The sequence below is a fragment of the Astyanax mexicanus genome, chromosome 15 (assembly GCF_023375975.1).
Source record: "Astyanax mexicanus isolate ESR-SI-001 chromosome 15, AstMex3_surface, whole genome shotgun sequence".
NCBI classification, from domain to species: Eukaryota; Metazoa; Chordata; class Actinopteri; order Characiformes; family Acestrorhamphidae; genus Astyanax; species Astyanax mexicanus.
The window spans coordinates 2,084,185-2,156,273 of NC_064422.1; the positions used below are offsets into that span (position 1 = coordinate 2,084,185).

At 39.6% G+C, this 72,089-nt stretch overlaps 2 pseudogenes; one reads left to right on the plus strand and one right to left on the minus strand.

Moving 5' to 3' along the window:
• Positions 1-24,082: 24,082 nt before the first annotated feature.
• On the plus strand, positions 24,083-27,233 carry LOC125781240 (uncharacterized; annotated as a pseudogene).
• Positions 27,234-54,257: 27,024 nt separating this feature from the next.
• Positions 54,258-57,460, minus strand: LOC125781234 (uncharacterized; annotated as a pseudogene).
• Positions 57,461-72,089: the final 14,629 nt, after the last annotated feature.

The window sequence follows — 72,089 nt, forward strand, 5'->3', positions numbered from 1 at the left end:
CATACATGTCAAGGTGTGTAGAGTATGTGCTATGATGCGTTTTACTCTATCTTTAACAAGGGGCTTCAAATAGGTGCAGTATGATTTTGAAAGCAGTATTTTGAAGCCTGACGAAATTATACACTCCTATGATCTTAGCACTGCAAGGTCTAAATGTAATGCAATTTATGTTTCATACATGTCAAGGTGTGTGGAGTATGTGCTGTGATGCGTTTTACTCTATCTTTAACAGGGGGCTTCAACTGGGGGGACTATAATTTTGGCAGCGTTATTTTTAGGTTTGCCGGAATTATACTCCCTCTATAATCTCAGCACTGCAAGGTCTAAATGTAATGCAATTTTTGTTTCATACATGTCAAGGTGTGTAGAGTATTTTCTATGATGAATTTTACTATATCTTCATTAGAGGGTCTTCTAATGGGGGGAGTATAATTTTGACAGCATTATTTTTAAGTCTGCCGAAATTATACTCCCTCTATGATCTCAGCACTGCAAGGTCTAAATGTAATGCAATTTATTTTACATACATGTCAAGGTGTGTAGAGTATGTGCTATGATGCGTTTTACTCTATCTTTAACAGGGGGCTTCAACTGGGGGGACTATAATTTTGGCAGCGTTATTTTTAGGTTTGCCGAAATTATACTCCCTCTATAATCTCAGCACTGCAAGGTCTAAATGTAATGCAATTTTTGTTTCATACATGTCATGGTGTGTAGAGTATATTCTATGATGCATTTTACTATATCTTCATTAGAGGGTCTTCTAATGGGGGGAGTATAATTTTGACAGCATTATTTTTAGGTCTGCCAAAATTATACTCCCTCTATGATCTCAGCACTGCAAGGTCTAAATGTAATGCAATTTATTTTACATACATGTCATGGTGTGTAGATTATGTGCTGTGATGCATTTTACTATATCTTCAACCGGGGGGCTTCAAATAGGTGGAATATGATTTTAAAAGCAGTATTTTGAAGCCTGACGAAATTATACACCCCTATGATCTTAGCACTGCAAGGTCTAAATGTAATGCAATTTATGTTTCATACATGTCAAGGTGTGTGGAGTATGTGCTGTGATGCGTTTTACTCTATCTTTAACAGGGGGCTTCAACTGGGGGGAGTATAATTTTGGAAGCATTATTTTTAAGCCTGCCGAAATTATACTCCCCCTATGATCTCAGCACTGCAAGGTCTGAATGTCATGCAATTTATGTTTCATCCATGTCATGGTGTGTAGAGTTTGACCTGTGATGCATTTTACTATATCTTTAACAGGGGGCTTCAACTGGGGGTACTATAATTTTGGCAGCATTATTTTTAAACCTGTCGAAATTATAGTCCCTCTATGATCTCAGCACTGCAAGGTCTGAGTGTTATGCAATTTATTTCACAAACATGACATTTTGCTAGTATTGACCCACGCCCTTGATTGGGCAGAGAAGAAGAAAGAGGGGGAGCGAACTCAGAGTATTTGGGATGGAGTTCGGGGCAGCTTCGCTGTAAAGCGTGAAGCCGAAGCCCCCCCTCTCATGAAGAGAAACATGAGAAGAGAATAAAATTAAAGAAGGAGGAAGATGGGGAGGAGGTGGGTGCGAGGTTTGTTCAATGAGTAGGTAGAGAGGAAGTGACTGTTTAAATAGGGATGGAAGTGGGAGGAATGAGGGCGTGGCTCACTCCCAAAACTTAGTTATGACACATAACTCCACGTTGTGTAGAGTATGTGCTGTGATGCGTTTTACTCTATCTTTAACAGGGGGCTTCAACTGGGGGGAGTATAATTTTGGAAGCATTATTTTTAAGACTGTCGAAATTATACACCCCTATGATCTCAGCACTGCAAGGTCTAAATGTAATGCAATTTATTATACATACATGTGGTGCAGTATGATTTTGAAAGCAGTATTTTGAAGCCTGACGAAATTATACACCCCTATGATCTTAGCACTGCAAGGTCTAAATGTAATGCAATTTATGTTTCATACATGTCAAGGTGTGTGGAGTATGTGCTGTGATGCGTTTTACTCAATCTTTAACAGGGGGGCTTCAAATAGGGGTAGTAAAATTTTATCTGCATTATTTTTAAGACTGCTTAAATTATGCTCCCCTGTTGAGCTCAGCACTGCACGATGCTATGATGCGTTTTACTCTATCTTTAACAGGGGGCTTCAACTGGGGGTACTATAATTTTGACAGCATTATTTTTAGGTCTGCCGAAATTATACTCCCTCTATGATCTCAGCACTGCAAGGTCTAAATGTAATGCAATTTATTTTACATACATGTCAAGGTGTGTAGAGTATGTGCTATGATGCGTTTTACTCTATCTTTAACAGGGGGCTTCAACTGGGGGGACTATAATTTTGGCAGCGTTATTTTTAGGTTTGCCGAAATTATACTCCCTCTATAATCTCAGCACTGCAAGGTCTAAATGTAATGCAATTTTTGTTTCATACATGTCATGGTGTGTAGAGTATTTTCTATGATGAATTTTACTATATCTTCATTAGAGGGTCTTCTAATGGGGGGAGTATAATTTTCACAGCATTATTTTTAGGTCTGCCGAAATTATACTCCCTCTATGATCTCAGCACTGCAAGGTCTAAATGTAATGCAATTTATTTTACATACATGTCAAGGTGTGTAGAGTATGTGCTATGATGCGTTTTACTCTATCTTTAACAGGGGGATTCAACTGGGGGGAGTATAATTTTGACAGCATTATTTTTAGGTCTGCCAAAATTATACTCCCTCTATGATCTCAGCACTGCAAGGTCTAAATGTAATGCAATTTATTTTACATACATGTCATGGTGTGTAGAGTATGTGCTGTGATGCATTTTACTATATCTTCAACCGGGGGGCTTCAAATAGGTGGAGTATGATTTTGAAAGCAGTATTTTGAAGCCTGACGAAATTATACACCCCTATGATCTTAGCACTGCAAGGTCTAAATGTAATGCAATTTATGTTTCATACATGTCAAGGTGTGTGGAGTATGTGCTGTGATGCGTTTTACTCTATCTTTAACAGGGGGCTTCAACTGGGGTACTCTAATTTTGGCAGCATTATTTTTAAACCTGTCGAAATTATAGTCCCTCTATGATCTCAGCACTGCAAGGTCTGAGTGTTATGCAATTTATTTTACAAACATGACATGGTGTGTAGAGTATGTGCTGTGATGCATTTTACTCTCTCTTTAACAAGGGGCTTCAACTGGGGGGAGTATAATTTTGGAAGCATTATTTTTAAGCCTGCCGAAATTATACTCCCCCTATGATCTCAGCACTGCAAGGTCTGAATGTCATGCAATTTATGTTTCATCCATGTCATGGTGTGTAGAGTTTGTCCTGTGATGCATTTTACTATATCTTTAACAGGGGGCTTCAACTGGGGGTACTCTAATTTTGGCAGCATTATATTTAAACCTGTCGAAATTATAGTCCCTCTATGATCTCAGCACTGCAAGGTCTGAGTGTTATGCAATTTATTTTACAAACATGACATGGTGTGTAGAGTATGTGCTGTGATGCATTTTACTCTCTCTTTAACAAGGGGCTTCAACTGGGGGTACTATAATTTTGGCAGCATTATTTTTAAGCCTGCCGAAATTATACACCCCTATGATCCCAGCACTGCAAGGTCTAAATGTAATGCAATTTATGTTTCATACATGTCAAGGTGTGTAGAGTATGTGCTATGATGCGTTTTACTCTATCTTTAACAGGGTGCTTCAAATAGGTGGAGTATGATTTTGAAAGCAGTATTTTGAAGCCTGACGAAATTATACTATGATCTTAGCACTGCAAGGTCTAAATGTAATGCAATTTATGTTTCATACATGTCAAGCTGTGTGGAGTATGTGCTGTGATGCGTTTTACTCTATCTTTAACAGGGGGGCTTCAAATAGGGGTAGTAAAATTTTATCTGCATTATTTTTAAGACTGCTTAAATTATGCTCCCCTGTTGAGCTCAGCACTGCATGGTCTAAATGTCATGTCATTTATTTTACACACATGTCATGGTGTGTAGAGTATGGGCTGTGATGCTTTATCTTCAACACGGGTGCTTCAACTGGGGGGAGTATAATTTTGGCAGCATTATTTTTAAGCCTGCCGAAATTATACTCCCCCTATGATCTCAGCACTGCAAGTTCTGAATGTCATGCAACTTATGTTTCATCCATGTCATGGTCTGTAGAGTTTGTCCTGTGATGCATTTTCCTATATCTTTAACAGGGGGCTTCATCTGGTGGGACTATAATTTTGGCAGCATTAATTTTATGCCTGTCCAAATTATAGTCCCCCTATGATCTCAGCACTGCAAGGTCTGAGTTTTATGCAATTTATTTTACATACATGTCATGGTGTGTAGAGAATGTGCTGTGATGCATTTTACTATATCTTAAACCGGGGGCTTCAAATGGGTGGAGTATGATTTTGAAAGCAGCATTTATAAGCCTGACGAAATTATACGCCCCCTATGACCTCAGCACTGCAAGGTCTTAATGTCATTCAATTTATGTTTCATAATGTCAAGGTGTCTACAGTTGAGATGCATTTTACTATATCTTTAGCAGGGGGCTTCAACTGGGGGGACTATAATTTTGGCAGCATTATTTTTAAGACTGTCGAAATTATAGTCCCCCTATGATCTCAGCACTGCAAGGTCTGAATGTCATGCAATTTATGTTTCATCCATGTCATGGTGTGTAGAATTTGTCCTGTGATGCATTTTACTATATCTTCAACAGGGGGGCTTCAAATAGGGGTAGTAAAATTTTATCTGCATTATTTTTAAGCCTTCCGAAATTATACTCCCCCTATGATCTCAGCACTGCAAGTTCTGAATATCATGCATTTTATGTTTCATACATGTCATGGTGTGTAGAGTTTGTCCTGTGATGCATTTTACTATATCTTTAACAGGGGGCTTCAACTGGGGGGAGTATAATTTTGGAAGCATTATTTTTAAGCCTTCCGAAATTATACTCCCCCTATGATCTCAGCACTGCAAGTTCTGAATATCATGCATTTTATGTTTCATACATGTCATGGTGTGTAGAGTTTGTCCTGTGATGCATTTTACTATATCTTTAACAGGGGGCTTCAACTGGGGGGGACTATGATTTTGGCAGCATTATTTTTAGGTCTGCCGAAATTATACTCCCACTATTATCTCAGCACAGCAAGGTCTAAATGTCATGCAATTTATGTTGCTTCCATGTCATGGTGTGTAGAGTTTGTCCTGTGATGCATTTTATTATATCTTCAACAGGGGTCTTCTAATGGGGGTAGTATAATTTTGGCAGCATTATTTTTAGGTCTGCCGAAATTATACTTCCTCTATGATCTCAGCACTGCAAGGTCTGAATGTCTTGTAAGTTATTTTACATACATGTCATGGTGTGTAGAGTATGTGCTTTGATATATCTTACTATATCTTCAACAGGGGGCTTCAACTGGGGGAGTATAAATTTGGCAGCATCATTTTTTACACCTGCTGATATTATACTCTACCTATGATCTCAGCACTGCAACGTCTGAATCTCATGTAATTTATGTTTCATCCATGTCATGGTGTGTAGAGTTTGTCCTGTGATGCATTTTACTATATCTTCAAATAGGGGGAGTATATTTTTGGCAGCATTATTTTTAAGACTGCTTAAATTATGCTCCCCTGTTGAGCTCAGCACTGCATTGTCTAAATGTCATGTAATTTATTGTACATACATGTCATGGTGTGTAGAGTATGTGCTTTGATACATCTTACTATATCGTCAAAAGGGGGGGCTTCAACTGGAGGGAGTATAATTTTGGCAGCATTATTTTTAAGCCTTCCGAAATTATACTACCCCTTTTGATCTCAGCACTACAAGCTCTAAATGTCATGTAATTTATTTCACATACATGTCATGGTGTGTAGAGTATGTGCTGTGATGCGTTTTACTCTATCTTCAACAGCATTATTTTTAAGCCTATGATCTCAGCACTGCAAGGTCTGAATGTCATGTAGTTTATGTTTCATACATGTCATGGTGTGTAGAGTATGTCTTGTGGTGCATTTTACTCTATCTTCAACAGAGGGGTTTAAACTGGGGGAGTATAATTTTGGCAGCATTATTTTTACGTCTGCCTAAATTATACTCCCGCTATGATCTCAGCACTGCAAGGTCTGAATGTCATGCAATTTAGGTTTCATCCATTTCATTGTGCACTGCAAGGTCTAAATGTAATGCAATTTTTTTTACATACATGCTATGGTGTGTACAGTATGTCCTGTGATGCATTTTACACTATCTTCAACAGGGGAGGCTTCAACTGGGGGAAGTATCCAATCAAAACTAATTCCATCTTTCTGTCTTCCTCCGAGTTAGAGACGACCCACCTGTCTGACCCGATACCAATTGGACCTTCACGATCTCATGTCAGCCGGATTGATGGAAGTTTCTTGATGTCAGCCTTCCCTATCACCCACCACATTTCAGCTGCCCATCAACTTTCAGTTTATTCACCTGCCTTGCACTAGCTGTTTACTCTCCACTACTAATTGCATCGAAGTTGTCATCTTACATTACTCTAACTGCTTTCATTACTCATATTTCTATACACATGGATATATTAAACCTGTCTTTTCAAGAGAGAGAAACTGTATCAAGTATTGCTTTGAACTGAAAACTTCTTTTTCATTCAGAAATTAGATGTTAAGAATGCACGTCTTCTTTTCAACATTTCTAAAGTGTTTTGATTCAATTTGTGTGTTGAATGTATTAAAGTCTGTTTTTGAACGATTTAGGCTAAGAGATGAGTTTCTCTCATTCAATACAGAGATAAAATGTTTCGAGTGTTGTTTTAACCAGAAACATCTGTTTAGATCAGAATTAAGTTTTTAAGACCTAAAACACGTTATAACTGTGTAAAATGTACCAACATGTCGTTTTCAACATTTCTTTTAATTGTTTGGGTTTATTTGTGTGATCTATGTAATAAAGTCTGTTTTTCGACGATTTATGCTGACAGATGCGTTTTGAGAATAGTTTCGAGCTCCTTTCTCACTCCTAAGAGCGAAGTGTTGCACTGTGTAAAATGTACCACGTCATGTAATAAAAAATTCTTGAATGTTGAATCTTGGAAAATCTTTTTTCACGCTGAGTTTTGAGCTCCTCCTCACTCCTTACAGCGAAACTGCTTCAAGTGTTGTTTTTGTAGTGAAAACTTCTCCTTCGATCAGAAATGAGTTTTTGAAACCTATTGTAACTGTGGAACATGCACGATCATCTCGTTTATTTCATTTCTTAAGTGTTTGGGTTCATTTGTATGTTGAATGTTGTAAAATCTTCTTTCACGCTGAGAAAAGCGTTTTACGCTTAGTTTTGAGCTCATCTCTCACTGCTTAGAACGAAAAAAGCTTGCAGTGATGTTTTGTAGTGAAAACTATTCCTTCGATCAGAAATGAGTTTTTGAGACCTAAAACACATTACACCTGTGTTTTTGACATTTCTTAAGTATTTGGGTTCATTTGTATGTTGAATGTTGTAAAATCTTCTTTCACGCTGAGAAATGCGTTTTACGCTTAGTTTGAGCTCCTCTCTCACTGCTTAGAGCGAAAACTGCTTCAAGGGTTGTTTTGAAGTGAAAACTTCTTCTTCGATCAGAAATGAGTTTTTGAGACCTAAAACACATTATACCTGTGTAAAATACACTAACATCTCGTTTTTGTCCTTTCTTAAGTATTTGGGTTCATTTGTATGTTGAATGTTGTAAAATCTTCTTTCACGCTGAGAAATGCGTTTTACGCTTAGTTTGAGCTCCTCTCTCACTGCTTATAGCGAAAACGGCTTCAAGGATTGTTTTTAAGTGAAAACTTCTCCTTCGATCAGAAATGAGTTTTTGAGACCTAAATCACATTATAACTGTGTAACATGCACGATCATCTCTTTTTTGTCGTTTCTTAAGTGTTTGAGTTTATTTGTATGTTGAATGTTGTAAAATCTTCTTTCACGCTAAGAAATGCGTTTTACGCTTAGTTTGAGGTCCTCTCTCACTGCTTAGAGCGAAAACGGCTTCAAGGGTTGTTTTGTAGTGAAAACTTCTCCTTGGATCAGAAATGAGTTTTTGAGACCTAAAACACATTATAACATTATATATGTGTGAAAGGTGCTAACATCTCGTTTTTTCATTTCTTAAGTATTTGGGTTCATTTGTATGTTGAATGTTGTAAAATCTTCTTTCACGCTGAGAAATGCGTTTTACGCTTAGTTTGAGGTCCTCTCTCACTGCTTAGAGCGAAAACGGCTTCAAGGATTGTTTTTAAGTGAAAACTTATCCTTCGATCAGAAATGAGCTTTTGAGCTCCTCTCTCACTGCTTATAGCGAAAACGGCTTCAAGGGTTGTTTTGTAGTGAAAACTTCTCCTTTGATCAGAAATGAGTTTTTGAGACCTAAAACACATTATACCTGTGTGAAATGCACTAACATCTCGTTTTTGTCCTTTCTTAAGTTTTTGGGTTCATTTGTATGTTGAATGTTGTAAAATCTTCTTTCACGCTGAGAAATGCGTTTTACGCTTAGTTTGAGCTCCTCTCTCACTGCTTAGAGCGAAAACGGCTTCAAGGATTGTTTTTTTAGTGAAAACTTATCCTTCGATCAGAAATGAGGTTTTGAGACCTAAAACACATTATACCTGTGTAAAATGCACTAACAACTCGTTTTTGTCCTTTCTGAAGTATTTGGGTTCATTTGTATGTTGAATGTTGTAAAATCTTCTTTCACGCTGAGAAATGCGTTTTACTCTTAGTTTGAGCTCGTCTCTCACTGCTTATAGCGAAAACGGCTTCAAGGGTTGTTTTGTAGTGAAAACTTCTCTTTCGATCAGAAATGAGTTTTTGAGCTCCTCTCTCACTGCTTATAGCGAAAATGGCTTCAAGGGTTGTTTTGTAGTGAAAACTTCTCCTTCGATCAGAAATGAGTTTTTGAGACCTAAAACCTGTGTGACCTGTGTGAAAGGCACTAAGATCTCGTTTTTGTCCTTTCTTAAGTATTTGGGTTCATTTGTATGTTGAATGTTGTAAAATCTTCTTTCACGCTGAGAAATGCGTTTTACGCTTAGTTTGAGGTCCTCTCTCACTGCTTAGAGCGAAAACGGCTTCAAGGATTGTTTTTAAGTGAAAACTTATCTTTCGATCAGAAATGAGCTTTTGAGACCTTAATCACATTATAACTGTGTAACATGCACGATCATCTCTTTTTTTGTCATTTCTTAAGTATTTGGGTTCATTTGTATGTTGAATGTTGTAAAATCTTCTTTCACGCTGAGAAATGCGTTTCACACTTAGTTTTGAGCTCCTGTCTTACTGCTTAGAGCGAAAAAAGCTTCACGTGTTGTTTTGTAGTGAAAACTTCTCCTTCCATCAGAAATATATAAAAAAAAATACTGTTATGTTCTCTTAGTGACACTAGAGGGCGCAAGAACACAACACATCAGAGTAATGTGTAAAAGCTCTTGTTGTTTCTTTGGCACAATGGACTTCCCGTAGTTGGACACTTTTATGTAGGAGAGTTTTACATGTATGTTTCACATGTCTACGTACAGCCCAACTGGCAGACTCTCAACAAACCGTCATGTAACTCAACTCAACAAACCGTCATGTAACTCAACTCAACAAACCGTCATGTAATAAAGAGTTGGGGTTCATTTGTATGTTGAATGTTGAAAAAAAAAAATCACGAAAAAAGTTTTGAGCGCTTAGTTTTGAGCTCCTATTTCACTCCTAAGAGCGAAATCTAGCTTCATGTGTTGTTTTGAACTGAAGACTTCTCTTTCGATCAAAAATAAGACCTAAACCACATTTTAACTGTGTAAAATGCACTAACATCTTGTTGTCAACAGTTCTCATGTGCTCTCTAAAAAATAATATACTGGATCTACTTTTAAAAAATTGATTGCGTGTATCGTTTTGCAATCCTAACTAAACCTAACTAAAATGTTGTTGAGAAAAAGCTAAGAGACTTGTTCCCACCATCATTTTATTAAAAACGTTGAAGATTTATTTATTTGAACCTACCTAATCCATGTAAGAATTTCTTCATGCAAATATATATACATTTTAAAACATAACCCTATTTTATTGGTTTAAAAAGTGGGCACAACAAACTGTTGCATAATAATAGACATTTGCAATTACAAAATAAAATATTCCAGCTGATAACAGCTGTTAAGAAATAAAATTGTTTATTTTTTTAATTAGCAAGTGAACTTTACGAGCTAATATTTTGTTGACGTTATTTTATACTAGCTTTCAGTCCATCCAGTTTGAGGAGTAACTTTTGAAAACTTCAAATGTATGCCTCAGTTGTCGGGTAGCTGAGATTAAGGGCTTATATAAGACCCATCAGAAAGACACAAAAGTCCCCTCAGGACTTCTGTTCCCCCTATCACAAGAGAGGCACTGGCTGGGGCAGCTTTGTTAAGCATAATTTTCATAACCTTCCCAGCAAGTTGTCTGTTCAGAACTTCAGCATCCTTATAGAAAAAACAGTTAATATTTTAGTTTCAATGTTGCTGTAGTTACCGTAATGTTTTAAGGTAGATTTCATTTTTCCCCACAAAGTATTCCTTAAAGAGATCTCCGATGTAAACCACCATGCAACGGAGTGCAACTCCTCTGCGTCTTTAATAAAAATGTTAAACGTGTAGGTCATTAAAAAAATTATGTTGCACTACAGTCAATGACGAGTCAGGTTTGAATTCAATTGAAGTTCAAGGCTTTCACACCTACTTCCTTTGGTCCAAATATTCTAATTTTTCAGTCTGCTCTGAACCCAAGTGTCAGGTGTGAAAGGGGTCAATAGATTTTACTTGTGTGCGCCTTTCTTGTCACCTTACATGATTCAACATAAAACTGACAGAATATAAAATACATATATAGAGACAGAATATAGAATACACAGGGAAAAAAGTACAGAATAGGATTAATAATCACAAATCATAAGCAACTTTAAACAGATACATTTTGAGTTTGGATTTGAAATGTGGCAATGGTCTATCTTGAGTGAATTTCAGAGCCGGGGAGCAGAGCGGTTGAATGCTCGCTCTGCTCCCCAAGACGGGCAGGAAGAATAGTGAGATAAATAGAAGAAGAGGTTCTGAAGGTACGAGCAGGTGTAGCAATGTGAAGAAGGTACGAAAGATAAGGAGGGGCAAGATTGTGAGGGGGGGGGGGGGGTATTTTATAGTTCATTCGAAATGGGATAGGAAGCCAGTTAGTTGTAAAACAGGTGTTAAACGATGCATTGAGGGAGTCTGGGTAATGACAGTATGTAGTGTTTTTTGTGGCAGGCCAAAATAAAGAGAGTTGCAGTAGTCGAAACGTGAGGTAACCAGACTGTGGACCAGATTAGTTGTAGTGTGAGCAGTAAGAGAAGGACAAAGACGATTATTTTTTTTGTAGGCTGACCAACTATTGACATGGGATCCTAAGGAAAGTATGCTTTTGACAATGACACCCAGACACCCACTCTTGACCTGAGGGGAGGGAGAGATGGAGGAGTTATCAACAGGAATGTGGAAGTTATGAAATTTACTTAGTCTTGATTTGGTACCAATCAACAAAAGTTCTTTTTTATTGCAAATTTAATCAAAGAACATTTACACTGTAAAATGTACTGTAAAATTTACAGTAAGTAAGTGGCAGTAATTGACAAGTAACTTACTGTGAAATAAAATCACAGTAGCTAACTGGCAGTAATTGACAAGTTACTTACTGTGAAATAAAATCACAGTAGTTAACAGTAAGTTACTGAAAAAAAAATGTTAAATTAAATCACTGTTCAAAAAAACTGGCAGCAGCTGAATAGTAAATTAGCCTGTAAAAAATATTTCATGTATACTGTAATTTTGTATATAGTTGTATTGATCAGACTTAGTTAATGTTCACAATCACCAAACTGTCAATCACATCATGTTAATAAGAAGCTCTCAGGTCAAGTTACTTTTCAAACTTCTTCTTTTTTTCTACTTCTTCTTCTTCTTCAGGTGGTAAGTGTGTTGAATCCAAAATGATTTCAAATGACTACTGCCCCAACGTTTTATTTCAGCGAGAGAGTCAATGAGGGATGAAGGTGCAACATTAGGTTTGGTTGAGAGGTAGAGCTGGGTGTCATCAGCGTATCCTGATATATAATGTTTAACACTATAATGTGTAGTTTATTAGCTTCCCATAGACATCATATACTATGGGGGCTTCCCTACTAGCCCACTGCGCTCCGCAAAACCCGCAAGCTAATTTTCCCTTTACACACGGCCAGTGGCCTGTGTTAATAATACAAATTACAAAAATTAATCGGGGCTAAAGCCCCAGAAGCTTAAAGGAAATTTAAATGCTAACCCTTCTTTTCCTTTTAATTGTGATGAATGGTGTCTTGACAGGTGCGATTTAAGGCTACCCCATGTTCTATATCAAATGTATTTGATTTGATTTAAACGCATTTACAAATAATGTTGTCTCAAAGCAGCTTTACAGAAACATGATCAAGAATCAGGCAAAACATTAAACATAGAAAGTACAGAATACAGAACCCCCAGTGAGCGCAGAGATAAGGAAAAACTCCCTCAGTGCTTGAGGAGGAAGAATCCTTGGGAGGACCTAGACTCACATATAAGGGGGGACCGTCTTACCACTGGCCAAACGGCTTCTAAAAACGTCTTTGTACATCCACATAGGTTTTATAGTATAACAGGAGTATAACAGCGCCACTAACGGAAACAGTTACATTTAATGTAAGCTTGGATGTAATCTGTAAGATGAGCAGCTGATCTGTGGTAGGTGATGAAAAAGGCTGACTTCAGAAACTTCCATCAGTCTGGCCGGACAGGGGACATGAAAGCCTGAGGGTCCAGCATCCCTCGGTATCGGGTCAGACAGGTGGGCAGTCAGTGACTCGGAGGAAAGCAGAGATATGTATTTCGTTTTTCCTGGATTTGTGTAAAACATTATCAGAGTGTGGCTAATGACTCCGGCAGATCTGAATAAAACAGCCTACCTAAAGGGAGCGAGCCAGAAGGTAGCATAGACACGGAGGCACCCTGAAACCCCGGCATCCACCCACTCCACCATTCACAAACCTGAATGATCGCGTGCAGTGAGCGAACAACAGCACCAGCATCTCAGTTTACCACAATTCCCTATATCCACGAACACCTGGATCTGCAACCTTATCTAAAGAGAAAAACATTAATTACCAAAAGCTAAACTAAACAAGTAATTGTTTAATCTAGACTTAACGATTGACACTGTGTGTAAGTACCGAACATATTCGGGGAGATTATTCCAGAATTGGGGTGCTTTATAAGAGAAAGCTCTTTCTCCTGCAGAGCTCTCCTAAATTCTGGGAACTATAAGAAACCAGCACCTTGTGATCTAAGTGATCGCAGTTATGGGGTCTCGCAGTGATGCGGTCTCGCAAATACGCAAGTGCGAGCCCATACGCTTTATACGTTCACAGGAGAACTTTATAGTCTATGCGGAATTTGACTGGAAGCCAGTGCAATGCTTACAGGACTGGACTAAAATGTTCAAATGTTCTAGTTTTAGTAACGATCCTGGCTGCAGCATTTTGAACTAGCTGCAGGAACATTCTGACAGTAGCGCATACAATTGTCGGAGGTAATGAAGGCATACACTCATTTTTCTACATCATGCAGGGATAAGGCATTTCTTAGCCTGAGCTAATCTCTCACTCCTTTGTAAATATCGGAGTGCATTTAAGAGCACTAACAGTATATTTAAAAAATATTTTCCATTTCCTAGTACACATACAATATATCTTTTTGTATTTCTATAAAATTTATTTTAACGTAATACATCTTAAATTATACTTTAATGTGCTGAGGTGTAGAAAAGCTGTTCTAGTAACATTAGATATGTGTTTGTCGAATGCTAGATGTGAACAGCGGTTTAATTACATCTGGTAGTAGGCCTACCTGTTGTAGTAATGTGAAATCTTCGGTAACAGAGTTTTCTTCTAGATCAGCCACACCAGATGACAGAGAGGATGTGCTATTTATCTGTTTAAATTTATCCCAAATGCATTTTGCGGATAGTGCTGAGCTCCTCTCTCACTCCTTTGTGAAAACGAAGTACATTTAAGAGCACTAAGAGTATATTTAAAATAGGTCAAGAATACTAAAAGAATATTTTACATTTCCTAATAATATACCTTTTTAAGATATTAATTTTAATTTAAGATATATTACTTTAATATACCTTTTTTGTATTTCTATAAAATGTATTTTAATGTAATACATCTTAAATTATACTCTAATGTGTTGATAGAGAATACATTTAAATCTAAACATACTAAAGCACATTTAACCAAAAGTGTTTTTACATATCATTCTATTTTAAGTATATTATTTAAAAAGCATATTTTATTTTAAAAAATACCTTTTACGCTATGCTATGGTACAATTTGGAAAACATTTATATTATGCTTAAATCCAACGTAAACAATTGAATGGACTTCACTCACATTCTAAAGCAAACATGCCTCCAGTGTCACATAAAATTACACGAGTTACTTTCTTATTACATTCAGGCAATAAAATGTACATTATTGTCATGTATTATGTTGTATGTATGTATGTATTTATCGGTGTATTGTTAAAAACATTCTTACATTCATCTTCACATTAAATTAAAGTATTGTAGTGTAAAGTAAGTGTTTTGTAGTTTTGATTATTGTAGTTTTACACTTCCAACTTTAAAAATAAACAGAAAGAAACAGAATTAAAGTTAATTTTCTAATGTATTTAATTTTTCATAAATATTGAACATATAAAAACACATATGTACACATTTTTAACAAGCAATTCATTATTGTGTTCAAATTCTTTGTCTTTTTCAACGTGACAAATAAAATGAAAAAAAAAAAATGCATTAATTCATATAGACTATAACTACTGGGAAACCTGCTCATTTTTTGTTTCTACAGAAATGAAGGGTATAAAAATTATTCTAGCATGCTATCATTACTCTCTATAGAAAGCTTTAATTGCATTCAGCATGAAGAGCATTAGTAATGTCAGAGTATTAGATGGTCACCACCCCACCTCATCCCCAAAGCACCACCTCAGTACCACTGCCCTCTGTTCAATGGATCTTTCCACGTGATTCCATAATTTTATTTTAAATGTGACAAAAATTTTGGATCTGTAAAACATTTTCAGTCTCTCTCTACATTATTCGGTAGAGGAATGGCATATGTTTTTTTGCTTTTGATCATGACACATTTTGCAATTTTTCAATAGATTTATTTCTCTTCTGTCGAGTGGAAATATACATAATCTCCAAGGAAATGACTTTAATACTGGATCATCATTAAAGGCTTTAGTGGCTAGGTTGTATTATAAAGACGCTCAGTTTGAAGCAGTACCAAACCTCCTTACATTTCCACTCGGGTATTCTGATTTGGTATTGAAATAATTGCTGTTCTGAAGCTGAGAGAAGAGATCTTTGATGTCATTGGTTGCATTCTTTATGCACTTTTCTCCCCTTTTAGATAGACTATTCCACCTGAGGAATCTCTTTACAATCTGGACAGGCACATGTGTAGTTCCATTGCAGTACTTCACTAGAGTGCCATTTGATTATTTTTTTTTTTTAAGTTGCCCAGAAAGGACCCCATTTCTTTACGCTGGCTGCAATGTGTGTCAGCAGGTGTACATTGAATGCAGGTGTACATTTTGCTGTGATTTATTGAATCAAGCCACATATTCACCTTCTGTCCAGTCACACCAAGACAAAAACTATGTTGGTACACCAATCATCTGAAACGTTTTTTAACCCCATCAATACCGATGGGCCTTTCACCCCATGAATGGCTGTTCTGGAGTAACTGACATAGCATGGTCATAATGTTTTGTCTCAGATCTGAGAACAGGTTTTGGTTTTCTAAATGTATAGGGTCCTCCACCTGTGTGATATTTTTTAAGATTTGTATTTGCATCAAATACAAACTGGCATGCTTCACATGGTGTTGGACATTTTCCCTTGTCCCCAAGTACATAGAACGTGAGAAGCAGTGAAAATGATGTTCATAATGACCATACTCTACATAAGCTTTGTTAAACAGGTACACACTTTCTGGCACTAACCCAGGGGCATGTTCATTACAAATCTCGAGGAGATGTTCCAGAGCCAAAGGACTTAAATAATACACCTTCTATTTACTTTCACAATATTATAAAACACATTCACTTTAAATTTATTACAGAAATCCAAATGTAATTTTATTATAATATAATATAAATATTATAATAATATTATAATAATATTTTAATTTGTTAAGAATTAAACATAGGTTCTTGATCTTCAAAAGTGAAAGGTCCAACTGTACCTACAGTTCAGCTACTAAGCTATGGTTTCTGATCATTGTGATCTTTGTATGAGAATTTTCCTAGTTAATTGTTACCTCTAATTTATGCATTTTAAATTTGTAGCATCATTAAAACATATCGCTGTGCCTCTGGCTGTGGATTGTACAGGACAGGAAAGACTGCAGGTTTGAAGAGTTCTGGTTAAAGGCTTCGCGCTCGCAGTTTAAAATGTAATCAGCCAGTTAGAGCGCAGCCTCGCTCTGGGTGAGGCGGAGCAGCTGAAGGCTGCGGAGAGCTGCGCTGAATGAGCAGGGCTCTTATTAGTAGGGCGCAGTGGCTGGGTAAGGGCTGGTGAACGACTTTTGAAAACGATATCTGATGGTGGACTAGTAAATAAGTAGCACAGAGTTCAGAACATGTTATCTTACCTAATGTAAATGGCGATAAAACCATATTAGACCATAGTTTTAACGTTAAGCTACGAATGTGAATGTAAGTTAACTAGTTAGCTAGCTTACCACTACGAACGTTAGTTTGCTAACTAACTAGCTAACTAGCTAGTGAGATAACCTAGACAGCAACCTAGCAGAGGCTGTGCAGTGCAGTGCAAAGCTTCATTAGATTCAATTCTCAGTGTCTTTTTGTAGTCTGAATGAATATAGCAGTTCCAAAGTGCAATACATGATTTAAAATAACTGTTTACGTACAAAACTGGCAAGATAGATTATGTATAAATTTATGTGTATATATTGTATACTCCAAGACATAGTATAGCCTAATAAAATCATACACATTTTCCCAATAGTGACATGTATCTCGCATTATTAGAGGCTAATAAAACTTTCTAATATTGTAATATTTATTATATATGTAACAATACGTTAATAAAATGTAGTATCTTTCAACAGATATTTTTGAACATGAAGATTAAAAGCAGAACAAAGAAGAAAAACAATAGAAAATGCAATAGAAATATATTATAAATAAATAGTATAATACGGTGTTCACCATCTTTCAAAACCTTGTTATCCTGGCATTTATCAAATTATACTGCAAACATCTGCATTACTCTAGGTTTATGGCATCTTGTTGCTTCCTTTGTAGTTCTCTGGGAATTTTCCAAATTTAGGATTATCACCTTCATCAGGTTACTTGTTGGTCATCATCAATTACATCACCTTTTTTGCTCAGGCCTACAATGCGGTTAGTCCCCATTATACATCAGCTGTATAATTACATATTGTAGACTATTACTGTCATTCCTCCACAGATTTATTACTAGTAGTTTTCTGACCACAGAAACAATGTTGATCGTGCAAGATCGTACTCTTTCGATTTCTGTGATTGTGAGTGTCTCTAAGTTTAACATTTTTACATTTTTTATTTAATGTTGTGCTCACACACTGTCAAAAAAGGCACAAAATCACATGGTTGAGGCTCTTAAAGAAGATCTCAGGAAGAGAAAAGGCCTGATCCCAACACAGCCCCTCCACTGTGTGATACAGATACAGACTCAGACATAAGAGTTGTTGGCCTGGAATTCACAACCATAAATAAGTCACTGGAAATTGTGAGTTTCAGCAGTAGTAGCTAAAAATGTAGTCCTAACCAAAAAAATCAATAGTTTTGTTTATGGTGAAAGAGAACAGATCTTAGAATTATGTTAAGGCTCATCGGTTTAAAAGACAGAGCTGCATAACTGAAACTTTTATTTTCCATGTTCAGAGTTTTACTTGAGGGTCTTCTAGAATAGATTAATGTTTTCTATTTATATACTGTACATCTATATTTACCGTTTTGGCCATTTTTAAGCAAAAGCAATCAATGGGTTATAAAACCCTATTTTTGTTGGTGGAAATGCACAGAACGGTTCAACATTTGGTGCGTGAACGCGAACAAAGCCTGTTCCACGTTGGTGGAAAAGTGCTCTTTGTGGTAAATGCTGTGCCCTGACCTTTTTCAATAGTGTTCTATATTTAATATGTAAATCAAGTTACATTTAAAGCTCACATTGCTGATTTAACACTGGCAAATTTGCTGTGTGTTTGCAATGTATATTTTTGTTTTTTAATCCTGTTTTTGTTTATCCTATACACAATGCACAATATAAATTCCTGTAAACCTTTTTAATTTGTTGTGGTAGGTTGCTCACACTCTTACAAAGGCAAATATGTTATAACATAGTTCATTACTAAGTTTATTGTAACATTTAAATGTTTGTTGTGTTAAAGAGTCTAATAGATGCTGAAAGTGAAGAGAGCTTTGTGCAGCCTACGAAAAAGAGATCTGTGCTCATTGAAGACATAGTGTCAGCACTTAAAGGTATGTAACATACCACAGTATGTATTATTTTTCTCTCAACAAAAAACAAGTTATGTGACATCCACAAATTCTTTAATCGTGTTCTTGTTTTTTTTTTTTACTTAAAGTTACCAAATATTGGGAAAAAACTGAAGGAGGTTGTGGCAGCAATTGAAGGCTCCTCCTCTCTCACTGGCACCCTCATGCTAAGGGCAGGGGCAGTATACATTAAAAATATGTTATACTTTGAGAAAACCATTTTTGCAGCCTGGTATGTGTCAAAATAACATTTATGTGAATGACATTTTACCAACAGAGCACAGGTCAAAACATCACACTGCCCATTATAGGGCTTTGTGTACCTTTGGGGAAAAATAAATTAAAATAAACAAACAATTAAATATATATAAAGGTTTATTTATCCAAATATAAAATCTCATATCAACTTATCAATTTTAACAAGTGCAGTGTGCAGCTTTCGTGACTGGAGCACAGCAAACAGGCTGACTACATACATGGTGCTGTGAAAAAAAGATTATAAAGATGGATACCCAGGCAGGAGTATTAAGAACTGAAAAAAAAAACACATTCCCTGTTGTTTTGACACTGTTGGTTGTAATGGTGTATTTGACTGCCTAGATTTGCAGTGTTTTAACAGCGTGTGGTGGGGTTCAGAAAGACACTTTTGATAATCAGTTCATACTTAGATCATCTATAATCCCCTAGTGTAGAAAGATGTCTTTGCAAATAGTGGTGTTTTTTTCTTAGTCCTGATTTTTATGAATGAAGATGATGTCATTTCCCATCCTGAAATCTGCCCGTATTTCACATCATGTTTTTATTTCTAAAACTTGAACAAAGTGAAACAGTTTGTTATTATTTTTATCTATGACCTATAGACTATGACCAAGGACAGTGAGACAAAATTAAATGATGCAATTCTTTTTCTTTTCCTTCAATAAAGTTAACCCTATCTTCAACAGGGGGCCTCAACTGGAGGGAGTAAAATTTTGGCAGCATTATTTTTTACGCCTGCTGATATTATGTGGAGTTATGTGTCATAACTAAGTTTTGGGAGTGATCCAAGCCCTCACTCCTCCCACTTCCATCCCTATTTAAACCGTCACTTCCTCTCTACCTACTCATTGAACAAACCTCGCCATCATTATAATTATCTTACCATCGTATTCATCTTTGCCATCAGCATCTTCACCCTTGTAGTCGTTGCCCCCATATCTCTGCCACCATCGCTGCTCTGTCTATTGTATTGTGCCATTGTCGTCACCACGATCCTTGGCACCCTCACCATACTCACCTCCATCACCATCGCATGGCCATCTTCACTATCGTCGTCATCACCACCATCTTTGCATCACCATCGTCACCACCGTAGTCGTCATCTTCGTGGCGGTCTTCACCGTCATAATCACCTCCATCTTTGCCCACATCACCATCATCGCCACAATCTTCTCGCCGGCATCTTCATCACTTTCACCTGCTTCGCCTGCATCATTGCCTTCGTCATCGCCATGGTCTTGAGCGTAATCTCGCTCTCGTCATTGCCCTCTTTATCGCCATCGTCATCACCACCATCTCCGCCTGCATCGCCTTCATCGCCGCCATAGTCTTCATCACCATTGCCATTGTCTCTGCCTACATCACCGCCTTCATCTCCGTTGCCGCCATCTTCTGGCCTGCGTATTCGTCTCTTCCTGCATCACCTTCATCTCTGCCACTGTTGTCATGGCCATCCTCATTGTCTTTGTCTCTGTCATCGCCATCATCGCTGCGATCTTCTCGCCTTCGTCTTCATCTTCCTCATCTTCATCGCCATCGTCTTGGGCATCACCTTGCCCTCGCTTTGGCCATCTTCGCCACCATGGTCACCATCACCACCATCTCTGCCTGCATCACCTTCATCATCTCTGCCACAGTTGTCATGGCCATCCTCATTGTCATCGTCTCTGTCTGTCATCGACATCATCATCGCTGCGATCTTCTCGCCTTCGTCTTCATCTTCCTCGTCTTCATCGCCATCGTCTTGGGCATCACCTTGCCCTCGCTGTGGCCATCTTCGCCACCATGGTCACCATCGCCACCATCTCTGCCTGCATCACCTTCATCATCTCTGACACAGTTGTCATGGCCATCCTCATTGTCGTTGTCTCTGTCTGTCATCGCCATCATCGCTGCGATCTTCTTGCCTTCGTCTTCATCTTCCTCGTCTTCATCGCCATTGTCTTGGGCATCACCTTGCCCTCGCTATGGCCATCTTCATCACCATGGTCATCATCGCCACCATCTCTGCCTGCATCACCTTCATCACCTCTGCCACAGTTTTCATGGCCATCCTCATTGTCTCCATCTCTGTCTGTCATCGCCATCTTCGCTGCGATCTTCTCGCCTTCGTCTTCATCTTCTTTGCCTTCGCCGCCATCGTCTTGGGCATCATCTTGCCCTCACTTTGGCCATCTTCACCACCATCGGCATCATTGCCACCATCTCTGCCTATGTCATCGCCATCATCGCCGCAACTTCATAGCTTGCACCTTCACCGCCCGCATTATCGCCACCATCTGGGACATAATCTCGCCCTCTTCATTCCAATCTTTCGTTGCCGTTGTAACAATCACCCTCACCATACTAACCTTTGTCACCGCCACCCTCGTCTTCGCCTTCTCCTTACCCATCTTCGCTACACCAGTCTGTCTGTCCTCCCTGCCCATCCTCCATCATCCCAACACCAGTCCGTCTGTCCTCCCTTCCCATCCTCCATCTTCCCACCGCCATTCCTGTCCTCATTCTGTCTGTCCTCCCTACTCTTTTTCCATCTCCCGTTGCTGCCATCTTCCATACTCCTTCCCATTCCATCGCCTCGATCTTCCCACTCCGTCTTCCCACTCCATCGCCCCGTCTTCCCACTCCGTCTTCCCACGCCATCGCCCCGTCTTCCCTCTCCGTCTTCCCACTCCATCGCCCCGTCTTCCCACTCCATCGCCCCGTCTTCCCACTCCGTCTTCCCACTCCATCTTCCCACTACATCGCCTCGTCTTCCCTCTCAATCTTCCCTCTCCTTCTTCCCACTCCATCGCCCCGTCTTCCCACTCCGTCTTCCCACTCCATCGCTTCTGTTGGGCCATCAGGGGCACCCCTTCTACCTTATCAGGTCGCTCCTGCTGCGCATGCGGGTCGGTGGCTGCTTTTGGGGCCTTTAAACTACATGTACAACACGTGCATCATTCCATTAAGTCGCTCAACACTACCTTTCCACTTCAACCGATTTCTGCCACCAAGGACCTCATACATTCCTATACTCGAATAGGCTGGCAGCACCTTCAAATACCTTACTTAATTATTCCCTACCTTTCTTTCCTTTGACTTCCACACTGCCTTCCCCATGCATCGGTTCATCCTCTGGCTTTCTCAAAGACTACAAGGTCGGACTTCCAACACTCAGTTGCTTCTTAAATCCTAGCAGTGGTCGAAAGTTCTGATTTAATTTTTGGGGCTTCGGCTTCACGCTTTACTGCGAAGCTGCCCCGAACTCCATCCCAAATACTCTGAGTTCGCTCCCCCTCTTTCTTCTTCTCTGCCCAGTCAAGGGCGTGGGTCAATACTAGCAAAGTGGAGTTATGTGTCATAACTAAGTTTTGGGAGTGATCCACGCCCTCACTCCTCCCACTTCCATCCCTATTTAAACCGTCACTTCCTCTCTACCTACTCATTGAACAAACCTCGCACCCACTTCCTCCCCATCTTCCTCCTTCTTTAATTTTATTCTCTTCTAATGTTTCTCCTCATGAGAGGGGGGGCTTCGGCTTCACGCTTTACTGCGAAGCTGCCCCGAACTCCATCCCAAATACTCTGAGTTCGCTCCCCCTCTTTCTTCTTCTCTGCCCAGTCAAGGACGTGGGTCAATACTAGCAAAACTCCCCCTATGGTCTCAGCACTGCAAAGTCTGAATGTCATGCAATTTATGTTTCATCCATGTGAGGGTGTGTAGAATTTGTCCTGTGATGCATTTTATTATATCTTTAGCAGGGGTCTTCTAATGGGGGGAGTATAATTTTGGCAGCACTATTTTTAGGTCTGCCGAAATTATACTTCCTCTACGATCTCAGCACTTCAAGGTCTAAATGTAATGCAATTTTTGTTTCATACAGGTCATGGTGTGTAGAGTATGTCTTGTGATGCATTTTACTATATCTTCAACAGGGGGGCTTCAAATAGGGGGAGTATAATTTTGGCAGCATTACTTTTTTACGCCTGCTGATTATATACTCCCCCTATGATCTCAGCACTGCAATGTCTGAATCTCATGCAATTTATGTTTCATCCATGTCATGGTGTGTAGAGAATGTGCTGTGATGCATTTTACTATATCTTAAACCGGGGGGCTTCAAATGGGTGGAGTATGATTTTGAAAGCAGTATTTTTAAGCCTGACAAAATTATATACTCCCATGATCTCAGCACTGTAAGGTCTGAATGTCATACAATTTATGTTTCATACATGTCAAGGTGTGTAGAGTATGTTCTGTGATGCATTTTACTATATCTTTAACAGGGGGCTTCAACTGGGGGAGTATAATTTTGGCAGCATTATTTTTAGGTCTTCCGAAATTATACTTCCTCTATGATCTCAGCACTGCAAGGTCTAAATGTAATGCAATTTATGTTTCATCCATGTCATGGTGTGTAGAGTTTGTCCTGTGATGCATTTTACTATATCTTTAACTGGGGGCTTCAACTGGGGGAGTATAATAATGGCAGCATTATTTTTAAGCCTTTCTAAATTATACTCCCCCTATGATCTCAGCACTGCAAGGTCTGAATGTAATGCAATTTATGTTTCATCCAAGTCATGGTGTGTAGAGTATGTTCTGTGATGCATTTAACTATATCTTCAACCGGGGGGCTTCAAATGGGTGAAGTATGATTTTGGAAGCAGTATTTTTAAGCCTGATGAAATTATACACCCCTATGATCTCAGCACTGCAAGATCTAAATGTCATGCAATTTGTGTTTCATACATGTCAAGGTGTGTAGAGTATGTTCTGTGATGCATTTAACTATATCTTCAACCGGGGGGCTTCAAATGGGTGAAGTATGATTTTGGAAGCAGTATTTTTAGGTCTGACGACATTATACTCCCCTATGATCTCAGCACTGCAAGGTCTAAATGTCATGCAATTTATGTTTCATACATGCCAAGGTGTGTAGAGTATGTGCTATGATGCATTTTACTCTATGTCTCAGAGACATACCCCCAGGGGATCCCGAGAGGGGGGGAGGATGAGATCCCCAACAGGACGGACCTTCAGATAACAACCCATGTAAATGACAAGACAACGATAAATGCAATATGTATCTGCGGGAAAACATGCAAGAATCCGCGGGGCCTCAAAATCCATCAGGCCAGGATGAAATGCTTGGACAAAGGGAAACAGGTGCAACGCACAGGACTAGTGCCTGGTGAGATGCAGGAGGAGCAGGGCCAGGACTCACCCCACAGAGCTCAGCACCTCCACGCACTGGCTCCCCAAAGTCCATGCAGAGTAGTTCGTAAGCGGATCAAATGGCCCCCAGCAACCAGCAAGAGCCTGTGGCAGCAATTCGACGACGATGTTTGTGAGATTGTCCAAACAACAGCTAAGGGTGACAGATGGTTGCAGACAATGACGACCATCATTGTGAGCTATGCTTCGGAGAGATTTGGCCTCATTGAGACAGGGAACAGCAGGATGCCCTACAACAAGAATCGCAGAGCCACCAAGATCCAGCAGCTGCGCCAAGAGCTGAAATCCCTTAGGAAGCAGCACAAGATGGCCAGCGATTAGGAATGGCAGCCCTTGGCAGAGTTGCGAGAGATCATCATGAAGAAGCTCCTGACAATCTGCAGAGCAGAGTGGCATCGCAGACGAACAAAGGAGAGGGCCAAAAAGCAAATATCCTTTATTGCCAACCCCTTTGGCTTCACCAGGAAACTACTTGGTGACAAGCGCAGCGGCCAGCTGGAGTGCTCTGCAGAGGATGTGAACGCCTTCCTTCACCACACCTTGAGCGACCCAGAAAGAGACCAGGATCTTGGCCCCAACAATGCTTTGGTTAGCCCAGCCGCACCAACTATAGAGTTTGACATAAAAGAGCCCAGCTGGAGAGAGGTCCAGGAAGTTGTAAAGGCAGCAAGATCAGCTTCAGCCCCTGGACCCAGTGGCGTACCATACAGCATTTACAAACGCTGTCCGAAACTCCTTCAGCAGTTATGGAAGATCCTGAGAGTAGTCTGGCGTAGAGGAAGAGTTGCCAATCAGTGGAGATGGGCTGAGGGTGTGTGGATCCCTAAGGAGGAGAACTCTAAAGAACTTGGCCAGTTTCGGACCATCTCACTGCTAAGTACAGAAGGCAAGATATTTTTCAGTATCCTGTCACGACGACTGTCGATGATCTGTTTAAAGAACAATTACATAGACACCTCTGTACAGAAAGGCGGAATCTCTGGAACATCTGGCTGCATGGAACACACAGGGGTCATCACACAGCTCCTTAGAGAAGCAAAAGAAGGCAAGGGCGACCTGGTTGTCCTGTGGCTGGACCTTGTTAACGCTTATGGGTCCATACCACACAAGCTGGTTGAGGAGACTCTCCGCAGACACCATGTTCCCAATAAAATCAGCAACCTCATACTGGATTATTACAACAATTTCCAGTTGAGGGCTACCTCTGGGTCCATAACATCCGAGTGGCACAGGCTAGAGAAGGGGATAATAACAGGCTGCACAATCTCAGTAACCCTTTTTGCACTTGCCATGAACATGGTGATGAAATCTGCGGAGCAGGAGTGTCGTGGGCCACTGACCAAGTCTGGAGTGCGGCAGCCACCAATCAGAGCTTACATGGACGACCTGACGGTTACAACATCATCAGTCCCTGGCTGCAGGTGGATCTTACAAGGTCTTGAGAAGCTTATCTTATGGGCAAGAATGAGCTTCAAGCCATCAAAGTCAAGGTCCCTGGTTCTGAAGAAAGGAAAAGTCTTGGACAAGTTCCGCTTCAAGATTGCAGAGTCCACAATTCCGACCCTGTCAGAAGCACCAGTCAAGAGCTTGGGAAAGCTCTTCGACTGCAGCTTAAAGGACACAGCGGCCATCCACAAGACCTGTGAAGATCTTGGTGCCTGGCTCACCAAGGTCGACAAATCTGGGTTGCCAGGTCGTTTCAAGGCTTGGATCTACCAACATGCCATTCTACCCAGAGTGCTGTGGCCGCTACTGCTGTACGATGTCTCCTTGTCAACTGTGGAAGCTTTGGAAAAGAAGATCAGCAGTTACTTGCGAAGGTGGCTCGGATTGCCGAGAAGCCTAAGCAGTGCTGCCTTGTATGGGTCCACAAACACCCTACAGCTCCCCTTCAGTGGCCTCTCAGAAGAATTTGTGGTGACCCGGACAAGGGAGGTCATGCAGTACAGGGACTCCAGGGACCCCAAGGTGGCAACAGCTGGCATCGAAGTCCGGACAGGCAGGAAGTGGAGTGCGGCCAGAGAGCTACAGGCAGCAGAGTCACGGCTCAGGCAGAAGGCCCTTGTGGGGACGGTGGCAAGAGTGCAAGCAGGCCTGGGATACTTCCCAGGTTGCAAGGTGGACAGTGCCAAAGGGAAGGAGCGACAACATCTCCTCCAAAAGGAAGTGTGTGCTGGTGTAGAGGAGGTTAGAGCCAGCAAGATGGTGGGACTCAGCCAGCAGGGTGCCTGGACTAGGTGGGAGAAGACCGAGCAGCGTAAAATCTCATGGCCAGACCTCAGGCGGGCTGATGTCAGCCGCATCATTTTCCTGGTTCAAGCTGTCTACGACACACTGCCAAGCCCTGCAAACCTGTACACCTGGGGTAAGAGTGAAACACCTACCTGCCCACTGTGTGCTGGGAGAGGATCACTTCAACACCTCCTCAGCAGCTGCCCCAGCCCTTTGGCCGATGGCCGTTACCGTTGGCGCCATGATCAGGTGCTCAAGGCAGTTGCAGAAGCCGTCACCTCAGCGATTCAGTCCAGCAGACACTGCCCAAGGAAGACCAACATCGCTTTCCTGAGGGCTGGAGAAAAGCCCCATGTGCAACCAAAGTACAAGTCAGGCTTGCTGTCAACAGCACCAGATTGGAAGCTTAGAGTGGATCTGGGAAAACAACTTAAGGACCCTGAACACATCGCCCAGACAAGATTGCGCCCAGACCTGATCATCTACTCAGATACAACCAAGCAGGTGATCCTGTGGGAGCTCACTGTGCCATGGGAAGAACACATGGTGGAGGCACATGCAAGAAAGCAGGCTAAATACCTAGACCTGGTGATGGAGTGCAGAAGTCGGGGCTGGCGTGCCTTCTGTGAACCTATTGAGGTGGGATGCCGTGGGTTTGCTGGACGCTCAACCTGCAAAGCTCTGGCAGGGCTAGGAGTGACAGGAGCTGCTAAGCGGGGAGCCATACGCTCCATTTCAGAAGCCGCAGAGAAAGCCACACGCTGGCTTTGGATAAAGAGGGCGAGCCCGTGAATTGGTGCTGCTGGGATGCAGTCCGGGAATTAATCAACCCCGGATGGGTCACCTGAGTGAGGGGGTCTGATGTTGAAAGACCCGAAACCCCCAATGACCCCCAGGAACATCACTGATGATGTATCCCAGCGCATCCAAGAGATGTATTCAAGACCATATCTTTAACAGGGGGCTTCAACTGGGGGGGAGTATAATTTTGGAAGCATTATTTTTAAGCCTGCCGAAATTATACTCCCCCTATGGTCTCAGCACTGCAATGTCTGAATCTCATGCAATTTATGTTTTATCCATGTTATGGTGTGTAGAGTTTGTCCTGTGTGCATTTTACTCTATCTTTAACAGGGGTCTTCTAATGGGGGGAGTATAATTTTGGCAGCATTATTTTTAGGTCTGCCAAAATTATACTTCCTGTATGATCTCAGCACTTCAAGGTCTAAATGTAATGCAATTTTTGTTTCATACATGTCATGGTGTGTAGAGTATGTCTTGTGATGCATTTTACTATATCTTCCACAGGGGGGCTTCAAATAGGGGGAGTATAATTTTGGCAGCATTATTTTTAGGTCTGCCGAAATTATACTCCCTCTATTATCTCAGCACTGCAAGGTCTAAATGTCATGCAATTTATGTTGCTTCCATGTCATGGTGTGTAGAGTTTGTCCTGTGATGCATTTTATTATATCTTCAACAGGGGGCTTCAAATGGGACAGTATAATTTTGGCAGCATTATTTTTAGGTCTTCCGAAATTATACTTCCTCTATGATATCAGCACTGCAAGGTCTAAATGTAATGCAATTTTTGTTTCAAACATGTCATGGTGTGTAGAGTATGTCTTGTGATGCATTTTACTATATCTTCAACAGGGGGGCTTCAAATAGGGGGAGTATAATTTTGGCAGCATTATTTTTAGGTCTGCCGAAATTATACTCCCTGTATGATCTCAGCACTGCAAGGTCTAAATGTAATGCAATTTATTTTACATACATGTCAAGGTGTGTGGAGTATGTGCTGTGATGCGTTTTACTCTATCTTTAACAGGGGGCTTCAACGGGGGGGAGTATAATTTTGGAAGCATTATTTTTAAGCCTGCCGAAATTATACTCCCCCTATGATCTCAGCACTGCAAAGTCTAAATGTAATGCAATTTATGTTTCATACATGTCATGGTGTTTAGAGTATGTCTTGTGATGCATTTTACTATATCTTCATCAGGGGGTCTTCTAATGTGGGGAGTATAATTTTGGCAGCATTATTTTTAGGTCTGTCGAAATTATACTCCCTCTATGATCTCAGCACTGCAAGGTCTAAATGTAATGCAATTTATGTTTTATCCATGTCGTGGTGTGTACAATTTGTCCTGTGATGCATTTTACTATATCTTTAACAGGGGTCTTCTAATGGGGGGAGTATAATTTTGGCAGCGTTATTTTTAGGTATGCTGAAATTATACTTCCTCTTTGATCTCAGCACTGCAAGGTCTAAATGTAATGCAATTTTTGTTTCATACATGTCATGGTGTGTAGAGTATATTCTATGATGCATTTTATTATATCTTCATTAGAGGGTCTTCTAATGGGGGGAGTATAATTTTGACAGCATTATTTTTAGGTCTGCCAAAATTATACTCCCTCTATGATCTTAGCACTGCAAGGTCTAAATGTAATGCAATTTATTTTACAAACATGACATGGTGTGTAGAGTATGTGCTGTGATGCGTTTTACTCTATCTTTAACAGGGGACTTCAACTGGGGGGAGTATAATTTTGGAAGCATTATTTTTAAGCCTGCCGAAATTATACTTCCCCTATGATCTCAGCACTGTAAGGTCTGAATGTCATGCAATTTATGTTGCTTCCATGTCATGGTGTGTAGAGTTTGTCCTGTGATGCATTGTACTATATCTTTAACAGGGGGCTTCAACTGGGGGGACTATGATTTTGGCAGCATTATTTTCAGGTCTGCCGAAATTATACTCCCTCTATTATCTCAGCACTGCAAGGTCTAAATGTCATGCAATTTATGTTGCTTCCATGTCATGGTGTGTAGAGTTTGTCCTGTGATGCATTTTATTATATCTTCAACGGGGGATTTCAAATGGGACAATATAATTTTGGCAGCATTATTTTTAAGCCTGACGAAAATATACACCCCTATGATCTTAGCACTGCAAGGTCTAAATGTAATGCAATTTATGTTTCATACATGTCAAGGTGTGTGGAGTATGTGCTGTGATGCGTTTTACTCTATCTTTAACAGGGGGGCTTCAAATAGGGGTAGTAAAATTTTATCTGCATTATTTTTAAGACTGCTTAAATTATGCTCCCCTGTTGAGCTCAGCACTGCACGGTCTAAATGTCATGTCATTTATTTTACACACATGTCAAGGTGTGTAGAGTATGTGCTGTGATGCTTTATCTTCAACAGGGGGGCTTCAACTGGGGGGAGTATAATTTTGGCAGCATCATTTTTAAGCCTGCCGAAATTATACTCCCCCTATGATCTCAGCACTGCAAGTTCTGAATGTCATGCAATTTATGTTTCATCCATGTCATGGTGTGTAGAGTTTGTCCTGTGATGCATTTTACTATATCTTTAACAGGGGGCTTCAACTGGGGGGCCTATAATTTTGGCAGCATTAATTTTAAGCCTGTCCAAATTATAGTCCCCCTATGATCTCAGCACTGCAAGGTCTGAGTGTTATGCAATTTTTGTTTCATACATGTCATGGTGTGTAGAGTATTTTCTATGATGCATTTTACTATATCTTCATTAGAGGGTCTTCTAATGGGGGGAGTATAATTTTGACAGCATTATTTTTAGGTCTGCCGAAATTATACTCCCTCTATGATCTCAGCACTGCAAGGTCTGAGTGTTATGCAATTTATTTTACATACATGTCATGGTGGGTAGAGTATGTGCTGTGATGCGTTTTACTCTATCTTTAACAGGGGGCTTCAACTGGGGGGAGTATAATTTTGGAAGCATTATTTTTAAGCCTGCCGAAATTATACTTCCCCTATGATCTCAGCACTGCAAGGTCTAAATGTAATGCAATTTATGTTTCATACATGTCAAGGTGTGTAGAGTTTGTCCTGTGATGCATTTTACTATATCTTTAGCAGGGGGCTTCAACTGGGGGGACTATAATTTTGGCAGCGATGATGATGTCGATGACAGACAGAGACGATGACAATGAGGATGGCCATGATAACTGTGGCAGAGATGATGAAGGTGATGCAGGCAGAGATGGTGGTGATGGTGACCATGGTGGCGAAGATGGCCAAAGCGAGGGCAAGGTGATGCCCAAGACGATGGCGATGAAGATGAGGAAGATGAAGACGAAGGCGAGAAGATCGCAGCGATGATGGCGATGACAGAGACAAAGACAATGAGGATGGCCATGACAACAGTGGCAGAGATGAAGGTGATGCAGAAAGAGACGAATATGCAGGCCAGAAGATGGCGGCAACGGAGATGAAGGCGGTGATGTAGGCAGAGACAATGGCAATGGTGATGAAGACTATGGCGGCGATGAAGGCGATGCAGGCGGAGATGGTGGTGATGACGATGGCGATAAAGAGGGCAATGACGAGAGCGAGATTACGCTCAAGACCATGCCGATGACGAAGGCAATGATGCAGGCGAAGCAGGTGAAAGTGATGAAGATGCCGGCGAGAAGATTGCGGCGATGATGGTGATGTGGGCAAAGATGGAGGTGATTATGACGGTGAAGACCGCCACGAAGATGACGACTACGGTGGTGACGATGGTGATGCAAAGATGGTGGTGATGACGACGATAGTGAAGATGGCCATGCGATGGTGATGGAGGTGAGTATGGTGAGGGTGCCAAGGATCGTGGTGACGACAATGGCACAATACAATAGACAGAGCAGCGATGGTGGCAGAGATATGGGGGCAACGACTACAAGGGTGAAGATGCTGATGGCAAAGATGAATACGATGGTAAGATAATTATAATGATGGCGAGGTTTGTTCAATGAGTAGGTAGAGAGGAAGTGACGGTTTAAATAGGGATGGAAGTGGGAGGAGTGAGGGCGTGGATCACTCCCAAAACTTAGTTATGACACATAACTCCACATAATATCAGCAGGCGTAAAAAATAATGCTGCCAAAATTTTACTCCCTCCAGTTGAGGCCCCCTGTTGAAGATAGGGTTAACTTTATTGAAGGAAAAGAAAAAGAATTGCATCATTTAATTTTGTCTCACTGTCCTTGGTCATAGTCTATAGGTCATAGATAAAAATAATAACAAACTGTTTCACTTTGTTCAAGTTTTAGAAATAAAAACATGATGTGAAATACGGGCAGATTTCAGGATGGGAAATGACATCATCTTCATTCATAAAAATCAGGACTAAGAAAAAAACACCACTATTTGCAAAGACATATTTCTACACTAGGGGATTATAGATGATCTAAGTATGAACTGATTATCAAAAGTGTCTTTCTGAACCCCACCACACGCTGTTAAAACACTGCAAATCTAGGCAGTCAAATACACCATTACAACCAACAGTGTCAAAACAACAGGGAATGTGTTTTTTTTTTCAGTTCTTAATACTCCTGCCTGGGTATCCATCTTTATAATCTTTTTTTCACAGCACCATGTATGTAGTCAGCCTGTTTGCTGTGCTCCAGTCACTAAAGCTGCACACTGCACTTGTTAAAATTGATAAGTTGATATGAGATTTTATATTTGGATAAATAAACCTTTATATATATTTAATTGTTTGTTTATTTTAATTTATTTTTCCCCAAAGGTACACAAAGCCCTATAATGGGCAGTGTGATGTTTTGACCTGTGCTCTGTTGGTAAAATGTCGTTCACATAAATGTTATTTTGACACATACCAGGCTGCAAAAATGGTTTTCTCAAAGTATAACATATTTTTAATGTATACTGCCCCTGCCCTTAGCATGAGGGTGCCAGTGAGAGAGGAGGAGCCTTCAATTGCTGCCACAACCTCCTTCAGTTTTTTCCCAATATTTGGTAACTTTAAGTAAAAAAAAAACAAGAACACGATTAAAGAATTTGTGGATGTCACATAACTTGTTTTTTGTTGAGAGAAAAATAATACATACTGTGGTATGTTACATACCTTTAAGTGCTGACACTATGTCTTCAATGAGCACAGATCTCTTTTTCGTAGGCTGCACAAAGCTCTCTTCACTTTCAGCATCTATTAGACTCTTTAACACAACAAACATTTAAATGTTACAATAAACTTAGTAATGAACTATGTTATAACATATTTGCCTTTGTAAGAGTGTGAGCAACCTACCACAACAAATTAAAAAGGTTTACAGGAATTTATATTGTGCATTGTGTATAGGATAAACAAAAACAGGATTAAAAAACAAAAATATACATTGCAAACACACAGCAAATTTGCCAGTGTTAAATCAGCAATGTGAGCTTTAAATCTAACTTGATTTACATATTAAATATAGAACGCTGTTGAAAAAGGTCAGGGCACAGCATTTACCACAAAGAGCACTTTTCCACCAACATGGAACAGGCTTTGTTCGCGTTCACGCACCAAATGTTGAACCGTTCTGTGCATTTCCACCAACAAAAATAGGGTTTTATAACCCATTGATTGCTTTTGCTTAAAAATGGCCAAAACGGTAAATATAGATGTACAGTATATAAATAGAAAACATTAATCTATTCTAGAAGACCCTGAAGTAAAACTCTGAACATGGAAAATAAAAGTTTCAGTTATGCAGCTCTGTCTTTGAAACCGATGAGCCTTAACATAATTCTAAGATCTGTTCTCTTTCACCATAAACAAAACTATTGATTTTTTTGGTTAGGACTACATTTTTAGCTACTACTGCTGAAACTCACCATTTCCAGTGACTTTTTATGTTTTACTAATTTATGGTTGTGAATTCCAGGCCAACAACTCTTATGTCTGAGTCTGTATCTGTATCACACAGTGGAGGGGCTGTGTTGGGATCAGGCCTTTTCTCTTCCTGAGATCTTCTTTAAGAGCCTCAACCATGTGATTTTGTGCCTTTTTTGACAGTGTGTGAGCACAACATTAAATAAAAAATGTAAAAATGTTAAACTTAGAGACACTCACAATCACAGAAATCGAAAGAGTACGATCTTGCACGATCAACATTGTTTCTGTGGTCAGAAAACTACTAGTAATAAATCTGTGGAGGAATGACAGTAATAGTCTACAATATGTAATTATACAGCTGATGTATAATGGGGAACCGCATTGTAGGCCTGAGCAAAAAAGGTGATGTAATTGATGATGACCAACAAGTAACCTGATGAAGGTGATAATCCTAAATTTGGAAAATTCCCAGAGAACTACAAAGGAAGCAACAAGATGCCATAAACCTAGAGTAATGCAGATGTTTGCAGTATAATTTGATAAATGCCAGGATAACAAGGTTTTGAAAGATGGTGAACACCGTATTATACTATTTATTTATAATATATTTCTATTGCATTTTCTATTGTTTTTCTTCTTTGTTCTGCTTTTAATCTTCATGTTCAAAAATATCTGTTGAAAGATACTACATTTTATTAACGTATTGTTACATATATAATAAATATTACAATATTAGAAAGTTTTATTAGCCTCTAATAATGCGAGATACATGTCACTATTGGGAAAATGTGTATGATTTTATTAGGCTATACTATGTCTTGGAGTATACAATATATACACATAAATTTATACATAATCTATCTTGCCAGTTTTGTACGTAAACAGTTATTTTAAATCATGTATTGCACTTTGGAACTGCTATATTCATTCAGACTACAAAAAGACACTGAGAATTGAATCTAATGAAGCTTTGCACTGCACTGCACAGCCTCTGCTAGGTTGCTGTCTAGGTTATCTCACTAGCTAGTTAGCTAGTTAGTTAGCAAACTAACGTTCGTAGTGGTAAGCTAGCTAACTAGTTAACTTACATTCACATTCGTAGCTTAACGTTAAAACTATGGTCTAATATGGTTTTATCGCCATTTACATTAGGTAAGATAACATGTTCTGAACTCTGTGCTACTTATTTACTAGTCCACCATCAGATATCGTTTTCAAAAGTCGTTCACCAGCCCTTACCCAGCCACTGCGCCCTACTAATAAGAGCCCTGCTCATTCAGCGCAGCTCTCCGCAGCCTTCAGCTGCTCCGCCTCACCCAGACCGAGGCTGCGCTCTAACTGGCTGATTACATTTTAAACTGCGAGCGCGAAGCCTTTAACCAGAACTCTTCAAACCTGCAGTCTTTCCTGTCCTGTACAATCCACAGCCAGAGGCACAGCGATATGTTTTAATGATGCTACAAATTTAAAATGCATAAATTAGAGGTAACAATTAACTAGGAAAATTCTCATACAAAGATCACAATGATCAGAAACCATAGCTTAGTAGCTGAACTGTAGGTACAGTTGGACCTTTCACTTTTGAAGATCAAGAACCTATGTTTAATTCTTAACAAATTAAAATATTATTATAATATTATTATAATATTTATATTATATTATAATAAAATTACATTTGGATTTCTGTAATAAATTTAAAGTGAATGTGTTTTATAATATTGTGAAAGTAAACAGAAGGTGTATTATTTAAGTCCTTTGGCTCTGGAACATCTCCTCGAGATTTGTAATGAACATGCCCCTGGGTTAGTGCCAGAAAGTGTGTACCTGTTTAACAAAGCTTATGTAGAGTATGGTCATTATGAACATCATTTTCACTGCTTCTCACGTTCTATGTACTTGGGGACAAGGGAAAATGTCCAACACCATGTGAAGCATGCCAGTTTGTATTTGATGCAAATACAAATCTTAAAAAATATCACACAGGTGGAGGACCCTATACATTTAGAAAACCAAAACCTGTTCTCAGATCTGAGACAAAACATTATGACCATGCTATGTCAGTTACTCCAGAACAGCCATTCATGGGGTGAAAGGCCCATCGGTATTGATGGGGTTAAAAAACGTTTCAGATGATTGGTGTACCAACATAGTTTTTGTCTTGGTGTGACTGGACAGAAGGTGAATATGTGGCTTGATTCAATAAATCACAGCAAAATGTACACCTGCATTCAATGTACACCTGCTGACACACATTGCAGCCAGCGTAAAGAAATGGGGTCCTTTCTGGGCAACTTAAAAAAAAAAAATAATCAAATGGCACTCTAGTGAAGTACTGCAATGGAACTACACATGTGCCTGTCCAGATTGTAAAGAGATTCCTCAGGTGGAATAGTCTATCTAAAAGGGGAGAAAAGTGCATAAAGAATGCAACCAATGACATCAAAGATCTCTTCTCTCAGCTTCAGAACAGCAATTATTTCAATACCAAATCAGAATACCCGAGTGGAAATGTAAGGAGGTTTGGTACTGCTTCAAACTGAGCGTCTTTATAATACAACCTAGCCACTAAAGCCTTTAATGATGATCCAGTATTAAAGTCATTTCCTTGGAGATTATGTATATTTCCACTCGACAGAAGAGAAATAAATCTATTGAAAAATTGCAAAATGTGTCATGATCAAAAGCAAAAAAACATATGCCATTCCTCTACCGAATAATGTAGAGAGAGACTGAAAATGTTTTACAGATCCAAAATTTTTGTCACATTTAAAATAAAATTATGGAATCACGTGGAAAGATCCATTGAACAGAGGGCAGTGGTACTGAGGTGGTGCTTTGGGGATGAGGTGGGGTGGTGACCATCTAATACTCTGACATTACTAATGCTCTTCATGCTGAATGCAATTAAAGCTTTCTATAGAGAGTAATGATAGCATGCTAGAATAATTTTTATACCCTTCATTTCTGTAGAAACAAAAAATGAGCAGGTTTCCCAGTAGTTATAGTCTATATGAATTAATGCATTTTTTTTTTCATTTTATTTGTCACGTTGAAAAAGACAAAGAATTTGAACACAATAATGAATTGCTTGTTAAAAATGTGTACATATGTGTTTTTATATGTTCAATATTTATGAAAAATTAAATACATTAGAAAATTAACTTTAATTCTGTTTCTTTCTGTTTATTTTTAAAGTTGGAAGTGTAAAACTACAATAATCAAAACTACAAAACACTTACTTTACACTACAATACTTTAATTTAATGTGAAGATGAATGTAAGAATGTTTTTAACAATACACCGATAAATACATACATACATACAACATAATACATGACAATAATGTACATTTTATTGCCTGAATGTAATAAGAAAGTAACTCGTGTAATTTTATGTGACACTGGAGGCATGTTTGCTTTAGAATGTGAGTGAAGTCCATTCAATTGTTTACGTTGGATTTAAGCATAATATAAATGTTTTCCAAATTGTACCATAGCATAGCGTAAAAGGTATTTTTTAAAATAAAATATGCTTTTTAAATAATATACTTAAAATAGAATGATATGTAAAAACACTTTTGGTTAAATGTGCTTTAGTATGTTTAGATTTAAATGTATTCTCTATCAACACATTAGAGTATAATTTAAGATGTATTACATTAAAATACATTTTATAGAAATACAAAAAAGGTATATTAAAGTAATATATCTTAAATTAAAATTAATATCTTAAAAAGGTATATTATTAGGAAATGTAAAATATTCTTTTAGTATTCTTGACCTATTTTAAATATACTCTTAGTGCTCTTAAATGTACTTCGTTTTCACAAAGGAGTGAGAGAGGAGCTCAGCACTATCCGCAAAATGCATTTGGGATAAATTTAAACAGATAAATAGCACATCCTCTCTGTCATCTGGTGTGGCTGATCTAGAAGAAAACTCTGTTACCGAAGATTTCACATTACTACAACAGGTAGGCCTACTACCAGATGTAATTAAACCGCTGTTCACATCTAGCATTCGACAAACACATATCTAATGTTACTAGAACAGCTTTTCTACACCTCAGCACATTAAAGTATAATTTAAGATGTATTACGTTAAAATAAATTTTATAGAAATACAAAAAGATATATTGTATGTGTACTAGGAAATGGAAAATATTTTTTAAATATACTGTTAGTGCTCTTAAATGCACTCCGATATTTACAAAGGAGTGAGAGATTAGCTCAGGCTAAGAAATGCCTTATCCCTGCATGATGTAGAAAAATGAGTGTATGCCTTCATTACCTCCGACAATTGTATGCGCTACTGTCAGAATGTTCCTGCAGCTAGTTCAAAATGCTGCAGCCAGGATCGTTACTAAAACTAGAACATTTGAACATTTTAGTCCAGTCCTGTAAGCATTGCACTGGCTTCCAGTCAAATTCCGCATAGACTATAAAGTTCTCCTGTGAACGTATAAAGCGTATGGGCTCGCACTTGCGTATTTGCGAGACCGTATCACTGCGAGACCCCATAACTGCGATCACTTAGATCACAAGGTGCTGGTTTCTTATAGTTCCCAGAATTTAGGAGAGCTCTGCAGGAGAAAGAGCTTTCTCTTATAAAGCACCCCAATTCTGGAATAATCTCCCCGAATATGTTCGGTACTTACACACAGTGTCAATCGTTAAGTCTAGATTAAACAATTACTTGTTTAGTTTAGCTTTTGGTAATTAATGTTTTTCTCTTTAGATAAGGTTGCAGATCCAGGTGTTCGTGGATATAGGGAATTGTGGTAAACTGAGATGCTGGTGCTGTTGTTCGCTCACTGCACGCGATCATTCAGGTTTGTGAATGGTGGAGTGGGTGGATGCCGGGGTTTCAGGGTGCCTCCGTGTCTATGCTACCTTCTGGCTCGCTCCCTTTAGGTAGGCTGTTTTATTCAGATCTGCCGGAGTCATTAGCCACACTCTGATAATGTTTTACACAAATCCAGGAAAAACGAAATACATATCTCTGCTTTCCTCCGAGTCACTGACTGCCCACCTGTCTGACCCGATACCGAGGGATGCTGGACCCTCAGGCTTTCATGTCCCCTGTCCGGCCAGACTGATGGAAGTTTCTGAAGTCAGCCTTTTTCATCACCTACCACAGATCAGCTGCTCATCTTACAGATTACATCCAAGCTTACATTAAATGTAACTGTTTCCGTTAGTGGCGCTGTTATACTCCTGTTATACTATAAAACCTATGTGGATATACAAAGACGTTTTTAGAAGCCGTTTGGCCAGTGGTAAGACGGTCCCCCCTTATATGTGAGTCTAGGTCCTCCCAAGGATTCTTCCTCCTCAAGCACTGAGGGAGTTTTTCCTTATCTCTGCGCTCACTGGGGGTTCTGTATTCTGTACTTTCTATGTTTAATGTTTTGCCTGATTCTTGATCATGTTTATGTAAAGCTGCTTTGAGACAACATTATTTGTAAATGCGTTTAAATCAAATCAAATACATTTGATATAGAACATGGGGTAGCCTTAAATCGCACCTGTCAAGACACCATTCATCACAATTAAAAGGAAAAGAAGGGTTAGCATTTAAATTTCCTTTAAGCTTCTGGGGCTTTAGCCCCGATTAATTTTTGTAATTTGTATTATTAACACAGGCCACTGGCCGTGTGTAAAGGGAAAATTAGCTTGCGGGTTTTGCGGAGCGCAGTGGGCTAGTAGGGAAGCCCCCATAGTATATGATGTCTATGGGAAGCTAATAAACTACACATTATAGTGTTAAACATTATATATCAGGATACGCTGATGACACCCAGCTCTACCTCTCAACCAAACCTAATGTTGCACCTTCATCCCTCATTGACTCTCTCGCTGAAATAAAACGTTGGGGCAGTAGTCATTTGAAATCATTTTGGATTCAACACACTTACCACCTGAAGAAGAAGAAGAAGTAGAAAAAAAGAAGAAGTTTGAAAAGTAACTTGACCTGAGAGCTTCTTATTAACATGATGTGATTGACAGTTTGGTGATTGTGAACATTAACTAAGTCTGATCAATACAACTATATACAAAATTACAGTATACATGAAATATTTTTTACAGGCTAATTTACTATTCAGCTGCTGCCAGTTTTTTTGAACAGTGATTTAATTTAACATTTTTTTTTCAGTAACTTACTGTTAACTACTGTGATTTTATTTCACAGTAAGTAACTTGTCAATTACTGCCAGTTAGCTACTGTGATTTTATTTCACAGTAAGTTACTTGTCAATTACTGCCACTTACTTACTGTAAATTTTACAGTACATTTTACAGTGTAAATGTTCTTTGATTAAATTTGCAATAAAAAAGAACTTTTGTTGATTGGTACCAAATCAAGACTAAGTAAATTTCATAACTTCCACATTCCTGTTGATAACTCCTCCATCTCTCCCTCCCCTCAGGTCAAGAGTGGGTGTCTGGGTGTCATTGTCAAAAGCATACTTTCCTTAGGATCCCATGTCAATAGTTGGTCAGCCTACAAAAAAAATAATCGTCTTTATCCTTCTCTTACTGCTCACACTACAACTAATCTGGTCCACAGTCTGGTTACCTCACGTTTCGACTACTGCAACTCTCTTTATTTTGGCCTGCCACAAAAAACACTACATACTGTCATTACCCAGACTCCCTCAATGCATCGTTTAACACCTGTTTTACAACTAACTGGCTTCCTATCCCATTTCGAATGAACTATAAAATACCCCCCCCCCCCCCCCTCACAATCTTGCCCCTCCTTATCTTTCGTACCTTCTTCACATTGCTACACCTGCTCGTACCTTCAGAACCTCTTCTTCTATTTATCTCACTATTCTTCCTGCCCGTCTTGGGGAGCAGAGCGAGCATTCAACCGCTCTGCTCCCCGGCTCTGAAATTCACTCAAGATAGACCATTGCCACATTTCAAATCCAAACTCAAAATGTATCTGTTTAAAGTTGCTTATGATTTGTGATTATTAATCCTATTCTGTACTTTTTTCCCTGTGTATTCTATATTCTGTCTCTATATATGTATTTTATATTCTGTCAGTTTTATGTTGAATCATGTAAGGTGACAAGAAAGGCGCACACAAGTAAAATCTATTGACCCCTTTCACACCTGACACTTGGGTTCAGAGCAGACTGAAAAATTAGAATATTTGGACCAAAGGAAGTAGGTGTGAAAGCCTTGAACTTCAATTGAATTCAAACCTGACTCGTCATTGACTGTAGTGCAACATAATTTTTTTAATGACCTACACGTTTAACATTTTTATTAAAGACGCAGAGGAGTTGCACTCCGTTGCATGGTGGTTTACATCGGAGATCTCTTTAAGGAATACTTTGTGGGGAAAAATGAAATCTACCTTAAAACATTACGGTAACTACAGCAACATTGAAACTAAAATATTAACTGTTTTTTCTATAAGGATGCTGAAGTTCTGAACAGACAACTTGCTGGGAAGGTTATGAAAATTATGCTTAACAAAGCTGCCCCAGCCAGTGCCTCTCTTCTGATAGGGGGAACAGAAGTCCTGAGGGGACTTTTGTGTCTTTCTGATGGGTCTTATATAAGCCCTTAATCTCAGCTACCCGACAACTGAGGCATACATTTGAAGTTTTCAAAAGTTACTCCTCAAACTGGATGGACTGAAAGCTAGTATGAAATAACGTCAACAAAATATTAGCTCGTAAAGTTCACTTGCTAATTAAAAAAATAAACAATTTTATTTCTTAACAGCTGTTATCAGCTGGAATATTTTATTTTGTAATTGCAAATGTCTATTATTATGCAACAGTTTGTTGTGCCCACTTTTTAAACCAATAAAAAAGGGTTATGTTTTAAAATGTATATATATTTGCATGAAGAAATTCTTACATGGATTAGGTAGGTTCAAATAAATAAATCTTCAACGTTTTTAATAAAATGATGGTGGGAACAAGTCTCTTAGCTTTTTCTCAACAACATTTTAGTTAGGTTTAGTTAGGATTGCAAAACGATACACGCAATCAATTTTTTAAAAGTAGATCCAGTATATTATTTTTAGAGAGCACATGAGAACTGTTGACAACAAGATGTTAGTGCATTTTACACAGTTAAAATGTGGTTTAGGTCTTATTTTTGATCGAAAGAGAAGTCTTCAGTTCAAAACAACACATGAAGCTAGATTTCGCTCTTAGGAGTGAAATAGGAGCTCAAAACTAAGCGCTCAAAACTTTTTTCGTGATTTTTTTTTTCAACATTCAACATACAAATGAACCCCAACTCTTTATTACATGACGGTTTGTTGAGTTGAGTTACATGACGGTTTGTTGAGTTGAGTTACATGACGGTTTGTTGAGAGTCTGCCAGTTGGGCTGTACGTAGACATGTGAAACATACATGTAAAACTCTCCTACATAAAAGTGTCCAACTACGGGAAGTCCATTGTGCCAAAGAAACAACAAGAGCTTTTACACATTACTCTGATGTGTTGTGTTCTTGCGCCCTCTAGTGTCACTAAGAGAACATAACAGTATTTTTTTTTTATATATTTCTGATCGAAGGAGAAGTTTTCACTACAAAACAACACGTGAAGCTTTTTTCGCTCTAAGCAGTAAGACAGGAGCTCAAAACTAAGTGTGAAACGCATTTCTCGGCGTGAAAGAAGATTTTACAACATTCAACATACAAATGAACCCAAATACTTAAGAAATGAAAAAACGAGATGTTAGTGTATTTTACACAGGTATAATGTGTTTTAGGTCTCAAAAACTCATTTCTGATCGAAGGAGAAGTTTTCACTACAAAACAACCCTTGAAGCAGTTTTCGCTCTAAGCAGTAAGAGAGGAGCTCAAACTAATCGTAAAACGCATTTCTTAGCGTGAAAGAAGATTTTACAACATTCAACATACAAATGAACCCAAATACTTAAGAAAGGACAAAAACGAGATGTTAGTGCCTTTCACACAGGTATAATGTGTTTTAGGTCTCAAAAACTCATTTATGATCGAATGAGAAGTTTTCACTAAAAAACAATCCTTGAAGCCGTTTTCGCTATAAGCAGTGAGAGAGGAGCTCAAAAGCTCATTTCTGACCGAAGAAGAAGTTTTCACTACAAAACAACCCTTAAAGCCGTTTTCGCTATAAGCAGTGAGAGAGGAGCTCAAACTAAGCGTAAAACGCATTTCTCAGCGTGAAAGAAGATTTTACAACATTCAACATACAAATGAACCCAAATACTTAAGAAAGGACAAAAACGAGATGTTAGTGCCTTTCACACAGGTATAATGTGTTTTAGGTCTCAAAAACTCATTTCTGATGGAAGGAGAAGTTTTCACTAAAAAACAATCATTGAAGCCGTTTTCGCTCTAAGCAGTAAGAGAGGAGCTCAAACTAATCGTAAAACGCATTTCTTAGCGTGAAAGAAGATTTTACAACATTCAACATACAAATGAACCCAAATACTTAAGAAATGAAAAAACGAGATGATGTGTTTTAGGTCTCAAAAACTCATTTCTGATCGAAGGAGAAGTTTTCACCACAAAACAACCCTTGAAGCCGTTTTCGCTATAAGCAGTGAGAGAGGAGCTCAAACTAAGCGTAAAACGCATTTCTCAGCGTGAAAGAAGATTTTACAACATTCAACATACAAATGAACCCAAAAACTTAAGAAAGGACAAAAACGAGATGTTAGTGCCTTTCACACAGGTATAATGTGTTTTAGGTCTCAAAAACTCATTTCTGATGGAAGGAAAAGTTTTCACTAAAAAACAATCCTTGAAGCCGTTTTCGCTCTAAGCAGTAAGAGAGGAGCTCAAACTAATCGTAAAACGCATTTCTTAGCGTGAAAAAAGATTTTACAACATTCAACATACAAATAAACTCAAACACTTAAGAAAGGACAAAAAAGAGATGATCGTGCATGTTACACAGTTATAATGTGATTTAGGTCTCAAAAACTGATTTCTGATCGAAGGAGAAGTTTTCACTACAAAACAACCCTTGAAGCCGTTTTCGCTATAAGCAGTGAGAGAGGAGCTCAAACTAAGCGTATAACGCATTTCTCAGCGTGAAAGAAGATTTTACAACATTCAACATACAAATGAACCCAAATACTTAAGAAATGAAAAAACGAGATGTTAGTGCATTTCACACAGGTATAATGTGTTTTAGGTCTCAAAAACTCATTTTTGATCGAAGGAGAAGTTTTCACTACAAAACAACCCTTGAAGCCGTTTTCGCTATAAGCAGTGAGAGACGAGCTCAAACTAAGCGTAAAACGCATTTCTCAGCGTGAAAGAAGATTTTACAACATTCAACATACAAATGAACCCAAATACTTAAGAAAGGACAAAAACGAGATGTTAGTGTATTTTGCACTAACAAGGTATAATGTCTCAAAAACTCATTTCTGATCGAAGGAGAAGTTTTCACTACAAAACAACCCTTGAAGCCGTTTTCGCTATAAGCAGTGAGAGAGGAGCTCAAACTAAGCGTAAAACGCATTTCTCAGCGTGAAAGAAGATTTTTACAACATTCAACATACAAATGAACCCAAACACTTAAGAAATTAAATAAACGAGATGATCGTGCATGTTCCACAGTTACAATAGGTTTCAAAAACTCATTTCTGATCGAAGGAGAAGTTTTCACTACAAAACAACACTTGAAGCAGTTTCGCTGTAAGGAGTGAGGAGGAGCTCAAAACTCAGCGTGAAAAAAGATTTTCCAAGATTCAACATTCAAGAATTTTTTATTACATGACGTGGTACATTTTACACAGTGCAACACTTCGCTCTTAGGAGTGAGAAAGGAGCTCGAAACTATTCTCAAAACGCATCTGTCAGCATAAATCGTCGAAAAACAGACTTTATTACATAGATCACACAAATAAACCCAAACAATTAAAAGAAATGTTGAAAACGACATGTTGGTACATTTTACACAGTTATAACGTGTTTTAGGTCTTAAAAACTTAATTCTGATCTAAACAGATGTTTCTGGTTAAAACAACACTCGAAACATTTTATCTCTCTATTGAATGAGAGAAACTCATCTCTTAGCCTAAATCGTTCAAAAACAGACTTTAATACATTCAACACACAAATTGAATCAAAACACTTTAGAAACGTTGAAAAGAAGACGTGCATTCTTAACATCTAATTTCTGAATGAAAAAGAAGTTTTCAGTTCAAAGCAATACTTGATACAGTTTCTCTCTCTTGAAAAGACAGTTTAATATATCCATGTGTATAGAAATATGAGTAATGAAAGCAGTTAGAGTAATGTAAGATGACAACTTCGATGCAATTAGTAGTGGAGAGTAAACAGCTAGTGCAAGGCAGGTGAATAAACTGAAAGTTGATGGGCAGCTGAAATGTGGTGGGTGATAGGGAAGGCTGACATCAAGAAACTTCCATCAATCCGGCTGACATGAGATCGTGAAGGTCCAATTGGTATCGGGTCAGACAGTTGGGTCGTCTCTAACTCGGAGGAAGACAGAAAGATGGAATTAGTTTTGATTGGATACTTCCCCCAGTTGAAGCCTCCCCTGTTGAAGATAGTGTAAAATGCATCACAGGACATACTGTACACACCATAGCATGTATGTAAAAAAAATTGCATTACATTTAGACCTTGCAGTGCACAATGAAATGGATGAAACCTAAATTGCATGACATTCAGACCTTGCAGTGCTGAGATCATAGAGGAAGTATAATTTCGGCAGACCTAAAAATAATGCTGCCAAAATTATACTCCCCCCAGTTGAAGCCCCTTGTTAAAGATAGAGTAAAATGCATCACAGAACATACTCTACAAATCTTGACATGTATGAAACATAAAATGCATGATATTCAGAACTTGCAGTGCTGAGATCATAGGGGGAGTATAATTTCGGAAGGCTTAAAAATAATGCAGATAAAATTTTACTACCCCTATTTGAAGCCCCCCTGTTGAAGATATAGTAAAATGCATCACAGGACAAATTCTACACACCATGACATGGATGAAACATAAATTGCATGACATTCAGACCTTGCAGTGCTGAGATCATAGGGGGTGTATAATTTCGTCAGGCTTAAAAATACTGCTTCCAAAATCATACTCCACCCATTTGAAGCCCCCCGGTTGAAGATATAGTAAAATGCATCACAGCACATACTCTACACACCATGACATGTATGTAAAATAAATTGCATACCACTCAGACCTTGCAGTGCTGAGATCATAGGGGGACTATAATTTCGACAGTCTTAAAAATAATGCTGCCAAAATTATAGTCCCCCCAGTTGAAGCCCCCTGCTAAAGATATAGTAAAATGCATCTCAACTGTAGACACCTTGACATTATGAAACATAAATTGAATGACATTAAGACCTTGCAGTGCTGAGATCATAGGGGGCGTATAATTTCGTCAGGCTTATAAATGCTGCTTTCAAAATCATACTCCACCCATTTGAAGCCCCCGGTTTAAGATATAGTAAAATGCATCACAGCACATTCTCTACACACCATGACATATATGTAAAATAAATTGCATAAAACTCAGACCTTGCAGTGCTGAGATCATAGGGGGACTATAATTTGGACAGGCATAAAATTAATGCTGCCAAAATTATAGTCCCACCAGATGAAGCCCCCTGTTAAAGATATAGGAAAATGCATCACAGGACAAACTCTACAGACCATGACATGGATGAAACATAAGTTGCATGACATTCAGAACTTGCAGTGCTGAGATCATAGGGGGAGTATAATTTCGGCAGGCTTAAAAATAATGCTGCCAAAATTATACTCCCCCCAGTTGAAGCACCCGTGTTGAAGATAAAGCATCACAGCACATACTCTACACACCATGACATGTGTGTAAAATAAATGACATGACATTTAGACCATGCAGTGCTGAGCTCAACAGGGGAGCATAATTTAAGCAGTCTTAAAAATAATGCAGATAAAATTTTACTACCCCTATTTGAAGCCCCCCTGTTAAAGATAGAGTAAAACGCATCACAGCACATACTCCACACACCTTGACATGTATGAAACATAAATTGCATTACATTTAGACCTTGCAGTGCTAAGATCATAGGGGTGTATAATTTCGTCAGGCTTCAAAATACTGCTTTCAAAATCATACTCCACCTATTTGAAGCACCCTGTTAAAGATAGAGTAAAACGCATCACAGCACATACTCTACACACCTTGACATGTATGAAACATAAATTGCATTACATTTAGACCTTGCAGTGCTGGGATCATAGGGGTGTATAATTTCGGCAGGCTTAAAAATAATGCTGCCAAAATTATAGTACCGCCAGTTGAAGCCCCCTGTTAAAGATAGAGTAAAATGCATCACAGCACATACTCTACACACCATGTCATGTTTGTAAAATAAATTGCATAACACTCAGACCTTGCAGTGCTGAGATCATAGAGGGACTATAATTTCGACAGGTTTAAAAATAATGCTGCCAAAATTAGAGTACCCCAGTTGAAGCCCCCTGTTAAAGATATAGTAAAATGCATCACAGGACAAACTCTACACACCATGACATGGATGAAACATAAATTGCATGACATTCAGACCTTGCAGTGCTGAGATCATAGGGGGAGTATAATTTTGGCAGGCTTAAAAATAATGCTTCCAAAATTATACTCCCCCCAGTTGAAGCCCCCTGTTAAAGATAGAGTAAAACGCATCACAGCACATACTCCACACACCTTGACATGTATGAAACATAAATTGCATTACATTTAGACCTTGCAGTGCTAAGATCATAGGGGTGTATAATTTCGTCAGGCTTCAAAATACTGCTTTCAAAATCATACTCCACCTATTTGAAGCCCCCCGGTTGAAGATATAGTAAAATGCATCACAGCACATACTCTACACACAATGACATGTATAAAACAAAAATTGCATTAGATTTAGACCTTGCGGTGCTGAGATTATAGAGGGAGTATAATTTCGGCAAACCAAAAAATAACGCTGCCAAAATTATAGTCCCCCCAGTTGAAGCCCCTTGTTAAAGATAGAGTAAAACGCATCATAGCACATACTCTACACACCTTGACATGTATGAAACATAAATTGTATGACATTCAGACCTTACAGTGCTGAGATCATAGGAGTGTATAATTTCATCAGGCTTAAAAATACTGCTTCCAAAATCATACTTCACCCATTTGAAGCCCCCCCTGTTTGAAGTTATAGTAAAATGCATCACAGCAAATACTCTACACATCATGACATGTATGTAAAATGAATTGCATATCACTCAGACCTTGCAGTGCTGAGATCATAGGGGGACTATAATTTGGACAGGCTTAAAATTAATGCTGCCAAAATTATAGGCCCCCCAGTTGAAGCCCCCTGTTAAAGATATAGTAAAGTGCATCACAGGACAAACTCTACACACCATGACATGGATGAAACATAAATTGCATGACATTCAGAACTTGCAGTGCTGAGATCATAGGGGGAGTATAATTTCGGAAGGCTTAAAAATAATGCTGCCAAAATTATACTCCCCCCGTTAAGCCCCCCTGTTGAAGATAAAGCATCACAGCACATACTCTACACACCATGACATGTGTGTAAAATAAATGACATGACATTTAGACCGTGCAGTGCTGAGCTCAACAGGGGAGCATAATTTAAGCAGTCTTAAAAATAATGCAGATAACATTTTACTACCCCTATTTGAAGCCCCCCTGTTAAAGATAGAGTAAAACGCATCACAGAACATACTCCACACACCATGACATGGAAGCAACATAAATTGCATGACATTTAGACCTTGCAGTGCTAAGATCATAGGGGTGTATAATTTCGTCAGGCTTCAAAATACTGCTTTCAAAATCATACTCCACCTATTTGAAGCCCCCTGTTAAAGATAGAGTAAAACGCATGATAGCACATACTCTACACACCTTGCCATGTATGAAACATAAATTGCATTACATTTAGACCTTGCAGTGCTGAGATCATAGGGGTGTATAATTTCACAGGCTTAAAAATAATGCTGCCAAAATTATACTGTCCCATTTGAAATCCTCCGTTGAAGATATAATAAAATGCATCACAGGACAAACTCTACACACCATGACATGGAAGCAACATAAATTGCATGACATTTAGACTTTGCAGTGCTGAGATAATAGAGGGAGTATAATTTCGACAGGTTTAAAAATAATGCTGCCAAAATTATATTACCCCCGGTTGAAGTCCCCTGTTAAAGATATAGTACAATGCATCACAGGACAAACTCTACACACCATGACATGGATGAAACATAAATTGCATGACATTCAGACCTTGCAGTGCTGAGATCATAGAGGGACTATAATTTCGACAGGTTTAGAAATAATGCTGCCAAAATTATAGTACCCCCAGTTGAAGCCCCCTGTTAAAGATATAGTAAAATGCATCACAGGTCAAACTCTACACACCATGACATGGATGAAACATAAATTGCATGACATTGAGACCTTGCAGTGCTGAGATCATAGGGGGAGTATAATTTCGGCAGGCTTAAAAATAATGCTTCCAAAATTATACTCTCCCCAGTTGAAGCCCCCTGTTAAAGATAGAGTAAAACGCATCACAGCACATACTCCACACACCTTGACATGTATGAAACATAAATTGCATTACATTTAGACCTTGCAGTGCTAAGATCATAGGGGTGTATAATTTCGTCAGGCTTCAAAATACTGCTTTCAAAATCATACTCCACCTATTTGAAGCCCCCCGGTTGAAGATATAGTAAAATGCATCACAGCACATACTCTACACACCATGACATGTATGTAAAATAAATTGCATTACATTTAGACCTTGCAGTGCTGAGATCATAGAGGGAGTATAATTTTGGCAGACCTAAAAATAATGCTGTCAAAATTATACTCCCCCCAGTTGAATCCCCCTGTTAAAGATAGAGTAAAACGCATCATAGCACATACTCTACACACCTTGACATGTATGTAAAATAAATTGCATTACATTTAGACCTTGCAGTGCTGAGATCATAGAGGGAGTATAATTTCGGCAGACCTAAAAATAATGCTGTGAAAATTATACTCCCCCCATTAGAAGACCCTCTAATGAAGATATAGTAAAATTCATCATAGAAAATACTCTACACACCATGACATGTATGAAACAAAAATTGCATTACATTTAGACCTTGCAGTGCTGAGCTCAACAGGGGAGCATAATTTAAGCAGTCTTAAAAATAATGCAGATAAAATTTTACTACCCCTATTTGAAGCCCCCCTGTTAAAGATTGAGTAAAACGCATCACAGCACATACTCCACACACCTTGACATGTATGAAACATAAATTGCATTACATTTAGACCTTGCAGTGCTAAGATCATAGGGGTGTATAATTTCGTCAGGCTTCAAAATACTGCTTTCAAAATCATACTGCACCACATGTATGTATAATAAATTGCATTACATTTAGACCTTGCAGTGCTGAGATCATAGGGGTGTATAATTTCGACAGTCTTAAAAATAATGCTTCCAAAATTATACTCCCCCCAGTTGAAGCCCCCTGTTAAAGATAGAGTAAAACGCATCACAGCACATACTCTACACAACGTGGAGTTATGTGTCATAACTAAGTTTTGGGAGTGAGCCACGCCCTCATTCCTCCCACTTCCATCCCTATTTAAACAGTCACTTCCTCTCTACCTACTCATTGAACAAACCTCGCACCCACCTCCTCCCCATCTTCCTCCTTCTTTAATTTTATTCTCTTCTCATGTTTCTCTTCATGAGAGGGGGGGCTTCGGCTTCACGCTTTACAGCGAAGCTGCCCCGAACTCCATCCCAAATACTCTGAGTTCGCTCCCCCTCTTTCTTCTTCTCTGCCCAATCAAGGGCGTGGGTCAATACTAGCAAAATGTCATGTTTGTGAAATAAATTGCATAACACTCAGACCTTGCAGTGCTGAGATCATAGAGGGACTATAATTTCGACAGGTTTAAAAATAATGCTGCCAAAATTATAGTACCCCCAGTTGAAGCCCCCTGTTAAAGATATAGTAAAATGCATCACAGGTCAAACTCTACACACCATGACATGGATGAAACATAAATTGCATGACATTCAGACCTTGCAGTGCTGAGATCATAGGGGGAGTATAATTTCGGCAGGCTTAAAAATAATGCTTCCAAAATTATACTCCCCCCAGTTGAAGCCCCCTGTTAAAGATAGAGTAAAACGCATCACAGCACATACTCCACACACCTTGACATGTATGAAACATAAATTGCATTACATTTAGACCTTGCAGTGCTAAGATCATAGGGGTGTATAATTTCGTCAGGCTTCAAAATACTGCTTTTAAAATCATATTCCACCTATTTGAAGCCCCCCGGTTGAAGATATAGTAAAATGCATCACAGCACATAATCTACACACCATGACATGTATGTAAAATAAATTGCATTACATTTAGACCTTGCAGTGCTGAGATCATAGAGGGAGTATAATTTTGGCAGACCTAAAAATAATGCTGTCAAAATTATACTCCCCCCATTAGAAGACCCTTTAATGAAGATATAGTAAAATGCATCATAGAATATACTCTACACACCATGACATGTATGAAACAAAAATTGCATTACATTTAGACCTTGCAGTGCTGAGATTATAGAGGGAGTATAATTTCGGCAAACCTAAAAATAACGCTGCCAAAATTATAGTCCCCCCAGTTGAAGCCCCCTGTTAAAGATAGAGTAAAACGCATCATAGCACATACTCTACACACCTTGACATGTATGTAAAATAAATTGCATTACATTTAGACCTTGCAGTGCTGAGATCATAGAGGGAGTATAATTTCGGCAGACTTAAAAATAATGCTGTCAAAATTATACTCCCCCCATTAGAAGACCCTCTAATGAAGATATAGTAAAATTCATCATAGAAAATACTCTACACACCTTGACATGTATGAAACAAAAATTGCATTACATTTAGACCTTGCAGTGCTGAGATTATAGAGGGAGTATAATTCCGGCAAACCTAAAAATAACGCTGCCAAAATTATAGTCCCCCCAGTTGAAGCCCCCTGTTAAAGATAGAGTAAAACGCATCACAGCACATACTCCACACACCTTGACATGTATGAAACATAAATTGCATTACATTTAGACCTTGCAGTGCTAAGATCATAGGAGTGTATAATTTCGTCAGGCTTCAAAATACTGCTTTCAAAATCATACTGCACCTATTTGAAGCCCCTTGTTAAAGATAGAGTAAAACGCATCATAGCACATACTCTACACACCTTGACATGTATGAAACATAAATTGCATTACATTTAGACCTTGCAGTGCTGAGATCATAGGGGTGTATAATTTTGACAGGCTTAAAAATAATGCTGCCAAAATTATACTGTCCCATTTGAAATCCCCCGTTGAAGGTATAATAAAATGCATCACAGGACAAACTCTACACACCATGACATGGATGAAACATAAATTGCATGACATTCAGACCTTGCAGTGCTGAGATAATAGAGGGAGTATAATTTCGGCAGACCTAAAAATAATGCTGCCAAAATCATAGTCCCCCCAGTTGAGTCCCCTGTTAAAGATAGAGTAAAACGCATCACAGCACATACTCTACACACCATGTCATCTTTGTAAAATAAATTGCATAACACTCAGACCTTGCAGTGCTGAGATCATAGAGGGACTATAATTTCGACAGGTTTAAAAATAATGTTGCCAAAATTATAGTACCCCCAGTTGAAGCCCCCTGTTAAAGATATAGTAAAATGTATCACAGGTCAAACTCTACACACCATGACATGGATGAAACATAAATTGCATGACATTCAGACCTTGCAGTGCTGAGATCATAGGGGGAGTATAATTTCGGCAGGCTTAAAAATAATGCTTCCAAAATTATACTCCCCCCAGTTGAAGCCCCCTGTTAAAGATAGAGTAAAACGCATCACAGCACATACTCCACACACCTTGACATGTATGAAACATAAATTGAATTACATTTAGACCTTGCAGTGCTAAGATCATTGGGGTGTATAATTTCGTCAGGCTTCAAAATACTGCTTTCAAAATCATACTCCACCTATTTGAAGCCCCCCGGTTGAAGATATAGTAAAATGCATCACAGCACATACTCTACACACCATGACATGTATGTAAAATAAATTGCATTACATTTAGACCTTGCAGTGCTGAGATCATAGAGGGAGTATAATTTTGGCAGACCTAAAAATAATGCTGTCAAAATTATACTCCCCCCATTAGAAGACCCTCTAATGAAGATATAGTAAAACGCATCATAGCACATACTCTACACACCTTGACATGTATGAAACATAAATTGTATGACATTCAGACCTTACAGTGCTGAGATCATAGGAGTGTATAATTTCGTCAGGCTTAAAAATACTGCTTCCAAAATCATACTCCACCCATTTGAAGCCCCCCCCTGTTTGAAGTTATAGTAAAATGCATCACAGCAAATACTCTACACACCATGACATGTATGTAAAATAAATTGCATAACACTCAAACCTTGCAGTGCTGAGATCATAGGGGGACTATAATTTGGGCAGGCTTAAAATTAATGCTGCCAAAATTATAGGCCCCCCAGTTGAAGCCCCCTGTTAAAGATATAGTAAAATGCATCACAGGACAAACTCTACACACCATGACATGGATGAAACATAAATTGCATGACATTCAGAACTTGCAGTGCTGAGATCATAGGGGGAGTATAATTTCGGAAGTCTTAAAAATAATGCTGCCAAAATTATACTCCCCCCAGTTGAAGCCCCCCTGCTGAAGATAAAGCATCACAGCACATACTCTACACACCATGACATGTGTGTAAAATAAATGACATGACATTTAGACCGTGCAGTGCTGAGCTCAACAGGGGAGCATAATTTAAGCATAATTTAAGTCTTAAAAATAATGCAAATAAAATTTTACTACCCCTCTTTGAAGCCCCCCTGTTGAAGCTATAGTAAAATGCATCACAAGACATACTCTACACAAAATGACATGTATGAAACAAAAATTGCATTACATTGAGACCTTGCAGTGCTGAGATCAAAGAGGAAGTATAATTTCAGCATACCTAAAAATAATGCTTCCAAAATTATACTCCCCCTCGTTGAAGACCCCTGTTAAAGATAGAGTAAAACGCATCACAGCACATACTCCACACACCTTGACATGTATGTAAAATAAATTGCATTACATTTAGACCTTGCAGTGCTGAGATCATACAGGGAGTATAATTTCGGCAGACCTAAAAATAATGCTGCCAAAATTATACTCCCCCTATTTGAAGCCCCCCTGTTGAAGATATAGCAAAATGCATCACAAGACATACTCTACACACCATGACATGTTTGAAACAAAAATTGCATTACATTCAGACTTTGCAGTGCTGAGATCATAGGGGGAGTATAATTTCGGCAGGCTTAAAAATAATGCTGCCAAAATTATACTGTCCCATTTGAAGCCCCCTGTTGAAGATATAATAAAATGCATCACAGGACAAACTCTACACACCATGACATGGAAGCAACATAAATTGCATGACATTTAGACCTTGCAGTGCTGAGATAATAGAGGGAGTATAATTTCGGCAGACCTAAAAATAATGCTGCCAAAATTATACTCCCCCTATTTGAAGCCCCCCTGTGGAAGATATAGTAAAATGCATCACAAGACATACTCTACACACCATGACATGTATGAAACAAAAATTGCATTACATTTAGACCTTGAAGTGCTGAGATCATACAGGAAGTATAATTTTGGCAGACCTAAAAATAATGCTGCCAAAATTATACTCCCCCCATTAGAAGACCCCTGTTAAAGATAGAGTAAAATGCATCACAGGACAAACTCTACACACCATAACATGGATGAAACATAAATTGCATGAGATTCAGACATTGCAGTGCTGAGACCATAGTGGGAGTATAATTTCGGCAGGCTTAAAAGTAATGCTTCCAAAATTATACTCCCCCCCAGTTGAAGCCCCCTGTTAAAGATATGGTCTTGAATACATCTCTTGGATGCGCTGGGATACATCATCAGTGATGTTCCTGGGGGTCATTGGGGGTTTCGGGTCTTTCAACATCCTCACTCAGGTGACCCATCCGGGGTTGATTAATTCCCGGACTGTATCCCAGCAGCACCAATCCATGGGCTCGCCCTCTTTATCCAAAGCCAGCGTGTGGCTTTCTCTGCGGCTTCTGAAATGGAGCGTATGGCTCCCCGCTTAGCAGCTCCTGTCACTCCTAGCCCTGCCAGAGCTTTGCAGGTTGAGCGTCCAGCAAACCCACGGCATCCCACCTCAATAGGTTCACAGAAGGCACGCCAGCCCCGACTTCTGCACTCCATCACCAGGTCTAGGTATTTAGCCTGCTTTCTTGCATGTGCCTCCACCATGTCTTCTTCCCATGGCACAGTGAGCTCCCACAGGATCACCTGCTTGGTTGTATCTGAGTAGATGATCAGGTCTGGGCGCAATCTTGTCTGGGCGATGTGTTCAGGGACCTTAAGTTGTTTTCCCAGATCCACTCTAAGCTTCCAATCTGGTGCTGTTGACAGCAAGCCTGACTTGTGCTTTGGTTGCACATGGGGCTTTTCTCCAGCCCTCAGGAAAGCGATGTTGGTCTTCCTTGGGCAGTGTCTGCTGGACTGAATCGCTGAGGTGACGGCTTCTGCAACTGCCTTGAGCACCTGGTCATGGCGCCAACGGTAACGGCCATCGGCCAAAGCCTTGGGGCAGCTGCTGAGGAGGTGTTGAAGCGATCCTCTCCCAGCACACAGTGGGCAGGTAGGTGTTTCACTCTTACCCCAGGTGTACAGGTTTGCAGGGCTTGGCAGTGTGTCGTAGACAGCTTGAACCAGGAAACTGATGCGGCTGACATCAGGCCGCCTGAGGTCTGGCCATGAGATTTTACGCTGCTCGGTCTTCTCCCACCTAGTCCAGGCACCCTGCTGGCTGAGTCCCACCATCTTGCTGGCTCTAATCTCCTCTACACCAACACGCACTTCCTTTTGGAGGAGATGTTGTCGCTCCTTCCCTTTGGCACTGTCCACCTTGCAACCTGGGAAGTATCCCAGGCCTGCTTGCCCTCTTGCCACCGTCCCCACAAGGGCCTTCTGCCTGAGCCGTGACTCTGCTGCCTGTAGCTCTCTGGCCGCACTCCACTTCCTGCCTGTCCGGACTTCGATGCCAGCTGTTGCCACCTTGGGGTCCCTGGAGTCCCTGTACTGCATGACCTCCCTTGTCCGGGTCACCACAAATTCTTCTGAGAGGCCACTGAAGGGGAGCTGTAGGGTGTTTGTGGACCCATACAAGGCAGCACTGCTTAGGCTTCTCGGCAATCTGAGCCACCTTCGCAAGTAACTGCTGATCTTCTTTTCCAAAGCTTCCACAGTTGACAAGGAGACATCGTACAGCAGTAGCGGCCACAGCACTCTGGGTAGAATGGCATGTTGGTAGATCCAAGCCTTGAAACGACCTGGCAACCCAGATTTGTCGACCTTGGTGAGCCAGGCACCAAGATCTTCACAGGTCTTGTGGATGGCCGCTGTGTCCTTTAAGCTGCAGTCAAAGAGCTTTCCCAAGCTCTTGACTGGTGCTTCTGACAGGGTCGGAATTGTGGACTCTGCAATCTTGAAGCGGAACTTGTCCAAGACTTTTCCTTTCTTCAGAACCAGGGACCTTGACTTTGATGGCTTGAAGCTCATTCTTGCCCATAAGATAAGCTTCTCAAGACCTTGTAAGATCCACCTGCAGCCAGGGACTGATGATCTTGTAACCGTCAGGTCGTCCATGTAAGCTCTGATTGGTGGCTGCCGCACTCCAGACTTGGTCAGTGGCCCACGACACTCCTGCTCCGCAGATTTCATCACCATGTTCATGGCAAGTGCAAAAAGGGTAACTGAGATTGTGCAGCCTGTTATTATCCCCTTCTCTAGCCTGTGCCACTCGGATGTTATGGACCCAGAGGTAGCCCTCAACTGGAAATTGTTGTAATAATCCAGTATGAGGTTGCTGATTTGGGAACATGGTGTCTGCGGAGAGTCTCCTCAACCAGCTTGTGTGGTATGGACCCATAAGCGTTAACAAGGTCCAGCCACAGGACAACCAGGTCGCCCTTGCCTTCTTTTGCTTCTCTAAGGAGCTGTGTGATGACCCCTGTGTGTTCCATGCAGCCAGATGTTCCAGAGATTCCGCCTTTCTGTACAGAGGTGTCTATGTAATTGTTCTTTAAACAGAACATTGACAGTCGTCGTGACAGGATACTGAAAAATATCTTGCCTTCTGTACTTAGCAGTGAGATGGTCCGAAACTGGCCAAGTTCTTTAGAGTTCTCCTCCTTAGGGATCCACACACCCTCAGCCCATCTCCACTGATTGGCAACTCTTCCTCTACGCCAGACTACTCTCAGGATCTTCCATAACTGCTGAAGGAGTTTCGGACAGCGTTTGTAAACGCTGTATGGTACGCCACTGGGTCCAGGGGCTGAAGCTGATCTTGCTGCCTTTACAACTTCCTGGACCTCTCTCCAGCTGGGCTCTTTTATGTCAAACTCTATACTTGGTGCAGCTGGGCTAATCATTGGCATTAGCTGGGCTAAGCTGGGCTAATCATAAGCATTGTTGGGGCCAAGATCCTGGTCTCTTTCTGGGTCGCTCAAGGTGCGGTGAAGGAAGGCGTTCACATCCTCTGCAGAGCACTCCAGCTGGCCGCTGCGCTTGTCACCAAGTAGTTTCCTGGTGAAGCCGAAGGGGTTGGCAATAAAGGATATTTGCTTTTTGGCCCTCTCCTTTGCTCGTCTGCAATGCCACTCTGCTCTGCGGATTGTCAGGAGCTTCTTCATGATGATCTCTCGCAACTCTGCCAAGGGCTGCCATTCCTAATCGCTGGCCATCTTGTGCTGCTTCCTAAGGGATTTCAGCTCTTGGCGCAGCTGCTGGATCTTGGTGGCTCTGCGATTCTTGTTGTAGGGCATCCTGCTGTTCCCTGTCTCAATGAGGCCAAATCTCTCCGAAGCATAGCTCACAATGATGGTCGTCATTGTCTGCAACCATCTGTCAGTGTCACCCTTAGCTGTTGTTTGGACAATCTCACAACCATCGTCGTCGAATTGCTGCCACAGGCCCTTGCTGGTTGCTGGGGGCCATTTGATCCGCTTACGAACTACTCTGCATGGACTTTGGGGAGCCAGTGCGTGGAGGTGCTGAGCTCTGTGGGGTGAGTCCTGGCCCTGCTCCTCCTGCATCTCACCAGGCACTAGTCCTGTGCGTTGCACCTGTTTCCCTTTGTCCAAGCATTTCATCCTGGCCTGATGGATTCTGAGGCCCCGCGGATTCTTGCATGTTTTCCCGCAGATACATATTGCATTTATCGTTGTCTTGTCATTTACATGGGTCGTTATCTGAAGGTCCGTCCTGTTGGGGATCTCATCCTCCCCCCCTCTCGGGATCCCCTGGGGGTATGTCTCTGAGACATAGAGTAAAATGCATCATAGCACATACTCTACACACCTTGGCATGTATGGAACATAAATTGCATGACATTTAGACCTTGCAGTGCTGAGATCATAGGGGTGTATAATTTCATCAGGCTTAAAAATACTGCTTCCAAAATCATACTTCACCCATTTGAAGCCCCCCGGTTGAAGATATAGTTAAATGCATCACAGAACATACTCTACACACCATGACATGGATGAAACATAAATTGCATTACATTCAGACCTTGCAGTGCTGAGATCATAGGGGGAGTATAATTTAGTAAGGCTTAAAAATAATGCTGCCATTATTATACTCCCCCAGTTGAAGCCCCCAGCTAAAGATATAGTAAAATGCATCACAGGACAAACTCTACACACCATGACATGGATGAAACATAAATTGCATTACATTTAGACCTTGCAGTGCTGAGATCATAGAGGAAGTATAATTTCGGAAGACCTAAAAATAATGCTGCCAAAATTATACTCCCCCAGTTGAAGCCCCCTGTTAAAGATATAGTAAAATGCATCACAGAACATACTCTACACACCTTGAAATGTATGAAACATAAATTGTATGACATTCAGACCTTACAGTGCTGAGATCATGGGAGTATATAATTTCGTCAGGCTTAAAAATACTGCTTTCAAAATCATACTCCACCCATTTGAAGCCCCCCGGTTTAAGATATAGTAAAATGCATCACAGCACATTCTCTACACACCATGACATGGATGAAACATAAATTGCATGAGATTCAGACATTGCAGTGCTGAGATCATAGGGGGAGTATATAATCAGCAGGCGTAAAAAAGTAATGCTGCCAAAATTATACTCCCCCTATTTGAAGCCCCCCTGTTGAAGATATAGTAAAATGCATCACAGGACAAACTCTACACACCATAACATGGATGAAACATAAATTGCATTACATTTAGACATTGCAGTGCTGAGACCATAGGGGGAGTTTTGCTAGTATTGACCCACGCCCTTGACTGGGCAGAGAAGAAGAAAGAGGGGGAGCAAACTCAGAGTATTTGGGATGGAGTTCGGGGCAGCTTCGCAGTAAAGCGTGAAGCCGAAGCCCCCCCTCTCATGAGGAGAAACATTAGAAGAGAATAAAATTAAAGAAGGAGGAAGATGGGGAGGAGGTGGGTGCGAGGTTTGTTCAATGAGTAGGTAGAGAGGAAGTGACGGTTTAAATAGGGATGGAAGTGGGAGGAGTGAGGGCGTGGATCACTCCCAAAACTTAGTTATGACACATAACTCCACTTTGCTAGTATTGACTCACGCCCTTGACTGGGCAGAGAAGAAGAAAGAGGGGGAGCGAACTCAGAGTATTTGGGATGGAGTTCGGGGCAGCTTCGCAGTAAAGTGTGAAGCCGAAGCCCCAAAAATTAAATCAGAACTTTCGACCACTGCTAGGATTTAAGAAGCAACTGAGTGTTGGAAGTCCGACCTTGTAGTCTTGGAGAAAGCCAGAGGATGAACCGATGCATGGGGAAGGCAGTGTGGAAGTCAAAGGAAAGAAAGGTAGGGAATAATTAAGTAAGGTATTTGAAGGTGCTGCCAGCCTATTCGAGTATAGGAATGTATGAGGTCCTTGGTGGCAGAAATCGGTTGAAGTGGAAAGGTAGTGTTGAGCGACTTAATGGAATGATGCACGTGTTGTACATGTAGTTTAAAGGCCCCAAAAGCAGCCACCGACCCGCATGCGCAGCAGGAGCGACCTGGTAAGGTAGAAGGGGTGCCCCTGATGGCCCAACAGAAGCGATGGAGTGGGAACACGGAGAGGGAAGATGAGGCGATGGAGTGGAAGACGGGGCAATGTAGTGGGAAGATGGAGTGGGAAGACGGAGTGGGAAGACGGGGCGATGGAGTGGGAAGACGGGGCGATGGAGTGGGAAGAAGGAGAGGGAAGACTGAGAGGGAAGACGGGGCGATGTAGTGGGAAGATGGAGTGGGAAGACGGAGTGGGAAGACGGGGCGATGGAGTGGGAAGACGGGGCGATGGAGTGGGAAGACGGAGAGGGAAGACGGGGCGATGGCGTGGGAAGACGGAGTGGGAAGACAGGGCGATGGAGTGGGAAGACGGAGTGGGAAGACCGAGGCGATGGAATGGGAAGGAGTGGGAAGATGGCAGCAACGGGAGATGGAAAAAGAGTAGGGAGGACAGAGAGAATGAGGACAGTTGGAATGGCGGTGGGAAGATGGAGGATGGGAAGGGAGAACAGACGGACTGGTGTTGGGATGATGGAGGATGGGCAGGGAGGACAGACAGACTGGTGTAGCGAAGATGGGTAAGGAGGCGAAGGCGATGGTGGCGGTGACAAAGGTTAGTATGGTGAGGGTGATTGTTACAACGGCAACGAAAGATTGGAATGAAGAGGGCGAGATTATGTCCCAGATGGTGGCGATTATGCGGGCGGTGAAGGTGCAAGCTATGAAATTGCGGCGATGATGGTGATGACATAGGCAGAGATGGTGGCAATGATGCCGATGGTGGTGAAGATGGCCAAAGTGAGGGCAAGATGATGCCCAAGACGATGGCGGCGAAGGCAAAGAAGATGAAGACGAAGGCGAGAAGATCGCAGCGAAGATGGCGATGACAGACAGAGATGGAGACAATGAGGATGGCCATGAAAACTGTGGCAGAGGTGATGAAAGTGATGCAGGCAGAGATGGTGGCGATGATGACCATGGTGATGAAGATGGCCATAGCGAGGGCAAGGTGATGCCCAAGACAATGGCGATGAAGACGAGGAAGATGAAGACGAAGGCAAGAAGATCGCAGCGATGATGGCGATGACAGACAGAGACAATGACAATGAGGATGGCCATGACAACTGTGTCAGAGATGATGAAGGTGATGCAGGCAGAGATGGTGGCGATGGTGACCATGGTGGCGAAGATGGCCACAGCGAGGGCAAGGTGATGCCCAAGACGATGGCGATGAAGACGAGGAAGATGAAGACGAAGGCGAGAAGATCGCAGCGATGATGATGTCGATGACAGACAGAGACGATGACAATGAGGATGGCCATGATAACTGTGGCAGAGATGATGAAGGTGATGCAGGCAGAGATGGTGGTGATGGTGACCATGGTGGCGAAGATGGCCAAAGCGAGGGCAAGGTGATGCCCAAGACGATGGCGATGAAGATGAGGAAGATGAAGACGAAGGCGAGAAGATCGCAGCGATGATGGCGATGACAGAGACAAAGACAATGAGGATGGCCATGACAACAGTGGCAGAGATGAAGGTGATGCAGAAAGAGACGAATATGCAGGCCAGAAGATGGCGGCAACGGAGATGAAGGCGGTGATGTAGGCAGAGACAATGGCAATGGTGATGAAGACTATGGCGGCGATGAAGGCGATGCAGGCGGAGATGGTGGTGATGACGATGGCGATAAAGAGGGCAATGACGAGAGCGAGATTACGCTCAAGACCATGCCGATGACGAAGGCAATGATGCAGGCGAAGCAGGTGAAAGTGATGAAGATGCCGGCGAGAAGATTGCGGCGATGATGGTGATGTGGGCAAAGATGGAGGTGATTATGACGGTGAAGACCGCCACGAAGATGACGACTACGGTGGTGACGATGGTGATGCAAAGATGGTGGTGATGACGACGATAGTGAAGATGGCCATGCGATGGTGATGGAGGTGAGTATGGTGAGGGTGCCAAGGATCGTGGTGACGACAATGGCACAATACAATAGACAGAGCAGCGATGGTGGCAGAGATATGGGGGCAACGACTACAAGGGTGAAGATGCTGATGGCAAAGATGAATACGATGGTAAGATAATTATAATGATGGCGAGGTTTGTTCAATGAGTAGGTAGAGAGGAAGTGACGGTTTAAATAGGGATGGAAGTGGGAGGAGTGAGGGCGTGGATCACTCCCAAAACTTAGTTATGACACATAACTCCACATAATATCAGCAGGCGTAAAAAATAATGCTGCCAAAATTTTACTCCCTCCAGTTGAGGCCCCCTGTTGAAGATAGGGTTAACTTTATTGAAGGAAAAGAAAAAGAATTGCATCATTTAATTTTGTCTCACTGTCCTTGGTCATAGTCTATAGGTCATAGATAAAAATAATAACAAACTGTTTCACTTTGTTCAAGTTTTAGAAATAAAAACATGATGTGAAATACGGGCAGATTTCAGGATGGGAAATGACATCATCTTCATTCATAAAAATCAGGACTAAGAAAAAAACACCACTATTTGCAAAGACATATTTCTACACTAGGGGATTATAGATGATCTAAGTATGAACTGATTATCAAAAATGTCTTTCTGAACCCCACCACACGCTGTTAAAACACTGCAAATCTAGGCAGTCAAATACACCATTACAACCAACAGTGTCAAAACAACAGGGAATGTGTTTTTTTTTTCAGTTCTTAATACTCCTGCCTGGGTATCCATCTTTATAATCTTTTTTTCACAGCACCATGTATGTAGTCAGCCTGTTTGCTGTGCTCCAGTCACTAAAGCTGCACACTGCACTTGTTAAAATTGATAAGTTGATATGAGATTTTATATTTGGATAAATAAACCTTTATATATATTTAATTGTTTGTTTATTTTAATTTATTTTTCCCCAAAGGTACACAAAGCCCTATAATGGGCAGTGTGATGTTTTGACCTGTGCTCTGTTGGTAAAATGTCGTTCACATAAATGTTATTTTGACACATACCAGGCTGCAAAAATGGTTTTCTCAAAGTATAACATATTTTTAATGTATACTGCCCCTGCCCTTAGCATGAGGGTGCCAGTGAGAGAGGAGGAGCCTTCAATTGCTGCCACAACCTCCTTCAGTTTTTTCCCAATATTTGGTAACTTTAAGTAAAAAAAAAACAAGAACACGATTAAAGAATTTGTGGATGTCACATAACTTGTTTTTTGTTGAGAGAAAAATAATACATACTGTGGTATGTTACATACCTTTAAGTGCTGACACTATGTCTTCAATGAGCACAGATCTCTTTTTCGTAGGCTGCACAAAGCTCTCTTCACTTTCAGCATCTATTAGACTCTTTAACACAACAAACATTTAAATGTTACAATAAACTTAGTAATGAACTATGTTATAACATATTTGCCTTTGTAAGAGTGTGAGCAACCTACCACAACAAATTAAAAAGGTTTACAGGAATTTATATTGTGCATTGTGTATAGGATAAACAAAAACAGGATTAAAAAACAAAAATATACATTGCAAACACACAGCAAATTTGCCAGTGTTAAATCAGCAATGTGAGCTTTAAATCTAACTTGATTTACATATTAAATATAGAACGCTGTTGAAAAAGGTCAGGGCACAGCATTTACCACAAAGAGCACTTTTCCACCAACATGGAACAGGCTTTGTTCGCGTTCACGCACCAAATGTTGAACCGTTCTGTGCATTTCCACCAACAAAAATAGGGTTTTATAACCCATTGATTGCTTTTGCTTAAAAATGGCCAAAACGGTAAATATAGATGTACAGTATATAAATAGAAAACATTAATCTATTCTAGAAGACCCTGAAGTAAAACTCTGAACATGGAAAATAAAAGTTTCAGTTATGCAGCTCTGTCTTTGAAACCGATGAGCCTTAACATAATTCTAAGATCTGTTCTCTTTCACCATAAACAAAACTATTGATTTTTTTGGTTAGGACTACATTTTTAGCTACTACTGCTGAAACTCACCATTTCCAGTGACTTTTTATGTTTTACTAATTTATGGTTGTGAATTCCAGGCCAACAACTCTTATGTCTGAGTCTGTATCTGTATCACACAGTGGAGGGGCTGTGTTGGGATCAGGCCTTTTCTCTTCCTGAGATCTTCTTTAAGAGCCTCAACCATGTGATTTTGTGCCTTTTTTGACAGTGTGTGAGCACAACATTAAATAAAAAATGTAAAAATGTTAAACTTAGAGACACTCACAATCACAGAAATCGAAAGAGTACGATCTTGCACGATCAACATTGTTTCTGTGGTCAGAAAACTACTAGTAATAAATCTGTGGAGGAATGACAGTAATAGTCTACAATATGTAATTATACAGCTGATGTATAATGGGGAACCGCATTGTAGGCCTGAGCAAAAAAGGTGATGTAATTGATGATGACCAACAAGTAACCTGATGAAGGTGATAATCCTAAATTTGGAAAATTCCCAGAGAACTACAAAGGAAGCAACAAGATGCCATAAACCTAGAGTAATGCAGATGTTTGCAGTATAATTTGATAAATGCCAGGATAACAAGGTTTTGAAAGATGGTGAACACCGTATTATACTATTTATTTATAATATATTTCTATTGCATTTTCTATTGTTTTTCTTCTTTGTTCTGCTTTTAATCTTCATGTTCAAAAATATCTGTTGAAAGATACTACATTTTATTAACGTATTGTTACATATATAATAAATATTACAATATTAGAAAGTTTTATTAGCCTCTAATAATGCGAGATACATGTCACTATTGGGAAAATGTGTATGATTTTATTAGGCTATACTATGTCTTGGAGTATACAATATATACACATAAATTTATACATAATCTATCTTGCCAGTTTTGTACGTAAACAGTTATTTTAAATCATGTATTGCACTTTGGAACTGCTATATTCATTCAGACTACAAAAAGACACTGAGAATTGAATCTAATGAAGCTTTGCACTGCACTGCACAGCCTCTGCTAGGTTGCTGTCTAGGTTATCTCACTAGCTAGTTAGCTAGTTAGTTAGCAAACTAACGTTCGTAGTGGTAAGCTAGCTAACTAGTTAACTTACATTCACATTCGTAGCTTAACGTTAAAACTATGGTCTAATATGGTTTTATCGCCATTTACATTAGGTAAGATAACATGTTCTGAACTCTGTGCTACTTATTTACTAGTCCACCATCAGATATCGTTTTCAAAAGTCGTTCACCAGCCCTTACCCAGCCACTGCGCCCTACTAATAAGAGCCCTGCTCATTCAGCGCAGCTCTCCGCAGCCTTCAGCTGCTCCGCCTCACCCAGACCGAGGCTGCGCTCTAACTGGCTGATTACATTTTAAACTGCGAGCGCGAAGCCTTTAACCAGAACTCTTCAAACCTGCAGTCTTTCCTGTCCTGTACAATCCACAGCCAGAGGCACAGCGATATGTTTTAATGATGCTACAAATTTAAAATGCATAAATTAGAGGTAACAATTAACTAGGAAAATTCTCATACAAAGATCACAATGATCAGAAACCATAGCTTAGTAGCTGAACTGTAGGTACAGTTGGACCTTTCACTTTTGAAGATCAAGAACCTATGTTTAATTCTTAACAAATTAAAATATTATTATAATATTATTATAATATTTATATTATATTATAATAAAATTACATTTGGATTTCTGTAATAAATTTAAAGTGAATGTGTTTTATAATATTGTGAAAGTAAACAGAAGGTGTATTATTTAAGTCCTTTGGCTCTGGAACATCTCCTCGAGATTTGTAATGAACATGCCCCTGGGTTAGTGCCAGAAAGTGTGTACCTGTTTAACAAAGCTTATGTAGAGTATGGTCATTATGAACATCATTTTCACTGCTTCTCACGTTCTATGTACTTGGGGACAAGGGAAAATGTCCAACACCATGTGAAGCATGCCAGTTTGTATTTGATGCAAATACAAATCTTAAAAAATATCACACAGGTGGAGGACCCTATACATTTAGAAAACCAAAACCTGTTCTCAGATCTGAGACAAAACATTATGACCATGCTATGTCAGTTACTCCAGAACAGCCATTCATGGGGTGAAAGGCCCATCGGTATTGATGGGGTTAAAAAACGTTTCAGATGATTGGTGTACCAACATAGTTTTTGTCTTGGTGTGACTGGACAGAAGGTGAATATGTGGCTTGATTCAATAAATCACAGCAAAATGTACACCTGCATTCAATGTACACCTGCTGACACACATTGCAGCCAGCGTAAAGAAATGGGGTCCTTTCTGGGCAACTTAAAAAAAAAAAATAATCAAATGGCACTCTAGTGAAGTACTGCAATGGAACTACACATGTGCCTGTCCAGATTGTAAAGAGATTCCTCAGGTGGAATAGTCTATCTAAAAGGGGAGAAAAGTGCATAAAGAATGCAACCAATGACATCAAAGATCTCTTCTCTCAGCTTCAGAACAGCAATTATTTCAATACCAAATCAGAATACCCGAGTGGAAATGTAAGGAGGTTTGGTACTGCTTCAAACTGAGCGTCTTTATAATACAACCTAGCCACTAAAGCCTTTAATGATGATCCAGTATTAAAGTCATTTCCTTGGAGATTATGTATATTTCCACTCGACAGAAGAGAAATAAATCTATTGAAAAATTGCAAAATGTGTCATGATCAAAAGCAAAAAAACATATGCCATTCCTCTACCGAATAATGTAGAGAGAGACTGAAAATGTTTTACAGATCCAAAATTTTTGTCACATTTAAAATAAAATTATGGAATCACGTGGAAAGATCCATTGAACAGAGGGCAGTGGTACTGAGGTGGTGCTTTGGGGATGAGGTGGGGTGGTGACCATCTAATACTCTGACATTACTAATGCTCTTCATGCTGAATGCAATTAAAGCTTTCTATAGAGAGTAATGATAGCATGCTAGAATAATTTTTATACCCTTCATTTCTGTAGAAACAAAAAATGAGCAGGTTTCCCAGTAGTTATAGTCTATATGAATTAATGCATTTTTTTTTTCATTTTATTTGTCACGTTGAAAAAGACAAAGAATTTGAACACAATAATGAATTGCTTGTTAAAAATGTGTACATATGTGTTTTTATATGTTCAATATTTATGAAAAATTAAATACATTAGAAAATTAACTTTAATTCTGTTTCTTTCTGTTTATTTTTAAAGTTGGAAGTGTAAAACTACAATAATCAAAACTACAAAACACTTACTTTACACTACAATACTTTAATTTAATGTGAAGATGAATGTAAGAATGTTTTTAACAATACACCGATAAATACATACATACATACAACATAATACATGACAATAATGTACATTTTATTGCCTGAATGTAATAAGAAAGTAACTCGTGTAATTTTATGTGACACTGGAGGCATGTTTGCTTTAGAATGTGAGTGAAGTCCATTCAATTGTTTACGTTGGATTTAAGCATAATATAAATGTTTTCCAAATTGTACCATAGCATAGCGTAAAAGGTATTTTTTAAAATAAAATATGCTTTTTAAATAATATACTTAAAATAGAATGATATGTAAAAACACTTTTGGTTAAATGTGCTTTAGTATGTTTAGATTTAAATGTATTCTCTATCAACACATTAGAGTATAATTTAAGATGTATTACATTAAAATACATTTTATAGAAATACAAAAAAGGTATATTAAAGTAATATATCTTAAATTAAAATTAATATCTTAAAAAGGTATATTATTAGGAAATGTAAAATATTCTTTTAGTATTCTTGACCTATTTTAAATATACTCTTAGTGCTCTTAAATGTACTTCGTTTTCACAAAGGAGTGAGAGAGGAGCTCAGCACTATCCGCAAAATGCATTTGGGATAAATTTAAACAGATAAATAGCACATCCTCTCTGTCATCTGGTGTGGCTGATCTAGAAGAAAACTCTGTTACCGAAGATTTCACATTACTACAACAGGTAGGCCTACTACCAGATGTAATTAAACCGCTGTTCACATCTAGCATTCGACAAACACATATCTAATGTTACTAGAACAGCTTTTCTACACCTCAGCACATTAAAGTATAATTTAAGATGTATTACGTTAAAATAAATTTTATAGAAATACAAAAAGATATATTGTATGTGCACTAGGAAATGGAAAATATTTTTTAAATATACTGTTAGTGCTCTTAAATGCACTCCGATATTTACAAAGGAGTGAGAGATTAGCTCAGGCTAAGAAATGCCTTATCCCTGCATGATGTAGAAAAATGAGTGTATGCCTTCATTACCTCCGACAATTGTATGCGCTACTGTCAGAATGTTCCTGCAGCTAGTTCAAAATGCTGCAGCCAGGATCGTTACTAAAACTAGAACATTTGAACATTTTAGTCCAGTCCTGTAAGCATTGCACTGGCTTCCAGTCAAATTCCGCATAGACTATAAAGTTCTCCTGTGAACGTATAAAGCGTATGGGCTCGCACTTGCGTATTTGCGAGACCGCATCACTGCGAGACCCCATAACTGCGATCACTTAGATCACAAGGTGCTGGTTTCTTATAGTTCCCAGAATTTAGGAGAGCTCTGCAGGAGAAAGAGCTTTCTCTTATAAAGCACCCCAATTCTGGAATAATCTCCCCGAATATGTTCGGTACTTACACACAGTGTCAATCGTTAAGTCTAGATTAAACAATTACTTGTTTAGTTTAGCTTTTGGTAATTAATGTTTTTCTCTTTAGATAAGGTTGCAGATCCAGGTGTTCGTGGATATAGGGAATTGTGGTAAACTGAGATGCTGGTGCTGTTGTTCGCTCACTGCACGCGATCATTCAGGTTTGTGAATGGTGGAGTGGGTGGATGCCGGGGTTTCAGGGTGCCTCCGTGTCTATGCTACCTTCTGGCTCGCTCCCTTTAGGTAGGCTGTTTTATTCAGATCTGCCGGAGTCATTAGCCACACTCTGATAATGTTTTACACAAATCCAGGAAAAACGAAATACATATCTCTGCTTTCCTCCGAGTCACTGACTGCCCACCTGTCTGACCCGATACCGAGGGATGCTGGACCCTCAGGCTTTCATGTCCCCTGTCCGGCCAGACTGATGGAAGTTTCTGAAGTCAGCCTTTTTCATCACCTACCACAGATCAGCTGCTCATCTTACAGATTACATCCAAGCTTACATTAAATGTAACTGTTTCCGTTAGTGGCGCTGTTATACTCCTGTTATACTATAAAACCTATGTGGATATACAAAGACGTTTTTAGAAGCCGTTTGGCCAGTGGTAAGACGGTCCCCCCTTATATGTGAGTCTAGGTCCTCCCAAGGATTCTTCCTCCTCAAGCACTGAGGGAGTTTTTCCTTATCTCTGCGCTCACTGGGGGTTCTGTATTCTGTACTTTCTATGTTTAATGTTTTGCCTGATTCTTGATCATGTTTCTGTAAAGCTGCTTTGAGACAACATTATTTGTAAATGCGTTTAAATCAAATCAAATACATTTGATATAGAACATGGGGTAGCCTTAAATCGCACCTGTCAAGACACCATTCATCACAATTAAAAGGAAAAGAAGGGTTAGCATTTAAATTTCCTTTAAGCTTCTGGGGCTTTAGCCCCGATTAATTTTTGTAATTTGTATTATTAACACAGGCCACTGGCCGTGTGTAAAGGGAAAATTAGCTTGCGGGTTTTGCGGAGCGCAGTGGGCTAGTAGGGAAGCCCCCATAGTATATGATGTCTATGGGAAGCTAATAAACTACACATTATAGTGTTAAACATTATATATCAGGATACGCTGATGACACCCAGCTCTACCTCTCAACCAAACCTAATGTTGCACCTTCATCCCTCATTGACTCTCTCGCTGAAATAAAACGTTGGGGCAGTAGTCATTTGAAATCATTTTGGATTCAACACACTTACCACCTGAAGAAGAAGAAGAAGTAGAAAAAAAGAAGAAGTTTGAAAAGTAACTTGACCTGAGAGCTTCTTATTAACATGATGTGATTGACAGTTTGGTGATTGTGAACATTAACTAAGTCTGATCAATACAACTATATACAAAATTACAGTATACATGAAATATTTTTTACAGGCTAATTTACTATTCAGCTGCTGCCAGTTTTTTTGAACAGTGATTTAATTTAACATTTTTTTTTCAGTAACTTACTGTTAACTACTGTGATTTTATTTCACAGTAAGTAACTTGTCAATTACTGCCAGTTAGCTACTGTGATTTTATTTCACAGTAAGTTACTTGTCAATTACTGCCACTTACTTACTGTAAATTTTACAGTACATTTTACAGTGTAAATGTTCTTTGATTAAATTTGCAATAAAAAAGAACTTTTGTTGATTGGTACCAAATCAAGACTAAGTAAATTTCATAACTTCCACATTCCTGTTGATAACTCCTCCATCTCTCCCTCCCCTCAGGTCAAGAGTGGGTGTCTGGGTGTCATTGTCAAAAGCATACTTTCCTTAGGATCCCATGTCAATAGTTGGTCAGCCTACAAAAAAAATAATCGTCTTTATCCTTCTCTTACTGCTCACACTACAACTAATCTGGTCCACAGTCTGGTTACCTCACGTTTCGACTACTGCAACTCTCTTTATTTTGGCCTGCCACAAAAAACACTACATACTGTCATTACCCAGACTCCCTCAATGCATCGTTTAACACCTGTTTTACAACTAACTGGCTTCCTATCCCATTTCGAATGAACTATAAAATACCCCCCCCCCCCCTCACAATCTTGCCCCTCCTTATCTTTCGTACCTTCTTCACATTGCTACACCTGCTCGTACCTTCAGAACCTCTTCTTCTATTTATCTCACTATTCTTCCTGCCCGTCTTGTGGAGCAGAGCGAGCATTCAACCGCTCTGCTCCCCGGCTCTGAAATTCACTCAAGATAGACCATTGCCACATTTCAAATCCAAACTCAAAATGTATCTGTTTAAAGTTGCTTATGATTTGTGATTATTAATCCTATTCTGTACTTTTTTCCCTGTGTATTCTATATTCTGTCTCTATATATGTATTTTATATTCTGTCAGTTTTATGTTGAATCATGTAAGGTGACAAGAAAGGCGCACACAAGTAAAATCTATTGACCCCTTTCACACCTGACACTTGGGTTCAGAGCAGACTGAAAAATTAGAATATTTGGACCAAAGGAAGTAGGTGTGAAAGCCTTGAACTTCAATTGAATTCAAACCTGACTCGTCATTGACTGTAGTGCAACATAATTTTTTTAATGACCTACACGTTTAACATTTTTATTAAAGACGCAGAGGAGTTGCACTCCGTTGCATGGTGGTTTACATCGGAGATCTCTTTAAGGAATACTTTGTGGGGAAAAATGAAATCTACCTTAAAACATTACGGTAACTACAGCAACATTGAAACTAAAATATTAACTGTTTTTTTCTATAAGGATGCTGAAGTTCTGAACAGACAACTTGCTGGGAAGGTTATGAAAATTATGCTTAACAAAGCTGCCCCAGCCAGTGCCTCTCTTGTGATAGGGGGAACAGAAGTCCTGAGGGGACTTTTGTGTCTTTCTGATGGGTCTTATATAAGCCCTTAATCTCAGCTACCCGACAACTGAGGCATACATTTGAAGTTTTCAAAAGTTACTCCTCAAACTGGATGGACTGAAAGCTAGTATGAAATAACGTCAACAAAATATTAGCTCGTAAAGTTCACTTGCTAATTAAAAAAATAAACAATTTTATTTCTTAACAGCTGTTATCAGCTGGAATATTTTATTTTGTAATTGCAAATGTCTATTATTATGCAACAGTTTGTTGTGCCCACTTTTTAAACCAATAAAAAAGGGTTATGTTTTAAAATGTATATATATTTGCATGAAGAAATTCTTACATGGATTAGGTAGGTTCAAATAAATAAATCTTCAACGTTTTTAATAAAATGATGGTGGGAACAAGTCTCTTAGCTTTTTCTCAACAACATTTTAGTTAGGTTTAGTTAGGATTGCAAAACGATACACGCAATCAATTTTTTAAAAGTAGATCCAGTATATTATTTTTAGAGAGCACATGAGAACTGTTGACAACAAGATGTTAGTGCATTTTACACAGTTAAAATGTGGTTTAGGTCTTATTTTTGATCGAAAGAGAAGTCTTCAGTTCAAAACAACACATGAAGCTAGATTTCGCTCTTAGGAGTGAAATAGGAGCTCAAAACTAAGCGCTCAAAACTTTTTTCGTGATTTTTTTTTTTCAACATTCAACATACAAATGAACCCCAACTCTTTATTACATGACGGTTTGTTGAGTTGAGTTACATGACGGTTTGTTGAGTTGAGTTACATGACGGTTTGTTGAGAGTCTGCCAGTTGGGCTGTACGTAGACATGTGAAACATACATGTAAAACTCTCCTACATAAAAGTGTCCAACTACGGGAAGTCCATTGTGCCAAAGAAACAACAAGAGCTTTTACACATTACTCTGATGTGTTGTGTTCTTGCGCCCTCTAGTGTCACTAAGAGAACATAACAGTATTTTTTTTTTATATATTTCTGATCGAAGGAGAAGTTTTCACTACAAAACAACACGTGAAGCTTTTTTCGCTCTAAGCAGTAAGACAGGAGCTCAAAACTAAGTGTGAAACGCATTTCTCGGCGTGAAAGAAGATTTTACAACATTCAACATACAAATGAACCCAAATACTTAAGAAATGAAAAAACGAGATGTTAGTGTATTTTACACAGGTATATGTGTTTTAGGTCTCAA